General features: G+C 42.6%; 4 protein-coding genes across 7 annotated transcripts in view; 1 reads left to right on the forward strand and 3 right to left on the reverse strand.

Annotated features, from left to right (window-relative positions):
* KCNS3 (potassium voltage-gated channel modifier subfamily S member 3) overlaps window positions 1-13,944 on the reverse strand; it is a 23,493-nt gene extending 9,549 nt beyond the window's left edge. Inside the window, exon 1 of one of the 2 annotated variants that reach the window (XM_041128916.1) lies at window positions 13,889-13,944. The gene's annotated coding sequence lies outside the window, so the exon portion shown is untranslated. Of the gene's footprint in view, window positions 1-11,262; window positions 11,875-13,888 lie in introns of those variants that run through there. The other variant, XM_030037930.2, reaches the window with a different exon arrangement.
* A 16,828-nt stretch (window positions 13,945-30,772) lies between these two features.
* On the forward strand, window positions 30,773-59,647 carry LOC115351388. Its single transcript, XM_030038058.1, has 20 exons — window positions 30,773-30,815; window positions 34,006-34,098; window positions 35,490-35,617; window positions 36,301-36,444; window positions 37,107-37,190; window positions 37,734-37,901; window positions 37,970-38,066; window positions 38,163-38,386; window positions 39,147-39,300; window positions 39,376-39,584; window positions 39,671-39,788; window positions 39,957-40,162; window positions 40,622-40,739; window positions 41,389-41,558; window positions 42,320-42,393; window positions 42,472-42,599; window positions 43,419-43,608; window positions 44,071-44,212; window positions 44,475-44,571; window positions 59,551-59,647. The coding sequence occupies exons 1-20, from the start codon at window positions 30,773-30,775 to the stop codon at window positions 59,574-59,576; spliced, it is 2,613 nt and encodes an 870-aa protein (XP_029893918.1). The 3' UTR covers window positions 59,577-59,647.
* On the reverse strand, window positions 53,535-55,602 carry MSGN1 (mesogenin 1). Its single transcript, XM_030037532.1, has one exon. It carries the CDS (start codon window positions 54,337-54,339, stop codon window positions 53,827-53,829), a length of 513 nt encoding a protein of 170 aa, XP_029893392.1. The 5' UTR covers window positions 54,340-55,602; the 3' UTR covers window positions 53,535-53,826.
* An 11,457-nt stretch (window positions 59,648-71,104) lies between the features above and the next one.
* The window catches only part of GEN1 (GEN1 Holliday junction 5' flap endonuclease), a 17,660-nt gene continuing 17,144 nt past the window's right edge, over window positions 71,105-71,620 (reverse strand). For all 3 annotated transcript variants that reach the window (XM_030037671.2, XM_030037674.2, XM_030037676.2), the window contains one exon: window positions 71,105-71,620. This exon is cut by the window's right edge and continues 2,575 nt beyond it. The gene's annotated coding sequence lies outside the window, so the exon portion shown is untranslated.

Here is a 71,620-nt window from a genome sequence, read left to right on the forward strand (position 1 = left end):
GTTTTAGAAACTGAACTTGTGCCAAATGTTTGTGCATCTTTGCAATAAAATGGAGATCAGAAAGAAATGATCATGATTTGGAAACAACAATAGCTGCTAGGAGCACTACTGACAATAAAATGTAAAATTATTTAATATCTGTACCTGTGGAAAAATAGTCTTGAAGGCAAAATATAGGGTTTTTTTAAAAATCACCTCCTCCAAAAGACTGCATAAGGAAGAAATGGAGCTATTATAACTCAGAGTAAAAGAACACAAGCAAGAATAGAAGAATAAGCATCTCCAGCCCATGGTTCATAGCAGTTAGCTTAGGCACACGTTTTCAGGTGGGGTGAATCACCAGAGGTGGGGTCCATCTCTGTATTGACTAGGTAAGCAGCCTATATGAGTAATGTCATAAGGTGTCTAACTTGGATGTGGCTAATACTAGGTAAAATGAATCCTCCCAAAGTGAAATTCTGCTGATTTTCACTATGAGGGTGGTGGCAAGGGCAGAGTGTATGCCAAGGGGTGGGTATGAGAAAGGGGCAAGGGATAAAAGCACCGGCTGTAGCATCAACATGACAGAAGCTTCTTTGGGAATGCAGTCTGTGATCTGAATTGCTTTCTCATATACATAAAGAGCAGGAAGTGAGATCTAATAACACCCAGTTATCAGAATGTCATCTTGTAAAAGGATTTAAAGAAAAAAAAAAAAGAAAAAGGTATCTTCTCCCTAACTTGAAAAGCTCCTGGAGACAACACACATCATGACAGTTAACAAGGCTTGCACCTTGCAACGTTCCCAAAGGCTCTGCAATTTATATTCTGTTCATGTAAATTAAAAGATCATTATCCACCTTAACTAAGTGGAAATGACAGATTAAAATGTGTTTGCTTGAAAATCTACCCGTAAATCCCCACCAATTAAGCACAGTTGTAATGCTGCAGTTACGACACCTGTTGGCTTCCACAAAGAGCTGACCACATTAAGCATATCCTTGAGCTATATTGTCCCAATTGCTGAAGTTCACAGAAATATTTGAGAAGATGAGAAGATCCCAAAGGCATTATTATGACCAGGTCAGCATTGCTGTGCTTTCATGGTAAAAAAAAATTGTCCCTCTCCAGGTTAATGTTTTTGGCAATAATGTTGTTTGCCAGGTCTTCTTAATAACACCCATCAAGAGCACAGTTTCAAAACAAGAAGTACTGTTTGAAGTGAACATTGCAACTTGTAGGTCAAAGGATCTCTGCGATGAGAGCAGTTCCTATAGATCTATTCCTCAGATTAATAACCTGTACCCCATTTTCCACTGAGTCCTCCATCATTTCCATTCAAGTACTTCTCCAATAAGCACGATGAACATAAAATCCTATTGTTATACCTACTGTGGTAATTTGTAGTACCACTAGTGGTCAAAAACATCTGATACATGATCCCAGCATCAGATACTTGTCTATGTAAGAAAAGATGACATGGAATAAAGATACATCAACATATTCCTTTGTCAGCGACATGGACAGTGGGATTGAATGCACCCTCAGCAAATTTGCCAACGACACCAAGCTGTGTGGCGCAGTCAACACACTGGATGGAAGGGATGCCATCCAGAGGGACCTTGACAGGCTTCAGAGGTGGGCCTGTGTGAACCTTGTGAAGTTCAACAAGGCCAAGTGCAAGGTCCTGCACACAGGTCGGGGCAATCCCAAGCACAAATACAGGCTGGGTGATGAGTGGATTGAGAGCAGCCCTGCAGAGAAGGACTTGGGGGCGTTGGTTGATGAGAAGCTCAACATGACCCAGCAATGTACATTTGCAGCCCAGAAAGCCAACCGTATCCCGGGCTGCATCAAAAGAAGTGTGACCGGCACATCGAGGGAGGTGATGCTCCCCCTCTGCTCCGCTCTCATGAGACCCCACCTGGAGTACTGCGTCCAGCTCTGGGGCCCCCAGTGTAAGAAAGACATGGACCTGTTGGAGCGGGTCCAGAGGAGGCACACCAAGATTATCAGGTGGCTGGAGCACCTCTCCTATGAAGACAGGCTGGGAGAGTTGGGGTTGTTCAGCCTGGAGAAGAGAAGGCTCCGGGGAGACCTTATAGCAGCCTTCCAGTACCCAAAGGGGGCCTACAGGAAAGCTGGAGAAGCACTTTTTACAAAGGCATGTAGTGATAGGACAAGGGGTAATGGCTTTAAACTGAAAGAGGGTAGATTTAGGTTATATATTAGGAAGAATCATAGAGTCGTTTAGGTTGGAGAAGACCATTAAGATCAAGTCCAACCATCAACACAACACCAACATGGCCACTAAACCATGTCCCTAAGCACCTCACCTACACATTTTTTGAACACTTCCAGGGACGGTGACTCCACCACTTCCCTGGGCAGCCTGTTCCAATGCTTGACAATCCTTTCAGTGAAGAAATTTTTCCTCATACCCAATCTAAACCTCCCCTGGCACAACTTGAGGCCATTTTCTCTTGTCCTATCACCAGCCACCTGACAGAAGAGACCAGCAGCCACTTCACTACAACCTCCTTTCAGGTAGTTGTAGAGAGCGATAAGGTCTCCCCTCAGCCTCCTTTTCTCCAGGCTAAACAACCCCAGTTCCCCCAGCCGCTCCTCATAAGACTTGTGCTCTGGACCCTTCACCAGTTTGGTTGCCCTTCTCTGGACACGCTCCAGCACCTCAATGTCTTTCTTGTAGTGAGGGGCCCAAAACTGAACACAGGACTCGAGGTGCAGCCTCACCAGTGCCCAGTACAGGGGGACGATCCCTTCCTTAGTCCTGCTGGCCACACTGTTTCTGGTACAAGCCAGGATGCCGTTGGCCTTCTTGGCCACCTGGGCACACTGCTGGCTCATATTCAGCCGGCTGTTGACCAGCACCGCCACGTCCTTCTCTGCCGGGCAGCTTTCCAGCCACTCTTCCCCAAGCCTGTAGCGCTGCATGGGGTTGTTGTGACCCAAGTGCAGGACCCGGCACTTGGCCTTGTTGAACCTCATACAATTGGCCTCAGCCCATCGCTCCAGCCTGTCCAGATCCCTCTGTAGAGCCTTCCTACCCTCTAGCAGACCAACCCTCCCTCCCAACTTGGTGACATCCACAAACTTACTGAGGATGCACTCGATCCCCTCATGCAGATCATTGATAAAGATATTAAAGAGAACTGGCCCCAATACTGAGCACTGGGGAACACCACTTGTGACTGGCTGCCAACTGGATTTAACTCCATTCACCACAGAAAGAAATTCTTTACTGTGAGGGTGGTGAGGCACTGGAACAGGTTGCCCAGAGAAGTTGTGGCTGCCCCATCCCTGAAAGTGTTCAAGGCCAGGTTGGATGGGGCTTTAAGCAACTTGATCTAGTGGAAGGTGTCCCTGCCCATGGCAGGGGGGCTGGAACTAGATTATTTTTCAGGTCCCTTCCAACCCAAAGCATTCTATGATTCTATTATTATTTGATTCTACACCCACAGTGAACCATAACTCTTCAATGTTAAGGAAAGGAATACAGAGTTTGGTAAAATTCAGAATATTCTTATCTCTTGTGGAAGGTGAACAGAGAGTTAAGATTTAACTCCCTGCGAGGAAGATTGACCTGATATTCAAAATTTTCCATTCATTAGCCCATCCTACATTTCCTGATTGTAAAAGAAAACTAGTTATTCTTATTTCTCACTTTGGAGTCTGAGGAATTGTCCTCCAGTTCCTAGCACAGGTGACTCCTGATGCTGCAGGACTGTTGATCATTTCTGCTTCTAGATTATCTCTTCCCCATCCTATTCTTTCTCTCTTTTTTTTTTTTTTTCTTTTAGAAGCAAGATAATATTTCTGAAGGACACAAAGTCCAATGACAACAGTCAGTTTCCCTGGGTGAAAATGTTGTTCTGAACAATGACAAATCTATGCACCCCATAAAGAAGGGCTTTTCCGCCTTATGCTGGGAAGAGACATCTACGAATATAAAGCCCAGGACTTTGTTGTAACACATCATAGCAGAAAAAAACTGTTAGGAGACATGTGAAATCAGTCCTGCCTGTGCTACCAATCACACCTTCACTAGCACTCAGCCACAGGACCAAAATAGCTAAAAGGACAATTCAGCCGCAGACAGCACAGTGCTAAACCACTCAATTGGCTACCCATAACTTTTGAATCCATTATAGTTTTATTCTGTAAAGTCCTGGCTTTGGGATAAGCTGCTTAAAAAAATCCTCTTCCCACAACATTGTTATGGGTGTATCTCTGTCACTTTTATTTATTTTTTATTTATAAATAAAATGGTTACATTAGTAATATACTATCAATTACAGAAATTCAGTCAGGAATGGACCTTGAAGAGTAACATAATTCAATTCCTCCCCCACGTCAAGGAAGGATCAGTTATTCCTAAACAATTTTTGACAGATGTTTATTTAATCTCCCATGATAAAGCCTGCCCAGAGAGGCTGTGGAATCTAGTCCAGTGCTTGAATGCCCTTGTTCTCTTAAAATTATTTTCCTAACATCTACTTAAGCATGCTGTGCTGCAGTTCAGGCCCATGGATGTATATACTTAGAGTAGGTTTGGAATGGGAAGGAGTCACTGAGGGTGGGCAGGAGAAACAGGCTACCTACAAATTCTCCATAACAGCTCAGTTTCTTCCTTTGCTATATATCTAATTTTACTTGGCAGTCTGAGCAGCTAAAGTTACACAGTATCTATTTTTTTATGTTTTGAAAAAAGTCTATTAAGCTCAGAGATAAACAAAGGTTTTCTTTACTACAGTGAAATCCTCCAAGATGCTTGCAGGGTCTCTTAGGCAACAAGAACACAAGCAATTGTTATTGTGGATATTTTGGGTGAAACCTTCAAATGAAAAACTGCAAAAACATTTGTGTTTGAAGGATGTTAATTTCAGTAAAGGAGTCTGTGTTGTTCAAAACAAATATTCTCTTGACCCAAGACAACTCTGAAGCAGAGCTCCAGATCTCACTTATGTAAGTAAGTCCTGCAATTCTGCTTCAATCCTACAATCACTTGCAAAGCATCCACGTAACTTTTACAATGTGTGAGCATGCATGACATGAGGCCACACGCTAAGGAAGGATATGTGGAGGCCACTGGAAAGAATATCTGCAAGAGAGACTTCCCTAAGCATAGAAACCTCTGGATGCAAAAAAGGAGTTGGACGCAGCCTTCCAGCCAACACTGAGAGCAGCTGGTCCAGCGTGCTACAGGTCAAGCCAGCCAGCTGTGTCCATCAGGTGCCATCTCAGAGTGGGAGACAGACTGTAGCATGGTGCTACAGAAACGTTAGATGCAGACCAAGCTCTGGGGACATACTGTTCAGAGCCACTGAGTAAGCCTTACCCATACTTAGGCTTCTAGAAGCCTCAATTTCTTGGAGCACTCAGATTTTGGGACACATGCTCACTGCTCCTATACTGGACATTGCTTTGTTCCACCCCTCCTCTTGACTTTCCAGGCAGTATCACAAAATAATTTGTGTTGAAAAGGTCCTTTGGAGGTCATCTTGTCCAACCCACTGTTCAAAGCTGGTCCAGTTAGAGCAGGCTGTTCAGGGCCAATTGAGTTTTGAATATCCTCAGGATTTCCCAAACACTCTGGGCAACCTGGGCCAGTGTTGGAACCCTCTTATGGTGAAAATATTTTTCCTAAAGTCTAATCAGATGCTCTTTTGTTCCAACTTGGGTTCACGGGCTTTCATCCCATTGCTGTGCACCTCTGAGAAGTTATCCGTCAGGTAACTGTAGACCACAGTAAGGTTTCCCCTGCACCTTCTCTTCTCTAGACTGAACAAACCCATCTCTGTCAGCCTCTTCTTGTATGCTGTGTGCTCCAGCCCCCAACCATTTTGATGGGCTTCTGCAGGACTCACTGCAGTATGTCAATGTCTGTAGCAGAGAGCCCAAATCTGGACACAGTCCTTCAGATGCAGTCTCACAGCGCCAAGCAGGGAGGAATAACTGCTTGTGCGGACCTGCTGGCTACAGCCTTGCTAATAAAGCCCAGGATGCAGCTGACCTTCATTGTGAAGGCACACTGCTCACTTGTGTTCAACACATTGCCTGCCAGGATGCCCATGTCCCTCTCTACAGAGCTGTTTTCCCTTCAGTCAGCCCCCCAATGTCAGGCCCTAGAAAGTTTTTCAGGTGTCATTTTTACTATAGCCTTCCAGTGACAGAAAGTTTGGAACAGAATATAAAGCCAAACCAAATTAGAAGGAATTTCAGAAGCCAGAAACAGCCCTTCCTCTCCTTCCTTCTCCCTCCTTCTTTTTACAAACATATTTTTCTAATGTCTAAGATGACCCATACAAATGTCCAGAGAATAAAAATGAAGACAGGTGGCTGGGTAAATCCTAATCCCAAAAAATCAGCAGAGGTTTTGCAGAAGACTTTAACAGGATGAGGGATTTCTTAGGTTTTTGCCTGGGCTAAACTTCAGCTAGACAGATTCATAAACTCCCACAATGAGCCCCTTGGATTCCAAAGGCACCACAATATGGAGGCAGTTCATACCAACAGGTCTGGATGAAGATCTGAGACCCTGACTACATATCTTCAGAGGAAGAACTAGATTTAATTAAGCATATGCAGTGCGTTGGAAGAAACTAATTTAAGAGCAATACATATTTGTTTTTAGTTGGTAGTTTCACTTTATAAACTGCTGCTTGAAGCAAAGTACCTCTAAACACCATTTGAAGCAAAAACCTGTTTGGCCTTAGCAGCAGTGCTAATCCACACCTCACTGGGAGGAAGAAGAAGACACCTGAAATCACATTTCTTTCTTTTTGTCTAAGTTTGAATGAAGTACTTAAGTATGTGTTCAGTAAAACCTTGGAGAGAAGAATGATGACTTCTGCCTCTCACTTCATTTGTGCAGCAGTTTCCCAGAGGCCCCAGGGCGCCGAAGATCTTTAAAGTTCAGACTTTGTATCTGAATACATAAACACTGGGTACCAGCTGAAATCAGTAAGATTTATCACTAAGAGAAATATGTCTGATTGCCTAAGATCCAAGTCTCAGGCCTAGGGCCAGGAGCTGTCAGAGGTGCCAGCTGAGACTCAGTCCAAAGTTTTCAGATAGAGGTGGATATACACAAGCAAAAAGAGTCTCTTTCACTGGACTTCTTACAAGGTAATGAATAAACTTGTGCTTAAGTATTACCTTGAACTGGAGCTTTTGCTCAGCTCCAAGGATAACTGATAGCTTCAGAAGGCTGAAACACATCCCCAGCCTCTGGCACTTACAGAAGACCTCAGAAAAGGCTGGCTTCACAGCCAGGAGATGGATGGAGCGTCCCAGAGAGCCAGGATTAAGCACTTTGCCTAGCAGCAAGTGCTTGCAGATTAAGCTTTTCGCATTTTTAAGATTCACAGGTTTCAAAGTGTCCCACAACAACTCTTATTTGAGTGTCAAATATACTATGAGACCCAAAGAACTAACTTGTCCTTAGTTTTGTAATTTTCTGTCGTCCTAACAAATAAATCAAAATAAGTGGGAAAAACTGCTCTCTGCCTGGCCTAACAGACAGCAAATGGTAAAACAAAATCACAATTCCCTGAAAAGAACAGCTTACAAAAAATGAGACCATAAACACCATTACTGTTTCCAGACTAATGGTACAGCAAGGACCCATGCTATCCCCCTTGTTCAGCTCAAGCTTTTACCAATTCAATGGGTGAATTAAAAGAGCAGTATTGATCCATACTGGCTGTCCTTTTCAGTGCAAACATTGCACTGGGCAGGGAGACACACAGATCTTCTCAGCTTAAGAAGAATATACAATGCAGCATCCTTTTCAGCAGCTTATTCAGGGAAAAGGTGTCTTCCGCTAAAATGTCTTGCTGAAACCATCATTCAATGCTTGTCACTAGCTAGGGCTAGAACACGGAGGACTGATTTAAATTTATGCTGCAGTAATGAGTTAGTTATTTTCAAAATCAAAACCTAACTTATGGCTCTATTTGTTCTTCTTTCAACTGGCAATAAATAGAGTTCATAAAATTACAAAGCAGCTTTGGAATTGTAATCCAGTTAAATTGGCAGTTACAATGATTCAGATAACTGAAGAATTTTAATTAAAAAAAAAAAAAGAAGAGAAAAGATATAATAAAACCTTCAATAAAAAGGAGTCTTCTTTGGGACATATCAGATCCTCCACCGCCCCCCTTTTAAACATACTGATTGACAATAATTGTACACTAAAGTAATATTGTAGATTTATCATTGCATCTCACAAGCTATGAGGTCGATTCTCCTCTCACTAAAGTTGAGTGAGAAACCCCTTGCCCTCTGCAATATGTTCTCCCCTGGTATCAAGGAGGTTTCTGAGCTGAAGCCTTCACAGCTGTTAACACCTCTGGAAGCAGCATCAGCTCTTGTCAGCTCAAGGAGAGGAGGTAGAAGAGAAGCAAGGAGCAGAACAGAGCTATCAGAAGTTCTTCCAATTTTTGCCAAACTACCCAGGCTGTGTCTTAACTCCTCCATGCAAATCAAAGCTGTCATAGATTTTTCCTGAGTTGGTTATCTGCCTCCCACAGTTAACTGGCCTGTAGTTACATGAACAGCAGCAATCAATTTGTTAGGCTCAGAGAAAAAGAACAAAAAAACAGAGAAATATAAAATGCCTCCTATATGGGGCAGCAAATTGCTAATACCAAGTTTTATAAGACTGTTACATACAAGACAGTTTTTATCCATAAATCTCACAGCACTTTATTAACATAAAAGTGCTGTGAGGCAGATGCCTTGACCTCCATGCTTTGGAAGCCGAACCTGAGACTCGAGAAGTGACCTGTTCAATGTCACGTAGCAGGTCAACATGTTCTACTTTCAACATTCCCAAGTCCGTAAAGCCTCTGTCTTTGCTTTGTTTTTAGTGAGAACCAAAAGAGAAGACAAGCAATCCTCTGCACAGGTTGAGCTCTGAGCCTGTCTTTAGAGTAGCACGGGGCTAGAATTATTAAACACATGGAAGAATTAACCAGTTTTTAAGTTATCAGTTGGCATCTAAATTGCTTGTCCAAGTTGATGAGCAAAGGACAAAAATGTACAAAAGAGGAAGAAAAAAAGGGTAAGCAAAATTCTTTCTGTCTCAGATGATAAATAACCTGTCCTCCTTAAATCAGCCACACTCTGTTTTGTCCATGTGGCCTTTGCTGGTTTTTACTGGCAGGCTGGTAAGACCAAAATATTTCCAAAAAAGGGGAAAAAAGAAAAATTCATTTATTAGCCTTTACCCCAAGACAATCCTTTTGAGAGCATACATGGCTCCAGCAGAATAAGTATACCCCCAGAGCACTCACACCTTGCCCTTGCAGGGCGAGAGGGGACAACTGTATTTCTTGCTGCTGCTGGCAGAGGCAAGGGTGGTGCAATGCTGCCTGACTGCCACCGCGTGTGGAGCAGTTCTGCTGGATCAAAATCAGGCAGCTCCCCCTGCCCAAGTTCAACCTTTAAGACATAAACCTACCTGGAAGAGATGGCAGCAGACACAGAGCAAACGGAACTCAGGCTGATGTCTGCAGTCAGGGCGCATGGCCGCTCTGAACACAAGGGAGGCCCAAGGGCTGAGCCGTAACGGCCTCTCCTTGTGCCCCCTCCCAGCAATTCCTCGGCAGCTATGAGAGCTGGTACATCAAGATCTCTCACCACAGCAGTCCCCACTCACCTGCCAGGGATGGGAAGGCAAAAATGGATAAGGCACTTTGGTGTGAAGGGCGAGAAGATGAGCTGGAGAGCTTGCAGATAAAGGAATGGAGAACGGAAAATCGTGCTAAGACCAAGGACATCGAGAGTACCTAGCAGACAGATATCCGTGAGGGAAACAATTTAGAGAGGCCAAAATGAGTGAAGCCTTCCACGATCCTTTATATCAACAGCACCAACACTTCAACCACAGAGACCACCATGCTTACTCCAGACTTACCCTAGCTCCTTGCAGAATAGCACATGAAATTCGAGGTCTCAGGCTTTACTTGTAACACAGCAAATGGCCTGAATCCAGAGTAAACTAAGCTCCAGAACAAGAACAGTGACCACAAAGTGATCTTCTAACATAAATGATACAGATCATCTTTCCAGAAGACAAATCTCTTTTGAAAATAAGATGATGACTGTGTAACAAGCTCCCTCAGAAACTAAGGACCAACATGGTCAACACCATTTTCAACTCCAAGCAAGATAAATATTTTAGAAGTCATCTCTTCTAGAGTAGACTGAAAAACAAAAGAAAAGAAAACCATTACAAGCAACTGTCACATACAAAACTCCCTTCTAAGAAAAAATGAGCACGTTATCCACAAATGACAGATGACAGCCATTTAACACACTACTGTTAGGACTTCAGATATGTTATGAATGGTGATAAAACAAGACAGAGTAGAACATATTCAAATAAAATGGACAGTAGAGTATAAAGGGAATAAGTATCAGTAAAAGATGGAAAAATAAAAAAGACCAAAAGGAAATGGAGTATAAAAAAGAATAAGTGGTAAAGAATGGCGAAGGATGCTGGGGTTGTACCTTGGAGCAGATGATCATCTGACATTAACTGGTGCAGAACCATTGGCTGGAACAGGTCAAGGACAGTTTCTATCAGCTGAGGATTTGGCCCTCTACACAGAAGCAGACAAGGGCAATCAGACAGCAACCTGACTGGTTTTCTGGGGGTGTTTTTCCCCCTCAGAAAGCAAAGAGGCAACACAAGAAGAAAATAAGGAGATCCCATAAATTAAAAAGGAGAAAGAGGCTAAACAGAAAAAAAATGGATGAAGAGCAAGAAATAAGAACAAAGAGATGGGGCAAAGACAAGAAGAGAATATCCACAGGTTAGTGGAATACATTTTATTTATTCATGAGCTCTGTTTTATTATGTGTCCTTGGCAGACGTCCCATAACTGAAAATTTGCAAGGCAGGGAATGATGTGAGTTTAGAGACTTGAGCCTTGTTCCTAGTCATTAGCCTTGGGCAGATCTTTTTAATATACGTGCCCCAGCAGCAAGTAAACAAGTTCTTTAAATCAAGAGCCTTTAGACAGGAGCCATGCTGCAAACAAATGGGCTTAGCTAGAGAGGGATTCCGGGAGAAAAGACAATAAGCGAGCATGGCCACAACCTGTTTTCAAGTAACCGAGAGGAAGGACAGGCTGTTAGGGAAGATATTGCCCAACAGGATACAGTCTGCTTCTCACTCTGACCCTAGCTCACATCAGACTGCAGAGCATCTGCTCTTCACACGCGCTCCTTGTTAACCCGCACTTATTTTACCTGAGAGCATGTGGGGCTCAGCTCGCTCAGCTGGCAGGGAGGAGGGATGCGAGCAGCAGGCAGCCACAGGAGCGGTGGCAGCGGTCTCTGGCACTGAGCCCGGCACAGAGGCGGGCAACGTGTCCAGCGCCGGCTTCGCTGGGGGCTCAGCCAGAACAAAGAGCACACCTCTGGCAGATGCACCAACGCTGAGCGGGGAAAGCCCGGCCGTCTCCACTCTCCGTACGGGCTTAAGGTGCCTCTGCTGCTCAGCTCAGTCACTGCTGAGCCTTGTTTTGTATTGAGGCTGAACCTGGCCCATGGTCTTGGCACTGAGTATTAATAGTTGATTTTACCTTGCCTGTAGCTGTAATTCCACAGCTAAGGGGATATTGGTGGTTTAATACTGATCTATCATCTGTTCGGGTTTGAGGTGGTTTTATTCTTCTTGGCTTGGGAATTTGCTAAGTCGTAGAGAGGGTGAGCAAAGAAATGCTTCTCCTTCAGGACCTCTCTGTTTCTACAAAGGACGTTTTAGGAAAACAGCTGACCTCACCTGTCTCAGGAATAATGCTAGTGATCACACTGGAGTTTGCACCAGTTCAGCTGAAAACCACCGTTCATTGATTTTCTTTTGCCCACACTCACAAATAGGAAGTTGAAGGGCTGCTACCATTTCTGTGGGTTGCCGTAGTGCTGAGACTGATAACAAGACATAGACATTTAGATACGGTGTTCAAGGAAGAAGGTCTCTTCAAAAAAAGCTTTTATGTCCGCTGTTATGAATACGTATAGATTTTTCCTATTTTAAGATCAACTTAGACAAATCAGTTCAGCCTGTATAAAGAAGGTCTAACAGACAAGTAAAGAACTATGACTTATGAAATTTGGATACTATTTCTGGACCTTTCCCATTCTTCAATTCCTGCAATTGAAAAAAAAAAAATTAAATAATGATACTGCACCTCTTTATAAAAAGAACTGTTTTGAAATCTATAGATAACAAGCGCCATACAAAAGCTAGGTATGACTACTGTCAGTTAAAGCTCTTTTATCATCATTTAGCTACCTACCTATATACAAATAATTTACACACTTTCAGAATGTAAGATCATCTTTGTCTACCCACAGTGCTATCTCAGAAGAAGCTTAGATATAGAAAGTAGGAAGTTTTTTTCCTTATTAGCCAATTGTCTTCCACTACCCCAAGTACTACCTTTTCGAGCAGTGAAATCTAGAAAAGTAGAAGGCAACGAGGAGAAGATACAGTTCTCTATAAAAATCCCTCCATTCTCATCACAAATGATTACTGGTTTCAACACTGCTGCAACGGGCAGCTTCGCCCCAGCAGCAGATACTAAATACACCTCGCGAAGTTGAAAAGCCACCTCTGCTTCCTAGTGAGCTTAGGATACCAACACTGACCAAATCCTACCAAAAATGTGGATGATTTAACCCTAACTGCTTAGAGCAGAGAAGGATCTTGGAAAATGCTGCCGTTGTGACTGAGGAAAATAAGAATGCGTGGCCCAGGACATGCCTCCGAAAATGAGATCTTCCCAAGGTATCCCAAGTCGGACACCCGGAATTTGACTCACGCGTACCCCCCGAAAATCCTGGCTCTGTGCACAAAGTGTATCCTCGCTTCTCTGTCCTCTGAGGTTGTTAGCCTGAGTACCTTGTGCCATCTATTGGCCTAGACCAGCGACGGATGCTCTGAGGAGAACTTTAATTCTGGGAAAGTGACTGTGTTAAAAGGGATCTGTCAGTAGATCTGTAAATTCTGCTAATGGAATCAATACGCTGCCGCTGCTCGGATCTTGAGGTCTACCTTCTCCAGCAGACGCTCCGAGTTCAGCTCCCAGAATAACCAGCAGTTGTGCTTTGCATTAGGCAAAAGAGAAATAGTATTGACACAGGGCGATCTCACTGGCAAGAAAATCCAGAAAATGAGCAGAGAGGATTTTCACTGTCTTACAGATGCACATAAGAAAAGCCTTTTTATAAAAAGAGAAAGCCCCCTCAAAACCCACCCGGATCTAAAATGAGCTAAACTATCCCCAACTTAGTAAGTCTACTTTAAATCAGCCACGCAGAGAGAAGAGACTTCTCCCGCATTTCCTCAGCCTTAGAGGCTACCGTAGTGATTCACGGCTGCTTAAACCTAGTTTACTTTTTTAATCTAAATGTGTTTTTAAAAGGCAAGGCAGAGCTCTGCAATGCGAAAGGGATTCAGAGACGTCTCTATTGATCCGCTCCCGCACAAGCCATTAAAAAGCAGCCGCGGAGCAGCCGGCAGGAAAACCTCCCGGGCTGCTCCCCGTCCCCTCCGCGGGGGCCGAGGCGGTCCGCACCGGGGCCGGAGAGGGGCTGCCAGCCCCGAGCCGGAGAGTCCGGGGCAAGACCTCGGCGGAGCACGGCAGCCCGCCGGGGCTCCCCCACCACCGGGCTGCATCCCCCCCCTCACCCAACCTCCTCCTCCTCCCCCGGCTGTTTGCCCCGCAAAACGCCAGGAGAAAGCATCGCACCTCCGGGACCGCGCCGAGCCCGGCCCCGCCGGCCCGCACGCCCTCCCCAGGCAGCCGCGGAGCCGCCGCGGCCGCGGGCCGGGGCTCAGCGGGGCGGGCGGGCGGCCGGCGGTGCCTACCTGGAGCTGCGGGCCGCCGCCGCCGCCGCCGCCGCCGCCGGCCGCCCCGCCGCGCTCCGCCCGAGCGGAGCCCGAGGTGGGAGGGGAAGGAAGGCGGCGGCGGGCGGCGGGCGGGCTCAGGCGAGTCCCCACCCCGGCCCCGGGCATCCCCCGTCCCTCTCCCTCCCGTCCCGCCCCCCACGGCGCTGTCCCGTCGGCGCTCGCCGCGCCCTCGCTTCCTCCGCCCCCTTCCCGCTCCGCCTCCCTCTCGCACCCTTGCCCGAGAAGGTGCCGCCTTGCCTCCGCGGGGTCCCGCACCGCTCCCGGGGAGGGGGGAACGGGGGGCCGCTCATGGCCCGGCGGTCGCTCTCGGTGCTGCCGCGAAGTCCCGCTCCGCGCCCGGGGGATCCTGCTCCGGGGCGTCCCGCACCGCCCCCGGGGTCCCTCTCCTCTCCCGGAGAGTTCCCGAGCTTTGCCGGGCGGTCCCGCGCCGCATCCCTGGGGTCCCGCACCGCATCCCTGGGGTCCTGCACCGCATCCCTGGGGTCCCGCACCGCATCCCTGGGGTCCCGCACCGCGCCCAGAGAATCCCGCTACCCGTCCGGGGGGCGAGTGGTGTCCGGCTCAGTGCCCTCGGGCAGTCCCGCACCCCGTCCCCGGAGCACGCGTGGGGACCTGGCTGCGCCGCTCCCTCCCGCAGCCACCTACCAGGCACCGCCAGGCAGTTCCCCTCCGTCCCACGGCTCGGAGGAAGACGCGGGGAGAGGGGCAGCCCGGCTGGAGAGGGGTGATGCTGCTGAGGCTGGGCCGGCGGGGAGGGGGGACGGGGCGGAGGGGAGGGGGGGCTGCGGCAGCGCGGCCGAGCAAGTTCTGCCTCTGCCGCGGGTCCCCGCAAACTGGGCTGCTCGGCTTTTACCTTCCCGCTTTTGTGCGGCAGCGGTGCCAAGTACCACGCAGATAATGACAACGCGAACGGGATTGATCTGCTATTGATTCACTACCGCTGATTTGCTGAAGTGGCAAACACACGGCTGGCTTCGACGGCTGGACAGCGGGAGAGGTGGAGTGTCCCCCCACATGCTGCAGAGGGAAGTGATTTCTCCTCCGTGTTATGCCCCAAAGTCGTTGTCTGCACCAGGGCTCATTCCTGCCTCAGTCAAAGGCAGAGGGTAACGGGAAGCCAGGCCAGCTCCGGGTGTAACTGCAAAGCGCAGCTGCGCCGACCTCGAGAATGGAACGTTTTGCCTATGCCACTGGTATCGTTTTGAAAATTGCCAAGGGTGAACGTGGAGGTTTATTCCTTCGTTACAAATCTTCACACCAAGAAAAGTATTCTCTGCACTTTTGGCGAACTTTCCCAAACTTTTCATTAAAAAAGTCCTCTAAACCATCACCATCATCATAACCCACTGCAGGATTTGGAAAAAAAAAAAAAATCTGCTTAGTAACTATTTCTGCCAATTTTTTTTTCCTAATCAATCTTACCTTGAAAAAAATTGTCCGCAAATGTTGCAGAAAATTCTCCCCTGATTTTTGGGGGGTTTGTTTGGGGGTTTTTAGTTGTTTGTTTGTTTGGGTTTTTTTTAGAGTTCATTACAAATTTTAAGGAAAAGAATTCAATGACCTCTTGTTGTAGAGTCAACATAAAATACTCAGCATGCTGTTGTGTTCCTGGTAATAATTTTGAAGTCTTACAAGTGTCCTCAGTTGTGAAGACTGAGGAGAGTGGGGATCCGAGGTAATATATTTCTCTCTGATTGTGTTTACTGGTATTCCTTTAAGTTACTATCACTATGCAGAAAGGGTTCTTTTTCTTACAAGTTATGGTATACAACTGCATTAATAAATTCATTGTTTATCACCTTCCTGTTTCATTAATCACAGAACTTTTAATCACTGCAGAATATGGCTTGTCCAGATATTACATCAACCCTTCAATGTTGTACACAGCAATCTGCATTTCTGCTGCATTTCTTCGAAAAACATAATTAACCAGCAGTATATTAAGATCCAAAGTAATGACCTGCATGGAATGACATTTAGTTACAGAAAGTTTGCGAGAAAGCAATGCACTGAGAGCAGAGTGAATTTCTCAGAGCTATCCAAATATAAGAATGTGAACAGAACACTTCCTGAAGACAAATGAGGTCATCTTAGTGGGTCATTTGGAGATTTCAGCATAAAATTTGAAAGATCCTGCAGAAATACTGTTACTGACTTTGGAAACGATACTGCAGCACAGCAGCCCATCAGACGGTTACACAAGCTAAGTCATCGCAGGCAAGAATGTGAGATGCTGGAAATTGCCCAGGAAGGTGAGTGGCAGCTCCCTGGGCAGCAAGGGCACGTATGTTTCTGTAACACCCCGTGAGATCTGTAGTGGCAAAGGGGGATGTGGTGGGCTCATTGCTCAGGTCAACACACTTGGTGATACTGGTGACCCTGTCCTTAGCCACTGTTGTGGCCACTGGGTAAGTCCCATGGTCCTGCTCTGCCTGGCATGGAGGGCAGAAACGTGCTGTCTTGGCTTCTCACCGAGCCTGTCAAGCTGCAACCTACATTATCATAACTTACAGCTCCCTACTTCAGCCTGATTTTGCATTGCTCTTTTCTGGACAACAGACCCAGTCCCTTGGGGGCAGCACATTTAGAAATGCCAGTTCTCTCCTCCCAGTGTTCTGCAGACCCCGACTTCTCTTGTTGATCTGCATCAAGAAATATCACAAGACTTAGGAATTGCATGTCTTTTTGTATTTGATGCATCATGGTTTCTTTTCACATAAGCAGCATCTGAGCACTGAGCTGTCTGAAGGAGCATCTTCCCTTACAAAGCAGTTTTTCATGTGCTTCCACTAAAACACAGCAACTCCCCTGAGCTGTGATCATGCTTTTACACAGAGGGCTGACTTGAGGGTTTTGGCCAGTTTTTGCATCTTCATTTGAAAATGTGCCCTGGAATTTGCTTGACTCGTTCATCTGGAAAAGGAGAGAGGTCATTTCTAGCTTCCTGATGCAGGAAAACTTATTGGCAGCTGTTTATGGTGGGCATGAGCTTAGCTGCTGGCAGCGGGGAAAAGAGATGAAGGGAAATCTAGGCTACAACACCATCATCTTCATTGCACTGCAGTGGTTTGTGATTTTGCAAAACGGTGTTAACTGTTGCTTACCAGCTTAAAAGGATTGTGAGATGAAGACTGTTAGGGAAGGTGGCATATATAAGGCTGGCTCACAGTATCTTGTGCTTTAGCCAAAGGTCAACCAGAAATATTTGTATTCTGGAGCAAATCATCACAAAGTGTCCAGACTAGTTTTTTACAAATATTAACTCCTCCAAAGCTGCTGGTAGTAAGTTAACTCAAGACAAAACTGTTGTTTTAAATCCCTCTTAAGATGAGAAGATTTTCACCAGTGGAGTGAATGGAGTGAAAAGTTTGCACTGGTGAACATATGGCTACATCGGAAGGGATTGTGACCCGCCATAAAATGGCTCACATCCTTTTTATGGCTCTCTAAAGCATGCAGTGAGCCTATCCAAAGTCAAGCTGCCACTGGCTAATCTAAACTGGAAACAACAATGCCCTGAGCACTGTTGTGCATGAGTTTGTTGTGTTTGTGTAATGCTGCCGTCCCTAGGGGCTGGCCGTTTTTCCCCCTATTTGTTTTCTTCCCTGAATTGCCTTCATGCAACCAAATTCTGTCAGCAGTTACACCAGGGGGACCCTATTAAAGGCAAATGGACTCAATGTTCTTCCTCCACAAATGCTCATAATTTAAACTGCACAGCTGTGGGACAAAGTGGGAGTAACTCTGCCTTAGGTACTTTCCTGGGGAGAAACGAAAAAAAAAAGGCAGTTAGAATGGCAATTCTTCTGTCAGTGAGAGCTGAATCTGATCTGCTCTGCCTGCTGCAATCCCACCCACCCCAGCCTGCGGGAGGGCACATGGGACAGGGACTGCAACACCACTTCCAGTCCCCGCGGCACTTGCTGATGTACATCCACGGCCACCACACCAGCGAGCACAGGGAGTTGTCGCTTGCCGCGCGACAACCCATGCGAATCACAGCTTCTCACTCTGCCATTGACTTACGTGTTTCTCAGTGCAGGACTCTGGGTTTCATTTGTTCCCTGGCTGGATGCAAATTGTCTCATTCAATTGAGTTTTACATGGGGTTTGGCCCAGTCCTCCCTCTCATACAAGTCAGAGGAACTACTGTTGTAATATTATGTTTTTACATTGTCACAAGTGAGAGGTAGATTGGAAACAGACCACTCCTGTACTTGCTTTTGTGTTCCAAATCTGGGGACTGTCTATGCAATTTTGACTTAAGAAAATCAGTGGGAATTTACAACTTTTGTTGTTTAGTTCAGGAAGACAAATTTTCTTTGTAAACGATAGGGTTCTCCCTTAATTAGCCGGAGAAAATAACTTCATATAATGCAACTTAGCACCTTCAATTCACTAAATAACATATTTCTAATGATAACAAAGTATTACCAAGAGAAAGATAAAGAGTTTTAAAGGGTTTGCGAGGCAGCATGATCCGATAACTTGAGGAAACACTACATCTGCTGCAGAGCCAGGAACAGAACTTAGGGCTCCAGAGTTTTTTACCGATTTTGTAATGCTGACTTTGGTAGTAAAGTATGAGTAGTCAGAGGAGAATACTGCTAGCATCTGAATTTAAAAGCATCCGTAAATGTTTCTAGGAATATGTGAACCATACCAGATCTTCAATCAAACAGAAGGAAAGAAATTTATCAGTGCCAGCTACTCCCTGGTTACCGGGCTATCGACACATTTCTTAGGAAGAGAAATCAAATGTACATGCACATTAAGCATATTCCATTTCTGGAAAGTATGTTTTCCATTTATTCTGAAAACATATTAATACAGAAGCTTGTTTAATAGAAGATGATGGACGGCAAGTAACTGAATCAGTATTCACTGAGGTAGATAGGAAATTCCTGGTACCTTTCCTAACTCAAACTAATCTGAAATTACAGTGACCTGTAGCAGAATAGGTCTAAAGTAGGGCCTTGGAAGCAAGATATATAAATGACAGCTCGTGTGGAAATGCTGAATGCAGCAGCCATCATTACACTGTATTATTACTAATACAGTAATTACACATTGGATATATAATCTGGCTTGCCTGTCACAGATGAATTCTTGGTTATAACAAACACAATGGACTTTACAGTGCTATGCCTTTTAAAAAAAATAATGGGAAAGCATAGTTACTGAGGTAAAAGAAGACAAGGTCTTTCAGTGGGAAAAGGATGTCTGTAAAGAATGATGAAGAAGGATAATTTCTCCTACAAGTTTATGGTGGGGGGTGCTTAAGAAGATGAAGTAAAAGGTAGGGCCTTCTTTCTTCAACCTTCTTTCTCTTCATTTTTTTATTTCTCCTTTGCTGTCTTTCTTCTTGGTTTTCAACTCTATTACTACTCAGTGTTACTAAAGTAGTCCCTTAGGAACCTCAGTCCAGTCACATAACTTCGTTTGGGTAGATGTGATACAATCAAGTAAAAAGGAAGAAATCCTGAAGATTGGATAAGACAGACAGGGCTATAGAAGAAACCGAAAATCAGGGTTTGGAAGGCAAGGTAATACTAAAATGAATAGAGCAATATTAAAGCTATAGCAGTGTTTCAATTTCCTTAACTTTTAAAGCTTCTTTTCTTCTATTTCTCTTCAAATCTATGACACTTTTTCTTCTAGTTCTAGTTTCTTTTTTTTTCCTTTTGGGGATTTACTTTGCATTTCTGTTCAGCTCTGAAGTCCTTGACATGTCCATTTCTCTGACTTGCCATCAGTCACCAGCTGTGTGGGTGAAAGATAGAATTGCAGAGATTTCCTCCAATACTTAAGAGAAAAACAGGCCAGGAATCAATATTGCTATACAGGCTTATAGCACTGATTATTGAGATGTAAGGGTATTTACATCTGAAAGCATTCCACCTTGCTCTTCTCATGAATAATGAAAGAAGTTATGGCATTCTTGTGGGTCTGGGTTAGCCAAATAAAATCTTTGGAGCATACAAAGGGACTACTACATCTTCATTACCATCCTGTATTTACTTAATGTGTTCTGGAAAAAAATAGAGCACTAAAAGCTAAGAATTTTTCCATGTTTTGGAAAGTTTCTATTCTGAAGAATCTATGGAGGCAGACCATTGACACAGTTACTGTATAAGTTCCAAAGAGGGCCAATACAGAAGTCTTTCAGCTCTAGAGAGATTGCATTTTAGTAAACTGATATGAATTTCACCCATTTGCATCCCTTCAAAGGTTAGGTCTTCAGTCTAAGATAATCAGTTAGGACCTTCTGTCAGTGATAAGTGATTTATTCCACGTATCTTAGACACACACCTGATAAGAAGAATTGCTTTTTTGAGGGTGCTCATTTTCATCTGACTGGCTACAGGAAAAGCTTAAGCCTAATAGCTTAGGCTAAAAACATAAAATCAAAGGACTAAAAGTAATGTAAAGTGAATTGCATTCTATGTGATTAAAGAACAGGGAAATCTCTTTCTGGTTAAGACAAAGGATATTTGCATGATTATTTTTTTTGTGATTTAGCAGTTATGGAAGAAGCACTGACCAAAATGTCAGCACCAACAAAATGACTGCAGAGCCCATTGCAGATGAGACACTAACGCATTCTCGGTGACACAACCAAAAAGAAACATTGATGTTTGAGAAGGAATGCTTGTTCTGCCCTCAAAAGAATTGGCAACCATCCTCATCACTGCATCTATAAACTGGCTAAAAATGTAGATGTTGAATGGAGAAAGTGGATGAAATGGGGTGCTTTACCCTGCTTTGCTATCAGCTGTAAAGCCCCGTTTTGCCAAAGTCGTCTTTGGCTGCTGTCTAATTTTCCATCAAACAGCAGTATGTTCTGTTGCATTACAATCGGTATGCTCTACGGTTTCCCCCAAAATCTCCCTGAAACCCAGAATATTCACATCTTTGAGACCCCAGCTTAGAGCTCATATCAGGTCCAATGTCCAGCAAAGAGTGATTAAGCAGGACACAGGCTGTACTGGTGGTTAACAGGACATATGACTGGCTTACTTTTCACATTCCACATACCTTTTTTGTGGGGCTTCTCTGTCCTTTCTGGAAGTTTTCTGACTGTAAACAAGCTACATTTCATATAGCTTTATTAACAGGGCATATAACATGATACAGTTTTGTGCAGCTTAAAGTGGGAGCTATTTCACATTGAGCAGTTCAAATGCATCAAGTAGATATGCCTTTTGCTGAATCCATCTGCTCAGAGTTCTGACTCTGAATAGAGAAAGATGTCATTAGGGTTATTGGTCACAGCATGGCTATAAGCCATCAACTGAACATGACCATAAAAACCCCAAGATATGAGCCATCAACTGAACATGACCATAAAAAACCCAAGATATTTTCAGTAGAGATAGAGAAACATTCATATCATTATATATAGTGCTGGTGAAACCTCATCTGTATTCTGATAGTCAGTATTACAGAAGAACCTGCTGCTAGGATGTTCAGCGGAATGGAGAGTCAAGTGTAAGATAGCACGAGAGACTAGGATACTTCAGTCCACAAAATGAAGAGTAACACTGAGTATAAGTTCTCCTTTTGAAAATGAGAAATAAAACCAGGAGGTGAATAAGAGTAAATTAGGCTCAGGAGCTGTACTGGTACAAGAACAAATCAATATAAACTGCTCAAGAGCACAATCTGGATGAAAATTAGAACGTTTCCAAATGTCAAAGAAATAAAGATCTGGAACATTCTTTCATTAGAGAGTTGGGGGAGGGGGCAACAAATTTGATTGGTTTTGGAGTGGGTTTTAATTAGCTGATGAAAATGATTGTAAAGAGGATTGCCTGCAATAGTGGGATACTAAGCACATGGATTTATGGACTTATAAACCTCTTCCCAGTCCTGAGATTTTTAAGGTTACCACTGCAAGTAAATGTGGAAAACCTCCAAATTAAAGTAGCAGCATTTAACATTTGCACAAAGGAAGCTGTGAACAGTTACCCCGATCAAAACCCCTTTTAATGCTAGATCCGTTTTCTTACAGTGATTAGAATCAGGTGCTCTAAGAACTGCTTCCTTCAGCAGCAAACTGCTATTTATATGCCCAGTTTGAATGTGGAAACACTAGATGAACACAGTTGCAAGCAATGCATCTGATGAGACTGGGCTTACCAAAGTAGAAACAGGTGGGCCAATTATAAATCAGCTATGGAGCAACCTGATTGCTTAATGGAAAGATGTACAAATCCCACAGTGAGCTTAGGTTTAATAGCACTGTAGCACCCCTTCGTACAAATGCACTAAATAGTACAGAACTCAGTAAAATATTTATCTGGGTGAATTATGAGGGCTCTAACACAGTGTCAAAACATGAGCTTTTGGACCCCTATACGTATATGAAATTTTTTTTGATGATCCCTATAACACTTGGATTTTTCCAGATATCTGAGTTAAAGTAGTTGCAGCAGAATCTGTTATTTTATTAATACCTTCTTGAACACCAGCCACTGCTCATTGCCTTGCAAGAGGAAAAAACAACACTCATCGCCTTAAGGAGCTGAAGACATTCAAAGCACATAGTGCTTTCTCAAAAGAAAATCAACTTAACATCAGCATTGCTTCCCAGTCCTGTGCTATGAAGAGACTGCAAAGGAGTTTAAAGCAAACTGCTTTGCAAACATACAGGGTTCACTTGCTACACACAGGAGCTCTAAAAGCAGTCCTGGGACATCTACTGGACTAATATGCAATATTATCAGGCTGACATAGTTTTAAAAGCTGCATTGTTACTCCTATACTAATGTCAGTGCTGCTCTTTAATTTAAAAATAACATTGAAAGGGATCCCTTCAACTTATGTAAAATTAAATCATATCACTAAGTCTAAGATTATTTTATTCTTAAACTGTAGTAGTCTTGCCTCTATTATGTATAAAATCTAGAATAGCAAATTTATATGGTTTTTAGGGAATGGCAACTGTACCATAAAAAAACCACACCACTACTCCCCAGCTCTTCCCCCTATTTTTCTCCTGCTCTTAGAGTCAGGAGCCTCCTGATAGGCCTGCTCTTGCCGGGCAATATCACAGGCTCAGGCTTACAAATGGACCTGCAAGTTCAGCACAGTACCATGAAAGTTTCATGAACAGGCAAGGATATGAAGCATCTAAACCACAATTTTCAGAACGCTTCTCTAGTAGTTACATACCATGTTCAAATGACATTTTACAGATGCCTCACTTGGCCGTTCTGACTACAGCCATATCATCTAAGTTCAAGAGAGGAGTAAGTCACGCTCCCTACTATGCAAGGTTGCCAGATCCTGCCTGTCTCTGCAATAACTGGCAGAAGTGGTCAAAACATCCACTGTGCTGAAAACACATTGTTTGACAATCTGTTATCAGTAGCAGTACACCATCTCTATACACGGTCCCTCCTCCATGCCCAAAGAACCCAGTTCCTCTCCTTGCGTCCAGTTGTGCCAACACTGATTTAGGAGAACTGCAAAAATACGTGTTTTCTTCTAATGGTAGTGCAGTCGGACAATTCAGTCCACAGCATAGCCCCATAAATAGTCAAAATGATGCTCCTATGGGAGCAGCACCTTGCAGCATGAAGACAGACAGGTCTACCAAATCCTGAGAACCAAGCAGGGAAGACGTTAAGGCAGTTTTGCCACTGGGGGCAATGCATAGTCAAACCATAGCTTATTCTGAAAGGAGCCCAATAAGCTAATAAACAAATGTTCACCAAGCTGCAGTAAAAGCACTCCTGAACTCTTCAAGAACCTCTAATTTGATGTCCCTCTTACAACCTAAATAATGAAATTACACCTAGAGCCTGTTCAGAGCGAGATTATGGGTCATGCGACACCAGTCTTATCCTAACAGGTCTTCAGTGATTTCAAAAGTACAATTCCTAGTTTCCTGTGATAAGAGTAAGATCATAATCAAATATTCAATTGTTTGATAAATTGTGGGGGTTTTTTAAGAACCGGTTTCTGCTGCTTCTTTTGAAATGGATACAAAAAGAACTGTTGGCATTTTCAGTAGAAAATACTGAACTTTCATGTGAAATCAGTAAGGGTCAATTTTTGAATTTTTTTTATTAGACTCAGATTCTGAAATCTTAGTGAATATGTGTTTTCTGACAGCAAAGTGAAATTAAGAAGCAAAACTTAACATGTAAGTCAAGGTCAAATCCGAATGCGGTTCAGAGAGGGTATGTTGTTATGCCTGAATGGCTCATAGCTGTTCTGATTAGTTTTGGGTAAAGGTGACTTCCACACCCCTCATCCATCCTGGAATTTCAGCATCACCCTGATTCCTTCAACTGTAATTGTAATTACTATAGAGTAATTCCTTTCGGCAAGATGACATCAGTATCTATACTAAAACTTGCCATGACTTGCTGCCAAACTACTTAGTGTCCACGCAACTCTGAAATGATTGGTGTTGGCATACTGTCATCAGCTACCACGGTACCTTGTGGAAGCTGTGGTTCTGTTGCTGAACATCTCCTGTTCTTCTCCACGGTCTGGAGTCTCTTGCCAGGCAACATCTTCCAGGACGTGGGACAGACTGTTATCCATCGAGACACCAGAGTGCGTTGCAGAGGGGCAAATCTGGCAGGGGAATTTGGTCTACTGTGGAGAGCAGCGAGATCACAGAATCATTTAGGTTGGAAAAGACCTTTGAGATCATCGAGTCCAACCATAAAGACATTTAGTCTATAATCTCCAAATGATAACACAGAACCTCAAGAGATTTCAGCCCAACATCAAAGCAATCTGAAGCAAAGTCCCTAGATTCTTCCAGACTGAATTTCTTCTGAATTCTTCTTTCCAGACTGAAGTTCAGTTCTTCTGAACTTTCTCTTCTGCTAAGTATTTCATTATTTCTGCTCTTTATCTTTATTTGGGAGTAAAACAAATGTCAAACTTATTACCAGGACATAATGCTATTTTTTCTGACTGGAACTGATGAACGTTCAGTGACATTTATTGTGGAATCAATAGGAGTATATGAAACACAGAAAAGATGTGAGCAGTATCTCCTTAGGCCACAAACTTCTCTCTTTCCTGTAAAATACTTAATCTAGGGCCAATTTTCCCCATAGTTACCCAAAGGCAGTGTAAATCTAGATTGATTATATTTAAAATAATGCTGCTACAGTAGAACACAAATGATCTTCCATACTTATATGGCCTTCTTGGTACACATATTCTGTAGTGTATGAGCAGTTTACAAACTTTTTTTTTATCTTGCCTGTGAAACATTATTAACCCTGTCTTATGGGGGATGTAGATACTGATATCTAATGAGACTTCCAAGGTGACATAGAAAATCTGAAGCAGACTGCCCCAATCTCAGTATAATGTTCTAATTCAGTGCAATAATTCCTGTTTTGTCTCATTGCTCAAAGGGAAGAGGGGAAAACATGGAAGGGGAGTTTGGAAGAGCCAACATGGCTTTTCTTTAGCATAGCCATTTCCACAGACTGCTGTGGAGTCGAATTGGAGGTTAAGCCCCATTTTGCCTCTTTGGCCTTATTCATAGGGTAGTCTCCATATGCAAGAGACTGACTGGTTCCTTAGACAATCCATTGCACAAGGTGGGGATATTATATATTTCATGGTCCTGCATAAAGGTCATTCATCAATTGGCTCTTTATGATTAGAATCTGTTTCCACAGAAGAAGGAAATCTGGCAAAAAGCCAGAGTTGTCCCCTAACCATTATGAAAAGTGCTGAGAGACCTTTAACTTAATGCTGGATGGCTGCCAGTTCTGGGGAGAGGAGACGTGTCATCCGAATTTGAACTTATCTTCTTCCCCACAGGCAATATGGAGCTCTATCAGCAGAGCAATGCGGATAAACAGTGATGCAATTGAATACACTTCCAAATTTCAAAATAAAACAATCAATAAAAAAAAGATTTTCACTGTTTACAGTGTGCTGGGAACACAGACAACCTCATCCTCCAAACTTTGAGAGCCTAATCTAAAGCTTACTGAAATCAGAGAGGATCAGATTGTTGTTCATTCAGACTGCAGCATTAAACATTAGAGACTTCAATAAATAAGCATAAAACTGTATTTAAGTAAATTACAGTTAGACTTACAAGTTAAATTTCATAAAAATACTCTGGGAAGATTACTCTTCTCTTGGTTCTATATTGCTTCATTTTGACTGCTAATAACACATGGAATTACCTGAACAGACAGAACAAATCTGTTTATTTGCTGGTGATTACACACTATTTTCACTTGCTATCTCTGTTGTTACAAAGTCTAATTAGTACTGGTGCGTGGTCTTGCGCCGAAGATTTCCTTCCTTCTTACAACACCAAAGACTTACTTACTATACAAGTAAATGATAAGACTTTACATAAATAGAGAAAAGATAGGATTCCAAATCAGTGAAATAGCGAGCATAAATCCAGAGAAGTATTGGAAGTGACCAAAGAAAAGAAATCTCTCTGAAGAGAAGAATCCTGGCTTCTGAGCATTGGCCTGAGCGTTTCAGGTTCTTCAGCATCGCAGGAGGATTGAAACTGAAGATGAGCTAAAAATACAAAAGGATTATATCTGCGTGACCCATCTGCATGACAGGAGCTAGTTTATGTGTCCATTACTTTGAGAGATATAAATGTGCAATAGCATCTTCAAATATAGACAAAGAGAGAATGGGAGGGAAGAGTAAAATGTGTTTGTCTATACTTGAAATAGAACTAGATCACAGATTGTATTTTCAATTTAAGAACAAGTAATTCTTTCCTTGTTTATTATAGTTGTCAAGTAACCATATATAACTACGTATAGACAAAGACGGGGTTGTACGGGGGCAGCAATTATTAATGGACATCACTGAATGATAAATAAAGAGCTAGCTCAAAAATGGTATTCATTGCACACAGATGTCTGGACCATGGGCAGATGTCTTAAATTGTCTACACAAAGCGCTTTTGTGCTATCACAGTAATCTAAATTGCTTTGCGTTTGGTTCCAGACATTTCCACAAACTGCTCTCCACCACACATAAATTCCTATTCTCAAATCCTAACTGGAATTCAAGGGCCAAATTACTTCCTGGTGTAACTCACTTAATTTGGCTCGGTTTTATTGGTGCAGACAAACTTTGAGAACGGTATTCTCAATTATAGATGATCTGGTACATAACTCCATAGGTTATGGTCCTGGTTCAGGGGAGGGCATCCACTGCTCGTGCGCTACCACGTTGAAGGAGATGACAGTCAGAAAGCACGAGCGGGGAGAAGGTGAGGTGGAGGCAGGGCTTCACACGTGCTCTGTGTGCAAAACATGATGCGCTTCGCAAGACAACATGATCGTGATCAACACTCTTGGGGGGAGGCTTGTTTCAAATGTCCCGCTGTACCCTATTCAGAGAAGAAAGGACTACCATAGCATGCCTTATAAAGCTTTAACTCAGGACATTTGTCCTTTTAAATGTGCTGGTCCCTGGTTTAATCTGTGAATTGTCAGCTGACAATCATCATACCTACTGCCCCTGAATATGGAGGAGCCCAAGGAAAACCACCCACAACTCTGAGAGGTAGTTTCTTGACTCTCTGGGGATCTTAGCTCTACTGTAGTCCCGTAGCAGGACTGTGCCTAACTGAGAATCAAGTCAGTGATGATTTAGGAAATCATTTGTATCCCCAGGGGAGGCATATCTTGCAGCAGAGACAGCCCAGCATAAGCTGCTGAGTTTTAGTTAATGGCCTCGTTCTATCTAATGTGTCTGCTCTTGCAGATATCACTTACAGATGACCTGTGTGTTTTCTGTCTCCCCATTTTTTTTATTTACATGGAAAATATTTGAATTAGGCTAGCACATAAACACGCTGTCTAGGAAAAGATTCATGGGAGGAGGAGGAAACAGAGACAGTTAGAGTAGTTGATTGAATGTCTATTATTCTGCATTGCAACTCTGTGAAGGAAATGAGTAATACATTTCCTGGTGGACATTTTACAAGGGTCACATTAGACGGGTGAGACTGCAAAATCTCTCTCGGTTTTATGATTCCTATTAACATAGAATTATCTATTACCTAATCCTAGAGGAACTATGATTTGACTTTAATTTATCATACATTTTTGCATGCAGCCAAAAGAGCTTTCAAGGTACGCTTAACAGATAGCCGTATTAGACTGTATGGACCTCCTTTTTTCCTTCCTCCAAGGGTCACGGCACTACATGACCTGACCCTACTGCCCACTCACTGCTTGCTGCAGGAGAATTATGGGTTACCAGCTGAAAGGCTGGTAACATTAAGGTATGTTGATCCCAGCCCATGGTTCCACATAGTTATTAGCCCTGAAAGTGTGCATAATACTACATCCTTTTTTCCTCTTCTTGCCCTGATACTGACTGAAAGGCCAGAAGGAAAATTTTGTCTGTCATCTTGGCCGTAGAGTTTGAGTAAAACCTTTTTGATTTCAGTATTCTTTAGAAACTAAAATTGTGACAGACAAGACTTCTTCTTGCTTTTTAGTTAAGTCAGCTGTTAATTTAGATTTGACTGAATATAAATAATCTCAGATGTATTTGCCTTATTGTATTGCCCGGAATCATAATTATGGTTCAAGACAACACGTGCTACATACTAAAATTAAAAAAAAAATTAAAAAAACCCACAGCAACCCAGAAACATAAAAGTGTCTAGGAATTAATCTACAGTTGATTGGTAAAAAAAAGGAAAAAAAGGAAACAAACAGTAACTGTTTGGGTAAACTAGATGGGTAATGCTTTCAGTACCACTGTGATAAAGCTGAGTTGTAGCAGGAATACTGCAATTCTCCTCCCATTCCAGTACACGGTTGCTAGTTATCATGATCCTGTTTAAACTGCAAGAAGTGAGTAAGACACCTCCAGGACGCCACTTTGCCCCATAACCTCAGCCTGCATGTGAGTATTGGCAAGTTGAAGGATTAATGGAAACATGGCTGGAATCTGTTTGGGGTGGAAAAGCATGAGCAACCTTGACACTTACCATATAGTTGGTGTGATGGGCTTGCCTGCAGTGCAGATCTGCTTTAAATGTCAAGTGGAGTTGATGCGAGCTAGAGGAAATCTCAGGCAATTCCCTGCTGGTACCTAAAATCAAGTTCTGGAAAAGTGTAATAACCTTTTTGTAATATTGTAAAAACACGCTGCACAGTGAAATAAAGCCATAATTCAAATGGTCTCCACTCTAACAGTAATAAACAGGGATGTGCTATCCAATATTTAAGCCCTGACTGCCTTATCATGGTTTTATTTATTATTATAATCCATTATTTATATAGTACCCTTGGTGGATAGTGTTTCTCAGGAAAACTCCCTGTCAAGTTAAAAATCTGTCATATAGGGAATTTCAGAAGGAAACAACAGCAAAACAAACCAGTTGGGGATAACACTTGTTTCTGGGATAAAATCCGACAGCTTGGAGCAGGGCAAACTTTGGGGTTTGCATTCAGTTCATTTTCTGAAGGTGTGGGAGTGGTGCAGTAGGGTTACCCGTGATAAGCAGCGTAAGTCCATAGGCCTGCCTAAGCGGTCTGTGCTAGGTGTAAGACGAAAGCCCGGAGGAGCGCCTGGGCGCAGGCTGCGGGCGGAGCCGCCCGGCAGCAGAGCTCCGGCTCCCTCTCCAGGACATCCGAGTTAATGACAGATAAATCCTCCGGCTCTGCCGCCCCCGCAGCCCCGCCTGTGCGAAGGAAGGAGCAAACCCCGCACGTTACAGGCATAAGCCTAGGAGAAAAGAATCCCCGCTATAAAGTTAGGCGAGATAAGAAATACAGAGAGAGATTGGGACGCGGGCAGTTCCGACCGCTCATTAGGACCCACTGCCAAGCTTGCCTCTTGACAAGGCTGTTTCAAACAGAAGAATGGCGTGCTGACATGTGCAAAGTGGATATTCCTTAAATCCTGGTAAAGCTGCTAGAAAATACATACGTAGACGCAGAAAATGGGGAAATGAAAGCAATATTTTAGCCATGAGGGAGGAGAAATTATCATTGCTGCAGGGGAATCGCTCTCCTCAGAGAGTTGAGGATGTATTTGCACAGAGTGACTGCCAGCTGAACTGAACGATGACCAAGACAAGCAATACTGAAGTCTAGCACCCTTTCTTACATAAAACAACGTTGCAGCTATTATTGTTTATGCTATTGCTATAATTGTACACAAACAGTGCTCAACACTTACAGCAAATGTGAATGGATACCACAGCAACCCCTCCGCACACCAAGTGACCTGGCCGCCTTCTGACCACCAGCAGCTCAGCTCGCAGCCCCAGGGACATCGCGCTCCCGTGCGTCGCCCACGGTGACCGGAGTGCACCCATGCTGATGACAGTGGGAAACCGTCACTGGTCCAGACCCAGGGCCACAGGTATAACTTCTCTGCCTTTGACACACAGCAAAGTCAAAGTCCTTTACTCCAATCTGTTTGTGGTCAGGTCCACTCTTCCACAGTTTGGGGGTTAATTTTCCCCAAATGTGGGTATCATTTCTGGTCTAAGTGTCCCACAGGTCGCCTGGTGAGATAGTTCTTCATTCAGTTTGTGACACCCATCAGTCTCTAGCTAGGTTCCCTTTTACTGTTAGTTTTGACCATTTACCTTAAAGGTCAACAGTTCCTTCCCTTTTTTGTTACACCAATTGCCTTAAAACTGCGTTTTACACATTTGCTTCTGGCAAACTTCAGCTCTCCAGGGAAGACTATGCAAAATCCTCCACAGAGGAGACAGCGTGTATTGGGTTTCCATGGCAAGGTTTTGGTAGCAGGGGAGCTACAGGGGTGGCTTTTGTGAGAAGCTGCCAGAAGCTTCCCCCATGTCTGACAGAGCCAATGCCAGCCGGCTCCAAGATGGACCCGCTGCTGGGGAAGGCCAAGTCCATCAGCGACGATGGTAGCACCTCTGGGAGAACATGTTTAAGAGGGGGGAAAAACCCACGCAACTGCAATTGCAGCCGGAGAGAGAAGTGAGAACATGAGAGAGCACCAGCCCTGCAGACCCCAGGTCAGTGCAGAAGGAGGGGAGGAGGTGCTCCAGGCGCCGGAGCAGAGATTCCCCTGCAGCCCGTGATGAAGACCATGGTGAGGCAGGCTGTCCCCCTGCAGCCCGGGGAGGTCCACGGGGGAGCAGATCTCCACCTGCAGCCCGGGGAGGACCCCACGCCGGAGCAGGGGGATGCCCGAAGGAGGCTGTGACCCCGTGGGAAGCCCGCGCTGGAGCGGGTTTGCTGGCAGGACTGGGGACCCCGCGGGGGACCCATGCTGGAGCAGTCTGTGCCTGAAGGACTGCAGCCCGTGGAAGGGAGCCACGCTGGAGCAGTTCGTGAAGAACTGCAGCCCGTGGGAAGGACCCACATTGAAGAAGATCATGGAGGACTGTTTCCCATGGGAGGGACCCCACACTGGAGCAGGGGACGAGTGAGGAGTCCTCCCCCTGAGGAGGAAGGAGCGACAGAGACAATGTGTGATGAACTAACTGCAACCCCCATTCCCCGTCCCCCTGCACCACTCAGGTGGAGGAAGTAGAGAAAATTGGGAATGAAGTTGAGCCAGAAAGAAGGGAGGGGTGGGAGGAAGGTATTTTTGAGATCTGGGTTTACTTCTTATTACACTACTCTGATTTGATTCATAATAATTTAAATTAATTTTCCCAGAGTCAAGTCTGTTTTGCCTGTGACAGTAATTGCCAAGTGGTCTCTCCCTGTCCTTATCTTGACCAAAGAGCCTTTTGTTATATTTTCTCTCCCCTGTCCAGCTGAGGGGGGCGAGTGATAGAGCAGCTTTGATGGGCACCTGGTGCCCAGCCAGGGTCAGCCCACCACAGAGCGTGAAGAGAATTAACTCCAAAACAATGAAACACCACATGATTTACCAGAACAGCACCGGTTATCCTGCTGTCCCCTGACAACCTAATAGTTAGGACCTAGCAACCATCAAAATGGAGGGACCTAAGTAGGAGCAGATTTAATCAGTAAAGCAAATGAACAGGTGACATGAATTATAGGTTCCTAGTTAGAAGGGTAAACAGCTGAAAATTAGTTTCATTAGTATAAAGGTGGAAGCCTTTCTACTTAACTCAAGACTCTGAGAAGTTGGAGAGGTTTTGAGTTCTAGGTAAAGCTGATGAAGGAGATTTTTATTTGTGTGTGACTATAAAGGAAAAAGTGCTACAGGCAGAGGCTGAGCAAATGCACAATGGAGCTGAGTCTGGTGCAGAGGTGAGATCTTCATGGCTGCTAAACATAAATGGTCTTATGTAAGGCATTAAATATATTAACTTTTCTGGTTTAGCTTCCCTACCTTTCTAGCAGTGACTAATGAAATCCCATTTTGTAATTTTGAAGTCTGGACCTGTAGCTCTAAACTTAAGACTAGTTTAATATCCAGACTGGAACTTTCTGAGCCCAGGAACTTGTTAGCAAGCTGTTGTCATAGCTGAAGGTGCTGCTAATCCTCGTCTTCTCTTACAGGCTGTTACTAATAGGAATATTAATCTCTGAAATATGGGCCCAAGAGAGACCAGGTAATGTTGCTGTAAACTGTTTTCACATAACAATTTCCAGGCTTTTTCATAGGTCATACCTGTGCGTGTGTGTTTCAGAAGAGTCTGAAGCTTTTGTGGCAGCTGTACTTGTGCATTTTTCTGAGAAACTCCAAACATACAGGTGTCTACTCATGGTGTAACTACTCATGGCCATTCTTTTGGTTTATGTACCATCATATTAAGCAAATGTTTCTATCTTTCCTCAGTCTGGTAATAAGCACTGATGAACTAATAGGGACTTTATTGTTGTTCTTGTTATCTTGAGCCTAGTTATTGCTAATGACCATACAATTTGTAAGGTCTTTTAAATACTATAAAGATATCAGTGTTTTGCCTGAGAAGAAACAGTTTTCTTAACCAAAACTGCTGTCTACTTTAACTTTTTCCTTACAAAATGGAGCTGGTCCTGGAACAGCATATACAGAGAGCTGGTTCTAGGATTGTCTGCCCTACTTGCTGAAGGTGCTGTATAAACGTGTTAGCACTTACCAAAGATCAAAGTAAAAAGATACTGGAGGAGGTTTTATCCAGCTTGGAGCAATTATATAGCTTCTGCATTGAATCAAGCTGGTAGCTTGGAATGTGGGTAGAATAAGGTCATGCTCGCCAGCATCTGTCTGATGTTTCCTAGTATGACCATCTCTGACATGGGAGTTGCATTTAAGGGTATAGTGCTGAACTCTAGGAAAAAGGATCCTTTCAGCCCTTGAAATGCACAATTACTATAAAAAGTCTAGTTGGCATTAGCTCACTATGTCATAGAAACTTCTGTTTGAAATAACAAATCCCAGTTTATTAGAAATATGTCAAATGAAAAGTCTTCTCTGGTCTCTAGTCCTACATTTAGAGGAGTTTATACGTGCTTCCTGCCTTCCAGAGGTCTGGCAGCCGTAGCCTGGTTTATGCTGTGGTGATAGCTTGGGACCTGAGCTTCTTTGCCCCTCTGTGGTCCTTTCCCAGCATGAGCCAACTGGCTCCTGGAACTGGTACTTGGGCAGGTGAATGGGGTAGGCTGATGGGTAGCTGGCATGGCTGCTCCCCACCCAGATTTGACTTGTAGCTTCTCTTGTCAATAGGTGTGTATGGGGTTTTTTGGTTTTGCAGTTTGTTTGTGGGGTTTTGTTGGTTGGATTTTTTGGTTTAGGGGCTGCTTTTTTCCTCTTTTCAGGAGAGTGGGGGGAATGACATTTTCCTGTTCTGTTTTATTCCATTTAAGGTGTTCAGATTCAGGCAGCCAATTTAGTACTTTTTTTGACCCTGTTCCAAAATCCTGTTTCCATGACTGGCTGTTGCAGGTAGCATTGCCAGCTGATCAGACACAGTTACTACTGGAATACTAATTTCAGGGCTGGCTTTTCTTCTGGAAGTATTGCTGGTTTAAAAAAAAAAAACCCAAAACTTCTAACACCTCCTGACCAGAGATGCTGGAATATGACTGTCACAACACTGACTTTCTACAGCAATCTGGGAAGTAACGGATTTGTGTTTGTATGTTACATTTAATCCCATACTTACTAGCCTTTTAATACGTTCAACGCAGGACCCATGAGTTCGGAGTGCCTGGGGAACCTTTTGCGTATAACACTGAGTGCAGAATACTTTAAGGACAAATACTTATCTTTGTCTGTTGTTGGTAAGTTGATATAGAAGAAATTGGAGAGGGAATTGCACGTGGTGAAATGTTTAAACTTCTCTGAGGTTCTCCTATACTGGAATTCCCTGGATTATTCTATCATAGAATTTAGTAGGTTGGACCTCATTGTAAGTAAAGACAAATGCTACCTTTATTGCTATATAATCTATCCTGTAGACTTGTGTGATAACTTAGCCATGATTAGGCTTGATATTGCTATCTTTGGCCTCAAATTGAAATGCATGTGGTATTTTCTAGGCATGTTGATGCTGGTGGATTTCCCTCATGGTAAAAATGTTCCCCGGTAACAGCACATACTATTCTGAAAATTCACTAGTTGAAGCTAGGACTACATTACTGATTTTGCAGTAGTGGCTTTCCACCTTCTTTGCTTACAGCTAAGGGACCTGGTGGAGGAGTATAAATTCTTAATGTAGTCTAAGAAAAATTAGCTGGGCCCTCTGGCTATGGGCTTAGTAGTCAACAAACAGTGCATTCAAGTGAGAAGCACAGCAGAATGCCCTGGAAGGGCAGAGTGAGATAAATTTTGGGCTATAAACATCATCAGGTGTAAGATATGCATAAAATGTAAACCCAGCATTGAACTAGCTCTTTGTGGTAGTTTGCTGTCTAACTAGATATAGTTCATGACATCATAACATAACATCTACCTTTCCAGAATGTCAAACTTGTGTAAAAAATGTTCTTTGTTCAGGTATCTTCATACATACACAAAGACAGACACTCTGCAACTGGGATAGGTACAGCTTGAAAGTATAAAGCAATTTTCTTCTTTTTTTTTTTGGGGGGGGGGGGGGGGGGGGGGGGTGTCAAAACACAAAACCAAAAAGCCCAAAACCACAAAGATGGTTTTGTAGCCTAAAAAAATCCAAGTTAAGCTTTAGTGTGCTTGTCATCCTGTCACCCCTGAAGAGACTCTTTTGGCCAAGCAGGCATCAGACAGAATCATGGGTCTGTGCCAGCCACAGATCAGACTCCTGATGTTGCTAGGCTGTCATCTGTCAATCCTGACAACTTTGACGCTTATGACCTAACTGACTGTTCTGTTCTTACTGGGGGTTTTGCCCCTTTAGGATTTAATATCTTTCCATGTTGGTGTTTTGTTTTTTGGTTTTTTTTTATCTTCAGTCCTTGAGCTGCTAGTGTCCCTGTCCCAGCCTGTCTGTAATTTTACCTTTCTTACTTTCTGTAGACTTTGTTACAGCTCGCTCTCACCACTTTGCAATTCTCTTATGTCTGAGCCCAGGGTATGTAGCTGCGCCCTATTGGAGCAGGGTCAGCTGAACCCTGGGGCAAGGGCAGGTTGCTCAGGGAGTTTGCACAGCAGGAGTTAATACTCATTAATACCGCTTTTCACTAATTGCCCATAGATCAATCTGGCATAGCCTGGGAGCTAGATGAGACCATGGCATCACAGTGTGGCTATACAGTAACTTACAGCAATTGGAGTAAGATCGAGTTTCGTGCTTCTGCACTAAGCTGTCATTCTCACTTAGAGGTAAGTCTATTATAGGCATTTTGGCTACAGTGCTGTGGCATATGACCTTTACATGAAAGATTAACAAATTATTGATAGGTATTAATTGAGGTGCTGTAATGTCTTGAACACCTATTAGAAGCAAATGATTTAATTTTCCTCAAATGTATCCAGAGGTCTAAGAATATTCCATGGTATTGACATTTGAATGGCCTACAGATGAACACACGAAGCAGCATGTCACATATGCCCTTGAAGGGCAGCTCTTCTCTCTTGGATAAGAATAGGGAATTCTCTCTGGCAGCTGTGTTGCACTCTGCTCTAATATTTAGTGTCTGAGACATGTTAGGGTAAAAGCTCAAAAGCTTTGGCTGCTTGTGTTGCTTGCTCACTGCTACTATGTCATAAAACACAAGACCAGTTATATTTTAGGGAGCACTTTTTTTTTTAATCCAGTGCTGGGGCTATGCAAAAGGTTGAAGCTGCTCCCCAAAGTGTTTATATTGCTATGTAGCTATACACCTATATGCATATAGCTTATGTAGTTAATGAAGTAGAAAGCAATAATGCTTCAGTATGGAGTTGCTGGCCTGTGCAGAGGCTGGTGGGTGGGTTTTGTAATTTGCTTTTCGGTCACAAGGATAAGTGGTTCCTAACTAGAGAAAAATCAGTCTAACAAGCAAGTGTTCCCTGTGTCCATGCAGAAAGATGTGTTCGCAGTAACTATACAAATCAAAGCATCTCATACTCCTGATATGAAAAATGCTACAACTCATCTGAAAAGTGCAAGTTGCTATTATGGTCCGTGGAGTCCGAGAGAGTTAGTATGTGAAAGTAACTACATGGAGGTAAGTACTGGAAGTACTTATGGGAAGGTACTTAAAGTAAGGTAAGGAGGTAAGTACTGGAAGATGCCCCCTTTGAAGCTGATTAGATGCTAGGAATGTGTATTGGAAAGAGACTCTGAATGCCCCACCCTGAACAGCTCACTAGTTGAATGCACAGCATGCATCTTGAGTTTAGTGATACATTTATATTATGCTTATATAGCCTATTTGTCAACATTAATAGCCAATAAAGTTGTGAAATGGTATTCAAAAGGTTAAGCTAATGAATTGAACTCACTGAATGTTGTCTCAACAAATCTTATTTGAGATAACAGAAATGTATACTTTCTGAAGGAAGTTTCCCTACTGAATTTGCTGGGGAGAAGCACAGAGGGGGGGAAAAAGGACTCCTCTTGGAAGAGGACATGGGAATCAAGAACAAATTACTGGCCTTAACCGGAACTAGAAATGGGAAGATAGGCAGAAAATAAAAAGAAGCTGAAATCAAGTGGACTATAGATAATGCACCATGCATGATGACATCTTATGCCATAATTTTTTACTTGGCAGGAGGAAACCTTCCTCTAGGAAATGCTAGTCTCTCTTGAAAATACTTGTAGGGCGTTGAAGACGTGGAAACAAGTGCCAACAGCAAACCCCTTACAGAGGCTTTTTTCCTTTAGGTTTCTGTCAGGAGGGAGGTTCCACAGACTGTAAAAGACTTCATTCAAGATGAACCTGAGGACTGGACTCTTGCCTTTCCAGAGGTAAAACTACAGGTTTTCTTCCTAGTAAAAGCTAGTGCTACTTCTGGCACAATTATCCTTCTATTCTGTGTCCACACAGTACAAAATGTCCTTTCAAAAAGCACTTAAGAAGACCAGAACTTCTGTACCAAGTGGGTTTAGTATAGAGATTTTATATGTTAGAAATAGACAGCTGTAGGCCATGTCTCCAAGAAAGAAATGGAAGCTGATTTCTCACACAGTCTAGAAGTTGAGTTTTCCCAGTCAAGACACTGTACAACAAAAACTGTATCTAAGACCCCAGGGCCCAGGAGTGAACTGTGGATCAGCATTTTTCTTCTTGGACCCTGTATTTGCAATGCAGCAGTGCAGTTAATCTCTGATGCTCTTAATATGGAAAGCTCTCTGTGTGTATGAAGGGGGAAGCTGGAGGGGTATCCCACTAGTGATATTTAGAATAAGACAACAAAACTGCTGGTCAGTTCAATACAATAAACCATTTAATACAGTAAATCTGTTACTTTGAATAGCATGTTTAAAGTGTTGATGAATTTATCTTGGTAGGCAAAAGCAGGAAAAGCCTCAATATGGCAAATAGTGTTTCATCAGCCAGAAGAAAAAAAGGCTCTGCTTGTGAGAGATGCTTGGAGTGCAGGCTATGGACTCAACACCACAGACACCAGGGTTCTGCTGCGAATACCATACACTGCTGAGCAAATTCAGCTGGTCGAGGTTGGTATGCTTGTTCCAGCCCAGCAAGCTGCCAGGCTGTGTAGGTCTAACCAGATCTCTTCCTACAGGATCAGGGAATTACCTTTTCTGCAGTGAGATCAAGTACGTTTTACAAACAGCGATGGATGATCCTGATGGTGGATACTGCTGTGGCATGTCCTGTAGGTGAGAAATGCAGTACCTTACCACAATGCTTAAATGTACAGGGACTGACTTACGACTAGAGTAATGAGCTGACAGCTTTCATATCCTGTCCCTAAGATGGTGTGGACTACACTAACAAAACAATCATCTGGACTGTTCCAAAATATATTCAGCCACTCTCTACTGGAGCAACTAGCTTTAAGGATGTGCTCGTTGAAGCTGGTGTGGATCTATGCAAACTCTCTGCCAAAGAAATGGCTTCCAGGAAATATGTGTTATCAAATGACTTAAATGCAATTACAATGAAGATACCAATAGGTGCAGAAGGTGGCTATTACAAGGTTAGTGACTTATGTAAGGTGCCAGGCAACAGACTTTGGTTTTTTTTTGTTTTTGTTTTTTTTTTCCTGGGGAGGAATAATTCTTCATCCTGTTCCTTTCAAATAAAGGATGGGGGTGAGGGGGAAGAAAAGGTATATTAAAAAATTCCAAAAGCCCTGACCAAAGGTAGCTCTTGTAAGCACCGCTTTAAAGAATTCCTTTTCTTAGAAGCATAGATGGACAGAATCCTACACAGAACTATTGATTTGTTTCCTTCCTCAGGTTAACACGGAGCTTTTGCCTTTTAGTCCTGGTGTCATACTCCTCGGAGACAGTCCGAACTGGACTGTAAAGCATGCATGGGTTCTGTTGTATTTTACACAGATCACTTAAGAGAATGGGAACAACCCATTTGTCCACCAGATCATATGATATTGGGATGGGCTGAGACTATACATCTAAATGTAGTTGCCTGGAGAGAACTGAATCCTGGGCAAATGTAACAACTGAACTTCAAAGGAAGTTGCAGGAGGAGCCCTTTCACTGGTGAAATAGTCCCCTGCTGCTTTGAAACTTGGGAGTGGGGGACAATTTTCCAAAGGAAGTACTCTGAGGTAATCTAAACTCATAGGGACACAGCAAGTGCCACTTAAGAGTCATGATTCCTGAGCTGAGAAGGACAATTGTTTGGAGCTGTAGCTCTAGCTGACCTTGAGATGTTACAGTACAACCTTAATGTACAATCATGTTATACTAAAGGGTGTTGATTTGAAATTCTAGACTTCTGTGAGCAGTGGGCAGCATGGGGCAAAATACACCATCAACCTGTTCTTGGAACATCAGTGGGAAGATAACAAATGGGGACTAACCAAACATACTATCATCAAGGAAATAGAAACACCATTTGAACAAGTAGAACTTGCTATAACCAACAGTAAGTAGCCTAATGTTGAATTTACTGAAGGTTTTGGTACTGTTAAGAGCTCAGTGTTACTGTGTTCTTTTTCAGACTCAAATCTGAGTGCAAGGCTAATGAATGTGACAGTGGGAACGTTCCTCCCAGATGTGGAGCTTGTGAACCTAACCATTGAGGGGGCAGCTGTTGCTGTACCTGAAGCTGTTCAGCATGGATATCTAACATATGAGATCAGATATGCTAATGGAAGTAAAGCCTACATAATACAAGTCCCGCTTGATGCACCAAGCGTTAAGAAAGAGGTGGGTCCTAAGAAACTGCAGCATACCATGGTATAGAAATGATGATATCACTTGGTGATTTTCACTTCTAAATATGATTTTCCTAGTATGCGAGAGCTGACATGAGAGCATACACCCTGAACGTCACACTTGCGTTCATAACCCACCCAACAAGTGAGACCTTCACTGTCCCAGTCATAATAGTGTCTGCTGTTAAAGATGCAGGTAAACTGGTGGAACTTAGCCAGGTTGGTACAGTACTGCCCGTGACTAACCTAGCTGTGAACTCAGCTGTTAACTGGGCTAATTTCAGCCAGGGATACTGTCAGTCCTAAACAGCCCTACTAAACTGATGGCAGCTAGCATGCTGGCTGACTCTTGACTGTATTACAGTGCTGCCCAGTGCGAGAGGATTTTGTGATGGGAGGAACTTTCATCTCATTATCACTCATGGGAACGTGGACCAAAATTGGCTACCCTTCATCTCAGACTGGCACATGACCCCAGAAGCTGTGCAGAAGTACAACTACAGCCTGAGGGACAATGGCACTCACTTGGCAATCTCTGTCCCTTTCCTTTCTTCCCATGTGAACTATGAGGTAAGGATGCCAGCATGTAGCAATTAAAAGGCACGCTCTAGCTGTGAGATACGAACATGATACACTATGTCCTTGAAGGTGAAATAAAATTTACCTTTGAGATAGGCTTTGAAGGATTAATGGAGGACTATTTTTCTACCCTCAGAAGAACACTTTAATTTCCCTTGGTTAATTTTGGCAGAAGTAGGCAAGAAAAAAAAGCATTCTGCAAGCACTTTAAGGCTGAGCTATCTTTAATGGCAACTGTACACGCAATGGAGTTTGTACTGCATTCTGTTGCAAAACTGAAAAAGCTCACTGCGTGATCTTCTAGATTAAAAAAAAAAATCTCCTGTGGATCTGATTTTGATCAATTACCATTACCTTTGGCTTGTGATAACCCGTCCTCTTGGTTTTTGAATACTGTAGTTGAATAGTGTGCTTTTATTGTCTTGTTTAACCTGTGATTGTTATCTCTAGGACTTTCATACCTCTGGAATAAAGGCTTCACTTCACTTGACCTTGAAGGATGGCATTACCTTGGCTAATAGGAGGGACTTCTCAATTTCCTGCAGATTTTCACCTTCAGAGCTAATACGTAATAACACATTAGGGATTAGTTGTTAATGGTCTTTGAGCTGCATAACTAAATCACACAAGCCCATGCAGTCTGAAATGTTTCTAGAGTTTATACTTGTGTGATACTCTATTTGCCTGTCAGATTTCCTACAAAGTAATATGCTACAAGGCAAGTCAAATTACAGATTGGAGTGACTATCCTGTCTAGGACAGGAGAAGGAGAAGGAGGCGAGAAACTCTACTACCCCTCACACCTCCGAAATCATGAAGCTTTTTTAATGGGCTTTTGTGGTTGGTTTTGGGGTTGGATGGGGCTATTTTGGTGGGGTGGAGGGGAGGATCAGCATATAAATTAGTCATTCTAAAGCTATTCATCAGTATTGAATGTACTGAATATCTTGGCTAGAAAAATCCTTTTGAGAGAGGGTGAGATTTCCTAGGAGGAGAAGGGTAAGTGAAATCACCAGCTTTTCCATGTAGTGTATAGTCTAGTGGCAGTTAGCTTGAAGAAAATCAGGTGTTAGTGCTGGAGAGTCTTGCTCAAAACTTGATCTTTGTGAGGTGCCAAAAAACTTGCTAGCAAATCCATCAGAACCTCTTTGTTGTGCTAGGCTACAAAATAAAGGAATCTGAGTCCTGATTTGTATGAAAATGTATTTTTCTTTCAGAGTGCCTGCCCAATGGCACTGTGGTTATTACTGCAGTAAAATTGGTAGGAGTTGCAGACCTGGACACCAGCCTGCTTGTCCTGAGGGACAGACGGTGCAAACCCAGTCTAGTGACAGAGAAGACTGCAACCTTTAAGTTCAATGTGAACACTTGTGGAACAAGTAGAAAGGTAAGGGCTTAGTCATGTGAAGCTTACTCTGTATTGGGGTAGGGTTATTACTAGAACTGGCAGAGGTTCAGAGCTAGGCAGAAGCTGCAAAAAGGTCACAGCTGACTTATTGTCAAGTGGTAAATCTATACTCTTTTTCTGAGGATACTAAATTCAGTTGGGCAGTTCTTATTTGGTAAAAACGGTTTTCAAGGTCAGAGGTGCTTTCTGAAACTAGCTTTCAGTTTGACACCTGAATTGTTTAGTAATGGACTTGAATATGAGTTTGCTGTTGAGACATGCTCTTACGCCTTGCAGAAGCTTGTTAGGTGTTGCTAATGACCAAGACCAGCGTGGGTCCTGTTCCTGCCACCTATGTACTGCATAAATAGAAAAAAAGACAAAATAACAAAGGATCAAATCATGCTCAAATTCAGGTCACCATAAATGCAGCTTGCTTCTGCAGGTGTTGCATCTCATGCTATACACTGATTCTGTCAACAGAAACAACTGATCTCTTTTTCTCAGGCCCAGTGCACTCTGTTTCTGGGGGTTTATGTCATATTCAAGGTATTGTTAGCTAATAAACTGTTTCTTCTTGACTGTGGCATAGCTGTCAGCTTTAGTTCAGTAGGCATAGGGCTGTTGGCTGGTAATTTCTGGCCATTCCTAAGTGTACTCTGCTCAGTGCAATCTGCTAGTCGAAGGGATGTGGGTATTGTGGCAAAACCAAAGTAAACTCTCATGTAACTGTCCTGTTTGTAATGATGTGTATCTTTCAGTTCAATAGCACAACTATGGCATACGAAAATGATGTACTCTATTTCAGACCTGGCAATGATACACCAGTATACCAGTAAGTGTCATTCCATAGAAGAAGGCTGTCCAAGGTATTTTGGTTTCTAAAAATCTAATGCTAAACCTCTTCCCTCAGACTGAAATTTGTATGCTGGTATGCAATCAAGCAGACAGTTGATATCCAATATGAATCTAAGAAGAACCCACCACCCAGTATTAAGCCAGGGTTTGGCTCTCTTGCTCTTTCGTTGAAGCTTTTCAAAGGTAACGTTTATGATTAGACTCCGTAGAATCACTGAACAGTTCAGGTTGGAAGGGACCTCTGAAGGTCATCTTGTCCATCCACTCTGCTCAAGGAGGGCCACCCAGAACAGGTTGCCCAGGACCATGTCCAGATGACTTTTTAATATCTCCAAGGATGAAGTGGAAACCTCTTTAAGGTCTTTAAGATCTCTAACAGAGGTTTTCCATTCCAGAATGCAACATAAATGGCCAAGTATCTGTAGTGGATCAGGCAGCATCACTGACACGTGTGATTTTCCTGCTTGGTCTGGGCATGCTAAAAGTTTTGTGTAGGGGATGTGATGTCAGCTTCTCTCTCCTATCAACTCTAAGTGTTGCTAAGCAGAATTAGCAGTGACTGAAATAATCGTAACTTGTGTCAGAGAAGGAAGCCACATGCAATACTGCTGTAAAATGTTAACTATACTAGCAGAAAGGGCTAACTGAAGCCTGAACCAAACTCTCACACTGACTGGAATGGCCCTGACAAATTTTTTTTTACTCCACCCCACCAATACTTTTACAAAGGCAGTTTTGAATGAGTCTCTTACTCCAATGGGTTTTTGCAGAAGGAGTGTCTCACTTCTGGATCCTCAGAGCAAAGGAATACAGTTCAGATCTTTGCTTTCATTACCAGTTCTCACTTTTCTGCTATTGTATCGCCATTTGTTGACATTCATCCATTCTCCCAGATTTTAGTATTGCTGTGCCAGAGTAAATGGTGGAAGGAAGAGCGAAGCAGAAAGCTTGGGAATACTTACTCTGTAAAAAGGAAACTCTAACATTAATACTCTCTTCTAGAGAAATCCTATTCAGAGCCCTACCAGGAACTGGAATATCCTGTAGTAAAATATCTGAGGGAGGCACTGTATTTTGAAGTTGAACTGCTCCAGCCTAAAGATGTCAGACTGGAACTAAACCTGGATGACTGTTGGGCTACAAACTCCCAAAGCCAGGATAGCGTTCCACAGTGGCCCATCCTTATAAATGGGTAAGGAGGGCTTCCCTGTTGTACTTGGGAACTGTTCAGTACAAAGCCCCTTACCTTAGGTGGGAGGAAAGGGGAAGAGGACACAGGTCAGCTTGGATGTGTTGTTTTGTCCTGATGGGCAATTGCTGCTAGGCTGTGGAGCGCCTACCGGTGTCAGCACAGTGGCTTTGCCTTCTGGTGGCAGCTTGTCAGGGGTGGCCAGAAGTACTTCTAGCTAACAGCTTCCAGCTGGAAAGAAAGAACAAGAAGCAACCCTGACTGTAGCCAAAGGCAAGGATCATGAATGGGGGAGGCTCTACCCGTATCGCTATGGCCTGAGGAAAATGCAGAGGGAAGCTCCTCTGATTTTTACCTCCTTGCTTTGCTTAAAGATCTGGTTGAAGTGATGAAGGTTTAGATTAAATACATTTTATTAAATACATTTTCTTTCACTTTTCTTCTTTCACTTTCTTTCACAAAAAGGTGTGAAAACAGCAAAGACTCCTACAGAACTGTCTTCCACGAAGTTAGTTATAGCCTCAGAGTAAAATTTCCTCAGCACCTAAAGAGATTTGAAGTGAAGATGTTCACCTTTGTACAAGGCACAACTCTGTTACAAGACCAGGTGAGATGTCTCTGTGCTGTCGGCAGTCCCAATATATGAGCCTGGAGCGGTGCGTGCAGCAAATGCTGTGTAAGGTCTCAGCTGGCCAGGTGCTGCCTGGGGCTATTGGCCACCTCCTTGAAGGCATAACACTGTAACAGTAGTAAATAGAGACTAGCCACTTAGCAGTTTTCAGTTCATTTCCTTTGGGGTCAGTACACATATCAGATGTTTGTCAAATAAGACTCCCCTACACATAAATATTTATATTTTTGTCTTGTAGCTGTATTTCCACTGCAGTGTGGTGATCTGCAGCACTATGCAAGAGCCTTCAGGCTTTCTTTGTCCAAGGAGATGCAATCCTGGGAAACACAGACTTGGTAAGAAAACAGGCACTTCTCAAGTCACTCCTGAATCTTTGCTCAGCCTTATGGCACACGCTGTCACAGTCTGTGTCAGATAACAGACTCCTAGTCCTAGCGTGTGCTGTACCGAAAGCTAAAAGATGAAATGTCTCACTAGACCGCAGTGCAGAACCACGTCTGCATGGGCAAGTGTCATCTGGAGCAGTGCTTGTTAGGAAGGAAAACAACTAGCAGAGGTTGGTGTCAATCTTAAATTACACTACTGAAACACCAAATATACTGCTGTTGTAACATAACAGACTTCTATATGCCTCTCTTCTCCCTATAGGTGAATACGCTGACTTTTGACAGAGACTAAACAAGAACTATTTAGTTTTATGAAGCTGCAGTTAGGTGGCCTAAGCAAGCACATCCTGCCCAGACTTACAAGTAAAGACATCTTGAAAGTATCTACTGGGAAAATATATTGATGGTGTCTACTGAGAAGAGGGTCAGCTAACCAGCATGAATGTATCTTTGTCTTTAAATTAGTGTGTTGCTCTCTTGTGTTCCTCTACAATGTCAAACTCTTAGTCTTTTGTGTGACTCGTATCTGACCTAGTCTGCTCAGCTAATGTGTCCAAAACTTGTGTCTAGTCACTTCACAGTTGGAATCATCTGTCCTGGGATAGGGGGAGGAAGGGGGCAACAGGTGTGAAGTCAATTGTAAATCACTTTGAGCTTTTTTAAAGCTTCAGTATGAACAAAGGATTGCGGGGAGCTTAATGTCAGTAAGAGAAAGTGTTTTTTCAAAGCAAGTTGGGGATGAACATACTTGATCCTGTAGTGGCTATTAACAGAAAAGCTGTAAACTGTGCATCTCGCGGGAGTGTTGTGGTTCTGCAATGTCAAGTTGCCTTCCCTAGGTGGGGGGAAATTGCTCACAGGTCAGCTGACTAAGCTGTCGGCCTAAATGAAAAAAAGCTTTTAGTGAAGACTCGTACTAGTAGTAATGATAATACATGGACTCTATCCATGAAGTGTTAAGGATTCTTCCTTACTAGAGAACATGATGCTTAGGAGCTCTTGTCAGATTATCCTGTCTGTCTTTTTTTTTTTTTTTTTTTAATAGGAGGAAAAATTCTTGATTTCTTCTTGGCATCTCAACAGTGATGTGAAAATAGTTCAGATTCAATGTTATATTTTCCTGTTCCAGGGAAAGCAATTGCTTAGCATGAATCATTATCCCTTAGGGCTAAAAATACAATAACAGGTGTCTGCTTTTTTAACTTGATACTAAATAGGATTATACTACAGGGAATTTCTGTGAAGGCTAACGAGCAAGAAACTGTTTTGTGAATCTATTTGCACTTTGTGAAAAAGCATAGTGTCTAAAAGGTTGTAGCTCTGTTGCTACAATACCTGTACAGAGATACCACTAAACAGTTTGTGCTGTAATTACAAGCTCGCATTTGTAAGTCTTGTCTGCCTTCCAGTTGCCTGTTAAGCATATCTGTAGTAGATGTGGTTTTACTGCCTTTTCTGGAAAAAATCTGTGTGGGTTTCATGATGGCGGATGTGTCAAGTCCCTAGCTGTGCATCAAGACTGTTTTCCAACAGAGGAAGCTACTTTGCTAAAGAAGTCTTATTCTGTTACTCCTGTGGTAGGTGAAGACTAAAGCCACGGAGCTGTGATACTGAGGAATGAGATGTAAATACGTCAGCATGGGAATAGAAGGAAAGTGCAGAACATGTCAAGTCTGCTGTCAGGCTTGTAAGTCAGTTAACTTTGTGCTTAGTGCTTTCCCCTACATTAACCCAGTGGGTAAAGCATAGCTATTCCTCAGTCTGTAGTAACAAGCTACTGAGAAATCACAGGACGCACATGTAATATGCTGCCAGAGTTTTGCACCTAACAGAACATGAGTATATGCACTTTAAGTGGTATGGTGACTTCTCTGTATGTCTTACATCATGCTGACTGTCTCCCAAGAAGTGACTCTTATGCAGTGTTTTCTCCAGATAGATGAGTGGCAATCTTAATCTGCCGTGACAGAGCTCTGCCAGCACAGCATAGGCTGCCTGGCGTAGCCTGAGCCACCTTCTCCCCTCTTCCAGCTGTGTGGAGGAAAAACATAGCAACTAGGGACTGCTGTGAGAATCAAGCATGAGGTTGGGCAGCCTATTTCAGCGCTGTTAACTCAGTCTCAGTTGTGGCTTTCTGGGTTTCTGATTCTTTTCTTCAAACCAGGACTTGAGGACAACACCACTTGGGAATAGAAATCTGGTATTTACAACCTTGTCTAAGGCACCTTTATTTTTTTCATAAGATCAGTCAATATCTTGAGATTCTTTATGTGTTCATGGGGATTTAAGAGTTGTTGAAGAGCAAGCTGATGCCCGGGTAAACTGTGGCTCTACTCTTCAGCTCTTCTAAAAGTTCTGTTTACTGTCATTTTGTAAAATGAGAAGTGTTAATAGATGGTCCTTTGCCTTTCTGATACATGGGAAAACTCAAGGAGATTCCCTTTCATAATTAGACTAGGATTTATATAAAGCTTCTTGTCAGCTTTTCCAACAGCATGTGAGATATACACAAAATCCATTTGAATATCAGTAAAACCTTTTAAAGACATGACAGTAATACTCTCCCCACCTCAGAGGTGTCTGTTTATACTAAAATTCAGGAACTGTCTTCCCGGTTATATATATATATAAAAACAAAAAACAACAACAAAAAATCCTCTTCAAGTGTTGTATCAACACCTCTTTGCCTTTTAAGTGGATATTTTATGACCACATGCTTTTCCCCCTGGTATTTGGGATGTTATTTTTATATCCCTGTTAACACAAGTTGAAAGCAGATCAATCTTCTTTGTTTATGCTTAATGTCTTCTGCAATTTCAACAGGTGAATGATAAAAGTCTAAGCAGAAAGTGAAGTCTGGTGTGACTTGTTTTTATAGGAAAATAGGAACAATAACAGAAGTGTACTGCAGACAGTTATTTCCATTTCAAATAAATGGCAGCAAGTCAGTGCTACAACTAGCCTCATATCTGGTCACTGACAGAAATGCAGAGCTCTCATTTTAACTACAGTCTATATTCAATGATATGGCTAGTATTTGAAAGCTCTGTACTACTTTGGTGATTTAAAGCAGCAACAACTTACTGTTTATACTGAGGAATTAAGAAAACTGACATTTAAATTTTCTGGCCCAATTAATTTTCTCTTTTGGTATATAGCTTTTTTTTTTTTTTAATCTCAATGTCTTCAGTAAAAGAGCAAATGCTATGCACCTCTATCCAGAGGAAAATATGTTCTGACAATGATCTAATGATTTGGGAAGCTTTGGTTCAAGTTTTGGCTTCTGCCATAAGTTTGAGTCTTCAGCTAGTCCCTGCCATAAAATTTCTGCTCTCTTTTGTGCATAAGAGTCCAGAAACACCTAAACACGGTGTTAGCTAGATTTCCAAATCCCAGGCAGGCATGTGCTTTGAAAGAAGTGCTCTAAAGCATAACTAAGCTGAATTGGTCTCTATATAGTACTTGGTGTAGTCATAAGAGAGCAAGCCTGGGCTCCTGTTGCTGTGTAAAGAAGCAAAAAGTCAGGGGCTTCATCAGGGAAGGGGTTTCAGATGGACCTAGCTTCTATCGCTCATTAGAACCAAGCTGCTTTGTTGGGAGCTGGGACTTCTCTTTGGAACCGCGTTTCCCATCCATTAAATCCAATAATAGCATTTGTGGCTGTATGGCAAATAAGTTGGGCAGTAAAAGTCAGTCAGATCCTGGCTCCTTAGAAGCTGAGGTGTGTATATATTGTGGGTTTTTTTTGTTGTGTAGGGTTTTTTGGGTGTGCGTTTTTGGTTTTTTTTTGGGGGGGGGGGCGGTGTTTTGGTTTGGTGGGGGTTTTTTTGTTTGGTTTGGGGGGGGGGGTTTGTTTTTGTTTTTTGGGTTTTGTGGGGGTTTTTGGTTTGTGTTTTTTTTTTTTTTTTTTTTAGCTACTGCCGTGCAGAGCTTGACGGATGGCCCCTGGCATCCCTAGGCAGAGGGGATGTGGAGCTGTGGCAGCTACCAGATAAGCAGCTCTCCCAAGGAACTGGCTGAAGCCCTTTTGCAGGAGGCTTTCTTCCCCGCCGCCAAGCACACCTATGTGCAGCCCAAATGTGTAACCATAAAACCTCTTGGCACCTACGTGGTGCCCCTCAGTGTAGAATTTCAAAGCGGTGTGTGTGGGCGGGCGGCCCCAGGCTCCCCTCTGCTTTGGGGGTGGGGGGGGCTCTGGTGCTCCCAGAGCCAGGGCTTGCCTTCTTCCACGTGTGATCCTTTAACCACTGGGGCATATTCTCTCCAAGGGACTTACTCTCCCCACCAAGAGGGAATTTGGCCTCCTTGCCATCTTCAGGGTTCTTGTCTAGGTATTGCTGCTGCTGGCGGGTGCCACGCTGCTGCACCCTGTTTGTAGGGTGGGCAGAGAAGCTGTCACTCTCCTGAGTTCAGGTGGACAGCCTGCCCTCGAGAGAGAAGCTGTACAAGTCTCCTGAATCCTGGGCTAATACTCTACCTACTAGGCTTCCTCCTGTCCATTGGTGTGCCTTCTGCTAAACGAAGCAGCATCACGTATTTCCAGCTGCACCAGAACAGCCTCTGGTCTCTGAGGCACGGCACAAAGCCCAGAGCCTGTCCTCATACTGTTGATAGCAGCAACTCCTACCCCCAGCAGCACCAGCTGCCTGGCCGATGGCACCAGAGGAGTTAACTTGTCTAAAACCCTTTATATGTAACTGCCTGCTCTGCCCTGCTTTATTCTTCCATAATAAAAGGGTGAGGATGGCTGTGGGGCAAAAGTTCCTCTTTTCTCTGGCTTCTGAAACTTCAAGCGCTCTGTCTCTGTGATCACACCTGGTTTGCCCCCTCAGCAATTTGCCCTGAGCGGAGGCAAGGGCCCAGCTCTGAGCATGAAGAGCTGCTCAGGAAAGCAGCTGGAGGGGTGCTGCCATCTCCCCCATGACGTGGTGCCCCTCGCTCTGCTTTTCTCCTGCCTTCAGCCTCTTGCACTGCACTGCTCTCTGCTGCCTTTGGGCAGGGAGAGCGTATGGGTAGTCTGGGCTGTTTCCCTCTGGCTCAATGCAAAGTGTGGGTTGGTTGGTTTGTTTTTTAATGTCTGGGAGCACTTTTTTAAAAGGCAAAATATCTACTTGTAGTGCGCAGCAACTGATTCTGGGAGCAGCAGGATGGTGTAGTCATCTCATCAGTAAACTGAGAGTGAAGGACTAGTAGTTTAACCAAATTGCCAGGTTTAGAATCTCAGGAAAACCTTGAGATACAGAACAATCTGTTTTAATTAATTAATTTCTGTAGAAGATCTTATAATGTTCTTCATCCACTTTCTCTTTAGTATTTGAGCACTTACTTGCTGCCCTTTCAGCTTTATGACTAGCCACTCATGAAGTATAATTTCATGTACCAATTTCTTGTACGAGAAAACTGTGAATGCAGTAGAAAACTATGTTTTGGTGGTGGTGGTTTCTTTAGTACCCATGTTCTGCTCTGCATGTTAGTAAAGAATTTCAATGACATGCTAACCTGGAAAAGGGAGAGCTCTTGGGGCTGGAAGAATTCATCTCATTGTCTGGGACTAAACCCAGTTCCCTTTCCTATAACCCTTTAGCATGGAAAACAACTCTATCCCTTAGGCAGAACACATTTTAATTCCTCAACCGTGAACTTCTAATGATTGTTGGGCTGCTACTTTAGCTTTATTTCCATGAAGATTTTTAACATATTGTGTTGAGAGGAGATGCTTGTATGTGAAAGATATCCTCTACTTCTGTGACTCATGCAACTTTTTCAGACTGAGGTTCCACTTTTTTGCCTCTGTTCTATGGATTATTGTGGTGTTGCTGTTGGAATTCAATATAGCTTTAAGGACCTTACGTGCAATCCTGGAGGCTAGATCTCATACCCTTAAGTGGGAAACTTAACTTGGTCTCTTTCACATCAATTAAATATCCTGAATTCCTGGGAGTAAAGGAAAGAGAAAAGAGGAGGAACCTTAACTGTATTCAATTTTATTGGAAAATAAATAAAATCTATCATTTAGTATCACCAGGACTTGTACCATCATGAATATAGTAATTCAGACTATTTCCTCTGGATCAGTGAAATGTCTATGCCGGGGGAAAAATTACAAAGGGAGGGGTTTAAAGAGATGCTCTATGTCAGGTAGAGCAAGAATTCATTTCTTTCCATGAGGGGAGAAAAATCTGGCAGCTTCTAGGAGATCCCAGTTACAGGCAGGTACTGAACGTACCTGTGCCTCCTACTTGTACACTTCAGTCACTTCCCCTCACACACACACACACGTGCAGGTGGAAGGAGAGAGCCCCTTAAAGGAGATCAAACAAACTAAACCATGCAAGAGTACAATGTATTCTAGTAAACTAAGTCCATCTTGGACATGGGCTTTGGTCCAGCTGCAGCACAGGGAGTGATTTAGGGGAGACTGTTCCCTAAGGTCAGCTTAGATGTAGCCATGTCGTGCTGGAGCTCAAAGTATTTAAAAGTATAGCAGCAGCTACAGCAATTCTGGGGCTAGGGAGTAGGCACAGGCAAGGTCTAGTTCACTGGCACAGAAGCAGTAACGTGTCCTTCTGAAACCTGAAGCCTTGCCTTTGTGCTTACTTAGAGCTGTTGCTCCACCTTGGATTTCCAGGGAGACAGAGGAGCTCTAGAGACACCTAACAAGCTATAGCCCAGCATGTTCAGGGCCTTCACCTGCCACCTTCTCTGGGATGGTGGGAGATGTTAAGCCTGAGCCACTTCACAAATCTGCAGGCTACCTCCCATTGGGACACTGTTTCTGCATAGAGTATTACTTAGCTTTGTCTATGAGCAGCAGCCTTCTGAAGCTACTAGCTATCAGAGTCTTCACTTGTCGATGGGTAAACTGAGGCAGCAATGCTGGATGACCAGCCAAGGTCGTAGATAAACTAGCAATAAAAGTGGATCCTTCTAACTCCTTGTTCCTCTGCTTTAACCATGACCCTACAGGCTTCCCTAGCTAAACAGCTAAAAAGCATAGTCATTACCTGTAGTTTCAGGCATGGAAGATTTAAGGAACAAGGTTAAAAGTCTTCCCAAGCATTGACAATATACCCAACCGCTATACTTGTGAATGATGATGGTCTTTAACATCACAGAATGACAGGGCTATCTTCCTGTGCATCTGCTGGTGGTTTGCCAGCACAGGCGAGCAGGTACCCCTTTACAGCTGTCAGTGACAACGAGAGCCTTTGAGAAAGGACATGGGATCACGCTCTCAGTTACGGTTCTGTGCAAGATCCCACGGGCAACGTGCAATTTCACTCTTGCAAAACATAATCCAGCCTGACCTTGTCTATGTGGCTCTTTATCTGCTCAAATCTGGATCAGCTGCACAAGCTTATACTGAGGAATACTATGCTGACATTAGTGCTGCCACCTCATATGCGCATAAAATTGTCTCTAGTTTGACAATTTTATAGGGCTTTAAAAAATGATTCTACTTATATTCTTGCTGAAACCCTAAAGCTTGTGAGAAATCTAACATTGGTTAAACCAAAACAGAAGCATATGGTATATGCTTAAATGTGGTTACATCTTGAGTGACAGTGCTACCTGCATAAGTTTGAATGTAGCTGCTTTTTTGAGACGCTGAGGGATTTCACACTGATTGCTCCAATATGCACATACCACGTGAGAAGAGCACTGAGGCAGTTTAGGCTGAGCCTCAGAGAAAAAAATGTACAAAGACATTTCTTTCCAAACAAGCAGAAAGAGGGAAAGAAAAAAGAGAAGGATGCAATAAAGTTTTAGCTTTGCAGTGCTCTGCTACAGGATGTATCCGCAAACCTAAGCCATCTGCCCCACACAGACATGCTGATCTATCCATCCTGGTGAGACAAGCCTGTTACCTCCTGGCTGCTGCTCTCTCTGTGTCTTACATATCCCCGTGGAGAAAAGGTTAATCTGACTTAATTAGCTCCACACAGCTCGGCCCTCAGTTTTGCTCCTCTCTGTGCATTGCTGGCCTCAGCACAGTCAAGTCTTACGAATCAGTCTGCAATGAGGTTTACAAAGCAACCCATATTTTTTGGTGGTGTGGTGAGACCTGTGTGATAGCTGTCAGATGAAAATCAAAGTAATTAAGGATTAAGACTATGTCCTCTGTCGTTTGGTTTTTGAAGGGTTTCATGTGCGTGTTTTACAGGACTGTTACTAGCTGTAGGAAACAGCTGATCTGACAGCTTTTAATAAGGAGACATTATGGTTACTAGAACCCTCCTAGGTTTCAGTACACCTTGAGGATAAAACTGCACATCCTTCTGATACCTGAATCAGTTTATTTCATGTCAGAGGGAAGGAAGATAACTTGGCCTAATCTTATTTGTTCTAGCAATTTGATGTAAAAATGTCTTCCAGAATTTATCAGGCATGAAAGCAAAGGGGTTTTATACATTAAATACAGAAATATTGCACATTTCTGTATATATTAATAAAGAAGATAGGATTTAACAGCAGTTTATCTATAAAAAATGTCGGTTTGCTTGTATTTCATTTCCAATATTTAGCAGCCATTGCTAGATTTTACTTATCTATCAATCAGATACATAATACAAGATACAGACTATGACACTGATATTTATTTGTTTACGAGCAAAGATGTTCTCACTATTACTTAGTTTCTTGATTTTTAGGTACAGTGGAAACGTGGATAAATAGACAATACTTGAACTAACTCTACACGTTCTTCCTCATCCTAGTATTAAAGTGCCTACAAATCAATACACTTAGTATTCTTAGAGCGTTGTTGTCATTTACTTTTTTAAAATTCAGTTTAAAACCTATGGATTTACTATTGTCCTTATCGAACAGAAGATCAGTCAGAACAGCGACACGTAAATCCTAGGAAGATCAGTTGGGTTTTTTTTTTTACTTTTGTATCAGACTAGGTTTAATATTTCTCAGAAGCTTATTATTAAAAAAAAAAAAAAAAAAAAAGACATAAAAAAAGCAAAAAGCAAGACTTCTGTCTCAGCAACTCGCAGCTCAGGTTTTTAGGCAATCCTACATCACCTTCCAGCATCGCGTCCTATGTACCACGGTGGCCCTCGCTCTCCCTCCCTCGCTCCGTCCTCCTCTCGCGCCCCGCGCCACCGGGCTCCGGCAAGGAAGAAATTTTGCTGGTTTTTTTTGCTTGTTTGTTTGTAAAGACCCTGAGCGTGCCGGGGCGGGTGGCCCGGGTGGGGTCTACGCCCTCTTGACGCCGTCGAGGAGCTCCGTCAGTTCGCTGATGTACTTGATGGTGTACTTCAGGGTTTGTATTTTGGTGAGGGGCTGTCCCCTCTGGCTGTAGACGGGGGGCAGGTAGTCGCGCAGCGTGTGGAGCGCGTCGGCCAGGGTCCTCATCCGCAGCTTCTCCCTCTCGCTGGCCTTCCTCCGGCGCTGGGCGGACATGCGCACCTTGGTGCCCTTGGGCAGGCGAGCCTGCCCGGGGCTGGGCAGGTAGGCGGGGGGGAAGTCCACCAGGCCGTAGCCCACCAGGCCGCCGCCGCCGCCGTAGGGGGTCTCCGCCGGCGCCGGGCACGGGGACGAGGAGTAGGACTCGAAGGAGGGCGTCGGGGACAAGCTGTGCGGAGACGAGACGGCGTGCAGCTCGAAAGCCCCGGCGGCGCTTTTCCAGTCCCAGGAGGACAAGCAGACGGAGTGCTCCGGACCCAAAGCGTCTTCCATGCTTATCAACGTCTCGTGCAGTTTGTCCATGCCGGAGGAGCGCTCGGGAGAAGCGATGCCCTCCGCCCGCCGGCAAAGGCTGGAGCCGCCGGCGGCCGAGACCTTTTTATGATGGAGGGAGGAAAGTGACGGAGTGGGAACGCGGGTTTGGCGAGAGGAGTTCAAAGGAGCGCCACAAGTGCTAAGATGGAAAATGAACTCCTGATGTGCTAGTTTCTTCTCAATGATAATTATCAACCTTCAGCTAAAAAGCCTTTACGCTAACAGGCGACAGCGAGAAAGGAGGAAAAAAAGATTATCTTCTCGCAACTAAACCGATTAAGGCTGCGCATCTACGTGTAACCTTGCTCTGGGGGGATAAGTAGTGAGAGAGGAAAAAAGAAAATTTACAATTTTACAAAACAATTTACAGATGTAGCATTTAAAGATAAGGACCGCTAAAACAAACGCTGAATTTAAGCCACCGAGCCCTCATTTCTGTGTAACTGTTTGAAGGCGATGGCACTACAGCAGTGATCCGTGCTGACTGCTGCTGAAGTAGTCTCTCGTTATCTGCGTCTTAATCGTAAAAGTCAAAGATAGTTTGTTTGGATTTGCACGTGTTATGGCTCTGTGGATTTCTCTTCTCATTAGATTGTAACTAACTTCTCTCTGGATCGCTTTGGTTTTCCACAGGAAAAAGGAGGAAAGAACAGCAATGCATTCCCTGCAGTCTGTAGATTTATCTGTTATTTTAAATCATGACTGGAAAATCACAAAGGAAATCTGAAATTATAAACAAAGTCAAAGTCCCATTTAAAAAAAAGAAATAGGAAAATGTAATTAAAAAAAAAAAAAAAAAAGTCCAGGAAATAAAATAAAGTGTATAAACTTTGGGCCCAGACAAATGTTTTACATAGAAATTTAATTCGAAGTAATATACAGATTAGACGTGTGTAAGAGAAGACTAGAAGCTACTTCTGTAAAATTTTCTACCTCTAGGAATCCATTCTTCTGCCAAAAAAATCCTTTTCCAGCCCTGACTCAGTGCAGCAGTGAAGTTATATCTTAAGCAGTTCAAGTGAAAATGTATATCCTATAAATTAATAGCATTAATAATGAGCACTTTTCATCTCTAGGCTTCAGAACAGCTTACAGTGGTGATTAATGATCTCTATTACTCTGGGGAAATGGATAAGCAGAGGCAAGGAGTAACTTGCCCAAAATCACACAGCAAATCATTAGGAGAGCCAGGAAAGCTGTCCAAAACTACTGAGCTCTGCAGCTCTACTGAGCAGCTCGGCTGCCAGCCATGACTTTGTATCGGCCCATAATGGAAGCAAAATATAATATATAATGAAAAGAAGGGGAGAAAGAGTGCCAGCCTGGAGGAAAAAGAAAAGCAGGATTTCTTTTAGAGATTCTTTCTGTGTAACGATCTCTGTGTGCATCGTAATCTACTCTGAAAAAAGGGGGCAAATGCCTCTGAATGGCACATAGCCGGAGCAAGCTGAGGCTTTCTGGAATACACCAGTTCTTTCCAGTTGTGAAATCCTCACTACAACCACTCAGGAAAAAAAAAAATCCAATAGTCACCGTAGTCATTAGGAAGGCTTTTGTGAATTTTTATGAGTTTGGGATCAAAACGTTGGGAAGTAGCTTGTGGGAGACTTACTGAGTTTATGCTGAGATGAGTAAGAAAGAACCAAAAAGTGAAGGATTTTTGCATTTCAACCTGGGTTGAGACAGTTTGACCATGATGACCGTGTATCCCATGCAGAAACTCAGGGAGCAGCTCCCCACAGTCAGGATTGCTTTGCGTTTTATGGTTACCCCACTGTATTCTGAGCTCTGCTTTACTCATTCTTTAAGGAAAATGAGCTGAAACAATCCTAAGAATCGCAAATGCCTGCTACAGATTAAAATTAAGACAAGATGAATGACAGGTATTTTCTGTCACTTCAGTGAACTGAATGAGTTTCATTGAGCATCAAGACAACAGTCACAAAGCCACAAGTCAGACACAAGGTCTAATTTAGCATAAATAGGGGACTCGATTTTGTCCCAGTTAAAATCTCTCTCCCACTCTTTTTCTCTTTTCCTCCCCATATTTGTGTTTATAGTGCCTTTTCCATCTGACATGTCCCCTGCTCTTATTTTATGTCTTTCCCTTTTTTGGTAAACACAACAATTAAAAGCCTACAAATAGACAAAAATCAGGATGGGGAGGTGGAAGAGGAGGAACTTCTGCCAAGGTGTGCCAAGAAAAAGGAGCTTGCACGTATACGTATGTGTGTAGATATATAGGGAGAAATACATTAAAAATACACATATTGAGCATATATATATATATACATAAACTGTTCTGCTCAGCAGTTTTTATTTTGGAATCAAGTGTTAATTAAATGCAGTCAAATTTAGAAGCAAAAGTTTCAACAAGTCACTTGTTTGCTGACTATAAACAATGCATGTTGCCAGTTAATTTATACCCCTAGCCTATGGGTTTATCATAGAAAGTGTTGCTCAGACACCAAACGGGAAAAGATTTTGTGCATATCCAAGATGTCATTGCTGTAAATGACAGGTGAACACAGTCAGATTTCACCTCTGTATTCTTATATATAGGGATTCAGATGAGATTAGCCAGGGAAAAGTAATGCAAATTATAGCAATAGCTATATCTTTTCTTATATCTTATGGGTAAATGTTTAGAGTGACCAAGGCAGGATATTAGAGTATGTGGACAACTGCTCTGGTTGCATGAAAAATCACTAGATCTTATAAGCTTATGCTTTTGTAAACTGTTACACAGACAAGAAAAAAAATTACAGGCTTTTCTGTATTAATAGGTAATACGGGGCTAAGGCACATACTTGAAAACTGCCTTGCAGTTGTGCATCCTGTTTTATTACCATCATGCTCCCTGGTGCTATTATAGTTTGTACCCACCCAGTTATGTCCCAAACATTGCCTAACTGCTGTTCAGGGGATGCCACCAAGGGCATAGGGGTGAGCAAAGGGTTTACCCATATGAAAGGAAGCTTTGCCATTAACACGCGTCTTCAGAGCCGAAGAAGGGGCTGTGGCCCTGCTTGCTCTACTGGTATAGATGCAGTCGAAGGTTCAATTTCGAAAAATAGCCACCCATTTCTACCCACAGCCCCCAGGTTCCCAAACGTACTCACATGAAGTGTGCCTCAGTTTTGGCCAAATCGGGAAGCCATGCAATGTCTCTCTCCATGATCCCTGTATGATCCGTAGCCTATGTAAGTCAATAGAGACTCATGGTATGGAGCTGTTCTTGGATTAGCTCATTTTGGGTAGCACTGCGTTTCCACCCACAAGTATGAGAATCCTCAGTGTCCTGGTTTCAGCTGGGATAGAGTTAATTGTCTTCCTAGTAGCTGGTACAGTGCTATGTTTTTGTGTGAAATTATCTCGCAAAGTAGAGACAACAATAACAGGCAAAAATTACTGGAAATAGTAGAACGGTTCACAGTGTTGTTTTATAGCAGGGCCTTAAAAAGTACCATACAGAGGAAGGCATAGCTACAGGCTGGATACCAGGTTTATTTTTCTATACCCTATGACTGTTTGATGCTCTCTCACTAAAGAGCTAAGAAAGTCTAGTATTTCAGGTGGCACCTTCCCAGAAAGAAAATCCATGGGGAAAAAAAAAAAAAAAAGTATTTGCAATCTTTATTTTATTCTACCTCTTGCAAATTTTAGGAATTCCCTTTTTGTCTGTCAGTAATGTCAAAACATTGAAGGGTAGTGAGATACAAGGCTAACACCAATGAAATACGAATTAACACTTAAAAAATGATAAGGCATTTTTCTGCTTGACTGATAGTTTTGATTTTCATTTCAGCAATTTATTCTGCAATATAAAGGCTAACATCTCAATCTTCATCTCTGAATGAATTTCTGAATTCATTACGGAAGGGAGAAGTATGGATGCATGGAAGGAGCAAAAATTTTTCCATTAAAAAAACCACACCCATGGAATAGAAAATTTTTAGAGCTTCCTTATGTGTCTGATTCAGGTTTTAAATCTCAAACAAGTTGTCCAGATAATTGCTGTCATCCATGAGTACGGTAGATAAATGCATTTTTTGTGTACAGTTATTTAAGGACTGATCTACAGGTTTTTTTTTCTATATTAGCATCTATTTCCACCAAGCTGTGAGTTTGGTAGGAGAAACAGACTTGTAACAATATGTAAAAAATCATATCAGACGGGAAAAATGCAGGCTGAAACTGAGTAAACATGGTTAAATATGTTTCAACAACACTAATCCCATAACAGTCAGCCTTCTTTACAATTAGGACAGAAGTCTAATCTTATATTATTGACAAGAAGCAGATTGTACTAGTATCCTTGTAGAGCACTTAGACGATAAAGCCTCATCTTGCATCTTGTACCATAAAAAAAATATCTATTTCCCAAAAGCTTTTAAAGTCACTTCATCTCTTATTAAACAAGAGGTTTCCCAAGTATTAGCTGCTATGCCGCCCACTCACTGCGGAGGCGGCTGTTACCGTCCTGCTTTACAGAGGCGCAGACGAGGAGTCAGTCGCCCGTATATAAAACGTGGGGCGAGCAGCTGCACGTCTCACTAACTCCAGCAGATGCAGCAGGTGTTCAACACTTCTGAAAAATAGTCTTGAACACCTCGGTTTATGCTCAAGCTGGCAATAAAGGAAGGAAAGGATCCACCACATTTGTTATCCAGAGTCACATTAGCCACCACACAATGCTCTTCTCCTTTTTAAGGCTTTCCCTCAATTTGGATAGATGTATTTTTTAAAAATAAGTAGACTTTGCAGCTTTTTTTCTGCTTGTGGAAGATGATTTAATCTGGGTCCAACCTCAACTGAAATAAATAAGACTTCTAGGCAAGCAAGCTGGTCAACAAATATGTACTTTTTTTTTTTTTTTTTTTTTTTTTTGAGGTCAATATGCCAAAGAATACAGATGAATAGCCAGCTACAATTCCCAGAGGGAAAGAAGGCAGTAAGAGAACCAGGACTGATCCTGAGTCCAGCCCTATGAAACGGAGCCTACAACCCTTAGTATAATCAATGAAAACCACGTGTAAATTGGATGTCTAATTGTTATTACCACCTTTGGCCAAACAAACCTGTGGCTAGCACAAAAGAAAACATTGTTATTAATTTGTAGTAAGACCAGGAATAGACAAGTTCTAGTGCTGTTAAAAAGTCCTGCCATAAACATTTAAAACCTTTCATGTTCTCAAGGGCACAACTCCAAAATGCCAAACTAAGAGCCTGCTCATGGGGAAGAAACAGTCAAGTAAGTACCATTGATTTCACTGGGGCTTTGCACAGTGACAAGCATCTCTCTGGCTTTGCCCTGGCAGGATCAGGACCTATCTATTTGCTTTACATCCTCAAATGTAAGTATTTGATCCTCCAAATAGTAGCGGTCCCCATCGACTGACAAGTGACATCAGCTCCGCAATTCATTTAAAACATCTGATCTCCAAGCAACTGGCTTCCCAGATGAAAAGGCCTACGTGTGGAATTTACACCTACCCACCTTTTAAGTAGGGAGTTTATTACCTAGTGGTTTTCAGCTGATATTTAGGAATGTCTTTTTAATACCCCTGTTAACAGAAGTTGAAAGGAGGTTCAACTATGTGGTTGGTCTTTAATGTCTACTGGTTACTTCAGCCAGAAGGACAGGGCAAAGCTGGGGGAGGAAGGGGAGCCTAACAAGGTTTATTTTGCTCAGAAAATGAGAAGTAACAGATATTATCAAAATAATAGAAGCTCTTTCAGTAGAACTCCATTATTGGTTAGTGAGGCTTAATTGTATCAACTTTCACATTTGGTTTAAAAAAAATTTGTCTGCTGTAATGAAGTGGATATATTCCAGTTTTTCATGGGAGAGGTGGAAGGTTATCTGTTAAAAATATTTCAAAATCGTCATCAATGCCTCCTTTTCTACCCAAAAGCATACATTCAAATTTAATAAATGATAAAGTACAATATAGTTTATCTCCAAGTGTTTCTTTTAGTCTCCCCATGAACAGCTCGATGATTGTCTTTGCCATGTCTGATAGTGGTTTCACAGGACTTTTTAAAAGACTGGGATAGCACCTAAGGGTTTGTACTTTTGTTTTCCTGCTATTACAGTGGGCTTTCGTGCCCCGTGCTCTAAATAGTTCATTTTGCAGCATGATGAATTTTCCAAAACTAGGTACATCTTACAAGAAATTCCAATAGCCAGGAAAATAGCATTAAAATCTCAGTTGTGACTATTTCTAGTCGAGCTGCACGGCTGAAGCTGGGTGTTTGTGAAGGGAGCTATTTTTCAATTGCTGTGATTACATTTCAGCTCAGGCTGTTCCTTTTCATCCACTGAACCTCCTCATCAGTATTTGCTCATTTCTTCCTCCCCCGTGTCCTAGCACTGATGTGCAGAATTGCTGCGTGCTGCTTATAGAAACCATGTTTCATCTCAGTGCTAAATGAAGTTATGCTCTGGGCACAGCCTGCAGTTCAGTTTAATAATTATAAAATGGATCGATAGTCTGGGTAAGAGACAACATACAAGTGTTAGATTACAAATTTTACTTAGCTCTTACATATTTCACGTTCTGAAATAAAGCGCTGTGTGCCTGTTCAAGCCTCCTTTCACAAGCACGTGGTTAACCCGTGGGTGAGGACCATTGATTTTAAACTGCAATCGTGAATTTCTTGGCAAGTTGCTAAATGTTAATTTTAATCGCATCCAGTCCCACAAAAAAACCAAGTCAGTCCTTCAGTCTACTGACGAACATGAATGGCATGTTGTTTGGGAGGTTTTTTTTCAATTGCTCTGAATGCTTCCATGAATTTTGCAAAACAAATTAAACTCAGTGTTATAACAGTCCCATGAATACATTTGAGTAAAACCGTTCCCTTTTTTTTTATAGGTAACGTTGCAGGTACAGAGGTTTTCCGATTATAGCGAAATGGGGGAAGCGGTTAATGCATGGGAGAGCAGAGCCGCCATTCAGAGGGACGTGGACAGGCTGGAGAAAACGAGCCGGGAGCAGCCTCGGGGGGTGCAGGGAAAGCAAACGCAAACCCCTGCGCCGGCTGGGATAACCCCACGCAGCCGCACGGGCTGCGGGTGACTGCCGGGAGGCAGCTTCCCAGAAGACCTGGGGAACCCGGTGGGTTGACAGAGTGGAGCCAGTCCAGAGGAGGGTCACCAAACTGGCCAGGGGGCTGGCGAACAGGGTGCATGGGGAGAGGTCCAGGCAGCTGGGTCTGTCCAGCCTGGAGACGAGAAGGCTCGGGGGAGACCTTACGGCTGCCTGCAGCTACCTGATGGGAGAGTGAAAAGAAGAGCAACCAAACTCTGCAGAAGTTCACGGTGGAAGAAAGAGAGACAACGAACACATCAAGTTCTGAGTCTTACAAGCCTTCGACCTTTCAGTGGTGCATTATAAGTTTCCCGCTGTACTTCTGGTGATAGAAGTCAATACTGATCTTTTTCCTACCTGATGAGATTTTGGGGCAGTTGTATTTGGGTGACAAGGGCATGGTGCAGAGGTCAGTATTCTCCACCACCGAAGACCCTGCTCCCTTTTTTTTGCCTCACGATCAGCTTTTATTTTCCACCTCTTCCCAATTTTTCTACCTCTAGCTTGTCCCACTATGACTAGTCATTATTTCTTTTCCTCTTTTCTCTATCTTTTCTTTTCCTTTCTCTCATTTTTTTTAAGATTTCATCTATTTGATTTTCAGTCTCTTATTCTTTATGGTGCTTCTTGATACCAACAGCAGAACACGATGCCTTTTTTTAACATACCCTACCCACATAAATCATACATCTCTGTTTATCTGCTCAGCGGCATGGATAAAGTTAATCTTAGAAGCAGGAAACATTTAATTATCCACTTGAAAAAGGCTTTTCAAGAAGTCCAAAGCACAGGTTTTTGAATAGGTACAGTAGTTACAGTATATAGCTACAGATAAGGGCTCAGTTAAGGTTGTAAAGTTGCAAGAAATTTACTTCTGGCCGCTGCTGTTTAGAAAACTCTCATATTATTTTCATTTCTATTTTGAAACACATGATAGAACAAAAAAACTAAAATCCTACCAGGAAAACATATGTATGGGCCAGTAAGTCAAGCTTATAAATCTATTAGGTCAAACAAAGAGAAGGTAAACAAAGAGAATGTAAAATGTAGAACTAGTGGGAAAAAGGGATTACTAATCAAACTCTTAGCTTGCCTTCACTCTGAGAGCCCATTTAACTGTATGCTGCTGGCCACCCCATCACTCTGATGAGACACAGACATCTGGTTTGCACCCCGCCTAAGTTCCTGCTTAGTTAATGGTAATTGGGATGTGTAAAATCGGTGCATGCATGAATAAGCAGGTAGATCTTACAACAGCAGGCATGCAAATCTTGAGGGCAGCTGGTCCTGGCTAAAATTCTGCTCTCTTAGGGTCCAGTTTGCTGCAAACCAGGGAGATCAGCAAAGCACTGTCTGGAGAGTCAGCACAATCACACGGATGGGAAATCAGGTCACAAATGTCCTGTTTTCAGCCCTGCCACTGATCTGCATGATCATAAAAAGACCCTGTCTTCCTCTCCTGCTCCCCCAAATCTCTCCCTACCTTAGATACAGACCGTGTCAGGGGAGGGATTACCTCTCTGCAGAGCTCTTCTATATGATGCCCACCAGAGTGGTCAACTTAAAGCTTGTGATGCTGTCCTACTACAAAATACTGCATAAAATGGAGACAGTATCAGAAAAAAAATTAAATCTAAATTCTCCAGGTAATATTGCTTTAAGCCAGTTGAGCCCCCAGACAAGTGATTTTCTAAAGTAAATACTGGCAAATGGGTTGTAGTAAAAAAAAAAAAAAAAAAAGGAATCTTCAATTTCCCTGACATTGACCTGCCCTGTCAGGCTGGGGTGCCCATTCATCCGTCTCTTGCTCTTATCTGATATCTGACATTCTGTGATGAGTTGAAAACAAAGTAACACAGATGGATAGTGCTCTCTTTTGAAGAACAAAATGTACCAGGAACTGAATTTTCAAGTACATTCAACGTGAAGTTAACTCTTAGATTGAAGGAGCATATTTTAAAGGAGAGGGAGGGAAAAAAAGAAAGGACTCAATAGGGCTATTGGGGATTCCCTATTAATGTGCATATAAAGTAAGCTAACATTTACATAGTCCCTGCTACTTTCAGTGTACTTCAGACAATGGCTAATCAATACTCATTACACAGCTTTAAAAAGGCTGAGTATTCTGGGGTGGTGAGCCCCATCCTCCCAAATACAACATACAGCCTGAAGCCAGTTATTTGGCCAGAAACCTCCATCCCTGGAGTTTTCCTGAGATCAGACGGGCTGTCCTCCTCCACGGAACCTAGCAAGCCATGTCTCCTTTCAGAGGAAAAGCTCAGTTTGGAGAAATATCATTTGCTCATGGCACAGGAAGGAATTTCATGCAGGTAATTTTTAATTAGTGAATGCAGTCTACCTTAGGCATCAAGTCTGAGATGAGAATGAAATGAACCACTGGCTCACAGACCTGGAATTAACCATTACGATCCAGCAGAGAAATCAGCTGATTATATTAAATTTTAGACAATCACGAGGGATACAACAGTCCCGTTTCAAATATTCAGCTTTGTTCCTCCTGAATCCTGTCACTCCCTTCTTATTTTGAGGTCAAATGGTAAACACTAAGAACATCCTTCATATATCCTAGGTTATACACTTAATTTTACTCACATATGCTCATGGTGCCAGTAACACCCTGATTTTTTTTTTCCAAGACTTCCTCTTCCGGCTGAAGGAGAGAGAGTTAATTTCTTTTTCTTTAATAACAAAGCAAAAATTTAAATAAGATTTAAGAAACGGCTCCATGGCTGTCACAGTCTTTTCTCAAGCTTGCTAGGTGCCAAAATTTGTGTCCTATGGTAAGAAGTTCCATTTCAACAATAAATTCAAACCTACAGAAGCAGCCAGTCTTTACGGCTCAGTGGGCTTTACATCAGACTTTGTATTCCTTTAAAATCTTCCATGAGCACTTTCTCTAGCTTAAAAGAAACTCTAATAAAAGAAGTTCAAATATATTTTGTCTTACGTTATATAAAGGCCACTCAAATTCAGCAATAGAATATTTTCTGGACACAAATTGTACAATTATTTTTTCTAGTGTACGTTTTCAGGGTAACTCTCAGAGCTACTTTTGCTCCTGGATCTTCCACCTGGTAAAACGTGCATGTAGGTGTCTGGCCAGGGGCACAAGCACTGGAGGGAAAAGATCAAAGGCCTATAAACGTGTCAAACTTTCAAATGCAAATCACCTGCCATAACGCTGCTGAGAACAAATCCTTCATTATCACCATTCTGTGAAAGGCTTAAATTAGCCTGAATTGGCTGAAAAGAACAAGAAAAAGAAAGCCATTTATCTTCCTGTGAGTTTTATTACCTTTAGATTTATTTGGCTAATGGTTCAATAGTCCACTAATCAGAATATCTGCATAACAAATTCTTCAAATGATCCATAAATAAAATATGTGATCACATAATGTTGCTATTAAACCGAGATCTGTGACAATAGGTTATTAAAAGAGTCCTTACAATAAGCCACTCTTCTTAATCGCCAACCTATGAGCTACCGTGATTTATGTACTAAAAATTATCAACTGGCTTCTTAGCTTGAATTACATTTAGGGGAATTTTTTAATGTGCACTTCTTAAACTGTGTGTGCTCCAGATAGATGCCATACTCATCCTTATTTTAGGCTGTCATTATTCTGAAAACATAATTACTTTCTTAAATGGTACTATGTCTTGGGTTTTTTTTTATAGATAGTTTCAGTATTGTAATGGAACATTTGATTGATCTAATTGACTAGAAGAGCAGGAGTTAAAAAAAAAAATTGCACTATACTTAATCTTTATTTATAAGGGCAAATGCTAGCACTCTGTTTTGTTAAATGAACAACTGCAGAGAGATTTGTTAAGTGAGCTTCATTGGGATCTTTGAAAGAGGATAAGCCTTGATCAGAAAGCTCTCGGTCAGGCTGGACAAGGGGTTGTCGAGGGGAGCTCAGCAAGCACCTTCAGAAGATGTCCTTGGCTGGGTCTGGTGAGACTCCCCAGGACATCTGTGTTGGTAACTGTTACCTGCACCAGGGACACTTGGTACCTCACTGGCTTTTCTGGTGGTCAAAGTCTTGATATATTCCCCCTCTGAAACATCCCTTCCTCCACAATCAATCACCCACTTGGGTTACAGGCTGAATTACATGATCAGTTAAACACAACGTACAAGCGAGGGTCTTTTCCCCAGGGGCAAGTAACAAGTTTATATGAGTTCATACAAGTCTATACAAGGTTATATAGATATCTACATGGATGTCACGTCACAAGGACCCTACAGCTTTGAAAGCCTTTCCCCATTCACTGTCATGTCAATGCACTTCCAAGTCTTGGGCTTCTGTGGTGAAAAGTAGCCTGGCAGTTGGAAGACATTTATGGTTGTTGATAGTAATTTTTTCTGCATCTCTAATTCATGGCCTCGCAGCACAAAATGTTTTGTTTTGGTTGTTTGAATAAGAAAGAAAAGAAGAAAAAAATCCCCAAACTTAATTTGCTGGTATTTTACAAAATAAATATGCTATCACTAAGAATTTGTTGTGAGATCAACACCACTATTATTGGAAAAAATACAATTTTCTTGAATAAATTTTTCAGTTCTGTGTACAAATCCAAGCACCTACACAGCAAGAGCCACATACCCATTTTACACAGTTATATTCTTCAGCTTATCAATACAGGGAGAGGAATGTCCTCTCTGTAAGACCTCCACGGTGGGCTACAGATAACAGAACAAGCAAAGGACTTTGCTTGTGGCTTTTAAAAAATAATTTATCAATTCTGCTAGACTGCTATACGGAAGTCAATCAGCTATGACGGGATACCTTCCAGCCCACCTTCCAAACCACTAACACCAGAGACTGCAACAGGGATAGTACTGGATAAGGTTGGTTTTTTTTTTTTTTTTTAAATAGAATGAAACTTGGCCTTTGTAGCTGGAAAAACCCAAAACAAAACAAAATGGAAAATGTCATTGTGAATCCTGCTTGCTTTCTACATTGTATCTCAGAACCTCTTAACCATAGGATTATCATAGTGTTTTCTTATGGTATTGCCAAAAAGAATATTCATAAATCAGAATAACAGCATAACATATTCTATGAGGTTTTATGATTAGTGTACTAACAACCATAACAGTTAGTAACCGAGAGTAATACTGGGGGAAAATATAAATATACCATCAACTGAAAACAGTATTTCTTTAGAAATCACAAAGAAAAATCACGAGGCTACAATTTTTCCCTAATATCTATCTTGCAAATTCTAAGCAGTCTGCAAGCAGTAAGATTTGGGATTTTTAGAGCGGTAAACAAAGAAAAGTCCAGAAAACAGAGTGACACCTTCTTTGATGACTGCATATCTGCAGACACCAGAACAAAAGTGTATTTGTGCTTGGAGACGCGTGGGCGCAATCCCATCACCTTCACTTGGACTTGATGGTAAGAACACCTACAAATCCCACACTTCTTGTGCTGTTCAAAATAAATACACAGAGAATGCAAACCACTATCATCTGAAGCCCTGCTGTAAAAGCTAGTATTTTCAGTTTAAAAAGGTAATAGAGAAGCAGAAGTAGATGCTGGGCTGTTACGTGCCTTACTAAAAATTATGGTAGGAGCTAGACATGGGGAGGAGAGCAGTTTGGCACAGGTTTATACAAAGGCTGAGCTGCTGAACTGCATGCCTTGGCCTATCCCAGGAGGTTATTCCGAAACTTATAACACAAGTGCTTGGGAATTCAGGATTAATATATGCCTTATGCCATCCCACTGTAGTACCTCTTGCTCCTCTGCTGTATCTCTTAAACTTCTCTGTAATATCAGCAGCACCTTTCTCATGTCTTTGATAACCCCCCATGGCAAAACCAGCTTTACTTCCTCATGTCCCCCCACGCATCCTCCATCTTTTTTGATCTGCCTGATAGCCAAAAGACAGCCCATGTCACAGCTTAGGGAAGCACGTGTGAGCTGACTGACCAGCTGGCTGTCATCAGAGCCACTGCCATTTCTTTCCATCAGGAAGGCATGAAAAGTCTTTCTCTCATCCCTGAGCAATTGATCATCAAAAATTGATAGACCTGAAACCATCAAATTTGGTTGAAATTGGCCACTTACTTAAAAAATATCAGTGAAGGACAAAGGAAAAGAAGTCACACAACACAGACAGAGCAACTTTCCGTAAGGCTCCATGCCCATAACTGAGTGGTGTGGCTCCTTTCCCAGAAACCCATCCAGACCAAGAAGGGCACTGAACCAGTTTTCTCCTTTTCCAACTGAAATTCTCTATTTATTATGAACTTTTATGAAAAAGACATCCCACATTCTTCTGATCTATCCAACAGAATAAGAGAGGCCTGATTAAGTCTACTAAGCGGTAGTTCTGGTTACCCACTTTCAGTAAACCTTCAGATTTCTATAAACTCAAAAGAATGTAAGAGACTGGCAGCCTGTATTGCTAAGCAAGTTTTCTGGAGAGAAGTAAGATTTACCCACTGTCAAACCACAAAAACAATTTAGGTATAGAAAAAATGCAATTAATAAGACTGTCCCAGCGCCATAGAGTCATCTATGAACTGCTAATTGCCCACTCCTTCAGAAGCATCTCCTGTGAAAGATGCTGTCCTTCCCAGCAGTGTCTTCCTAGGTCATACTGACAACATCAGCCCTGTAACTAATTACAAGAAAATAGACCACTGCCCCTATTTCTAACTGGCAGATCTTATTTGGTAAAGAGACCATTCAACAACTACAAAAAGTAGCAACACGTTAATCTGGATAAGAAGTCTTATAAAGCCCCCGTACAGTAGGTGTGCACGTGGCTGTAACTCCTGGAGCCCTTTGTTCCGTTAAACTCCAGGCTTTGGGGAAGCTGAGCCTGAGCACAGGGCTCTCTTCCACCCAGCTGCAGATCAAGCAGCAAGTTTAGCTCACTCACCAGTGCAAAAGATTCAAAGAAAATGTCTACCACACATCGCTGTGGGCTGAGCGATAGAGAGGCTTAAAGGCTAAAGCTGCTCTGAGACCTGGCATTCATGTGGGACTGGAAGACAGCCTGAATTCAACCTGAAATGAGGCCACAGATTTCATGTTTTTGCAGCAGATAAAACTTGGACAGTGTCTAGGGTTTGGGCTGTCTTGTCTGTCTGTTATTTGTTCTGTGGTGTCACTGCCAGGGCAGCCCTGGGATGTTGGGATGGAGGAAGAAGACAGCACATAAGGGTTCATCCAGTAAGTCTGCCCCACAAATTTATCCAAAGCAGACCATGCTCACAGTTCCTCCCACCATGTCCTAAAGAATACCCATAGCTGGCCACAGATCCAACCTTCGTCAAGAATGTTTGGTAGGACAACTAACCTGGCTGTGAGCTTGGCTAGTGCTCTAGCAGAGCAAATTGCATTTTAAAATAAGAGATTAAAATGACATAGATGCTAATGTACAGCTACTTCTACACTATCTTGGCACTAAAAATATCCCTGGTTAGCTTCTTTCCTTAATTGTATTTCAGTCAGACAGCTAATGCACTTTAAATATCCATCAGGTGGAATTTTGGTATACGTAGCTGTTTTCATGGAGCAGTATTTTCAAAGGCATGTCCCTTTTTCCAGCTGTGCTCAGTCTTTGAAGTGACAAAATCTCTCCAACTCAGTCAAGGGAAATTGGGGGGGGGGGGGGGGGGTTGGAGACAAGGATTGGGTTTAAAGAACTTTTAAAGTTTGATATGTTCAGTACTGATAGTAGCTATGATGCAGGATACATGAGCAAGAGAACTGTGCAGTGGTTGTGTCACCCATCGTAATTTTGTTTTCTTGAAACAGTTAAAGTGTTTTGTTTCCTGAAGGAAAAAGCGCTAAATCTAGCGCCGAGTTTACTGTTTTGTCAGTAGCACTCGGGTTTATAACAACTCTCAGTAATATTCTAACCACAGTTTCCTTTTATCTGCTGATATAATATGGCAGGGTTTGGCACCTTTTTAGACATGAAAAGACCATCTTGTCTCAAGTAACAGCTGCCATTAGTCTCTTTCACCACTCTATTTCCAAGCATCTTTCTTGACATAAGAGCACAGAGCCAAGCCTCTGCAAATCCTCAAATAATCCCCTTCTCAAATTGGGAAATTTGTCTGTTAACTAGAAAAAGATTTATCAAGTTCACCAATTCTATCAATAAAGTAGAAATTGGTAAATGCAATGAAAATTAATTTTTCCTTCTGGTAAACACGTTCACACATGTTGTTAAGTATTTCAATAATGCCTTCAAATGAAAAAACTAAGAGCATGTGTAGCTTGATAGTGGGACATATAGACATTGAGGAGTGGTTGGTTGGTTTTTTTGTGGTTTTTTTTTTTACATTATATTTTTTTTGTAGCTCTCTATGTATATATTCCATGTAAACAGTATTTATTTTCCTTTCTGGTTGATCCCCCATGATGCTGAAATAGTAGTTACAATCACAAGGAAAGTCAAAGAAATGTTTCCCTTTGTTAAGCTACACTAAATAAATTTGCTGCATCTAAGTAGATGTTTAATACCGTTTATAAGTGGAAATTATATTTATACTGCGAATACAGAACCTACGGATCTGCTCTATAGCTCTGCAGGAATCATTCAAGCTAGAGGGATGCCGACATCAGGAGTGATAGACCAGGTAAAGTACTCGGGCTGGCACGGTAGCTCTGCAGAAAAACTTTCAGAAAAGTACTTGAAGAACAAAAGCATCCTTTACTTGCCCCACCTCCATAGCAGATATATTTTTATTACTTTAGATGAAGCACCCTGATAGAGCCTGTTTAGGCTGACCAGGACAGATGATAAATGAAAATATATTCAGGGTCATCAGGCTGATGCATCACATTCATTTATACTTGCAGCCAGTTTAACATAATCTTGTAGGAACACTTCCTGCAGAAGAAAGTTATCTGTTACACCCACTCAATTTAAACATCATCTTCACAAGTGTGAGCGGTTGCAAAGCAGTCAGCTCTGGCACAGTAAAAACAGTTCCAAAGAAGAAAAATCATCCCTAATCCTTAGACTGAGTAAATTACAGAAAGATGAGAAATCAAAACACTTTAAAAACTGTAATTTTCCTTCTGTAACGAATCACAAGTTTAATTCGAGCAACAGTCACTCCCAATGATAAATGTTCTTATGTTTATTTGCTGCAATGAGCAGCTACAGCCTAAATGAGAGAGGGCATCCTACACAGTTTTCTTCACATCTATTGCTGCTTGTAAAGTAGTGGCAGAAAACTTACACAAAACTGAGATGCATTGCAAATGAAAAAATTGAAATTTTTCTGCTTTTCGTGCTTGAACTGTACTTATGAAACCAGATTAATTTGTAGCGATAATCAGCAACATAGTGTCTTTTTTTTCCTCTGCAGTTCTTAGTATCTTATATCTCATTTCTGGTTTCCAACATCTGCAAAACATAAACTTGTCATAATTCTGGCACAGTATTTTCAGCGAGTCATACATTAAAGCAGTCATCTCAGGCAGATTTGGAAAACAAACAAAAAACCCCTCCAAAAATTGCTCTTGCCCCCCAATTCTAAAGAAAACCCTAAAACACAGAAACCCACACACCATGGGTGAAATTGTCCAATCCTTCCAACAAAAGGGCACATACCCATACACTGGGAGGGAACAAAAGTGAGGTCATTCACATGATGTTGACATTTTTATTAATGAAAAGTCAAACTCTTGATTCCAACTTTCAGTATTCAAAATCAGCAGCAAGGAAAAGAATCATACATAACCAATAACAATGTTTTTCCAAAAATGGTCTGATCTCTCCACTACTGACCACTGCATAAAGAACCTCTCCATTTATGGTCCCCAGGTAACTGCTACTCTTATTCTCCTTAGCAATTCTATTCTTCTAGCTACCCTCTCACATCAGCTGGGTGGTTAAGAGTCTCCAGAAGAGAGAGACCATCTTCAAAACTGAAGAAAAGTTTCCAATATTTTGGATTTTTTACTCAGTTCCATAATACATTTCTCATTTGGAAAATCAACGATAAACTTTCTCCACCTGCCCACATAGGAAAATAAGAAACTACCATTTTTGGCTAATTACAGACTGTATTATCTATAGACTACCTATTTCTTCCTTAAACACATCTGGAATTTAGCTTCCTAACTTTTAAAGCCTTGGCCTTTATGAAGAAAGAATTGACATTT

Source organism: Aquila chrysaetos, chromosome 15, assembly GCF_900496995.4.
Source record: "Aquila chrysaetos chrysaetos chromosome 15, bAquChr1.4, whole genome shotgun sequence".
Taxonomy (NCBI): Eukaryota; Metazoa; Chordata; class Aves; order Accipitriformes; family Accipitridae; genus Aquila; species Aquila chrysaetos.

Coding starts and splice junctions, on each gene's coding strand:
- LOC115351388 (XM_030038058.1), top strand. CDS start 30,773: ATGGACCCGCTGCTGGGGAAGGCCAAGTCCATCAGCGACGATG. Junction 30,816..34,005: donor CAAGTCCATCAGCGACGATG/GTAGCACCTCTG, acceptor CGTTCAACGCAG/GACCCATGAGTTCGGAGTGC. Junction 38,067..38,162: donor TGCTGTGGCATGTCCTGTAG/GTGAGAAATGCA, acceptor CCTGTCCCTAAG/ATGGTGTGGACTACACTAAC.
- MSGN1 (XM_030037532.1), bottom strand. CDS start 54,339: ATGGACAAACTGCACGAGACGTTGATAAGCATGGAAGACGCTTTGGGT.